Source organism: Vigna unguiculata, chromosome 6 (genome assembly GCF_037176805.1).
Source record: "Vigna unguiculata cultivar grain cowpea cultivar isolate G323 ecotype 2 chromosome 6, ASM3717680v1, whole genome shotgun sequence".
In the NCBI taxonomy this organism is placed as follows: domain Eukaryota; kingdom Viridiplantae; phylum Streptophyta; class Magnoliopsida; order Fabales; family Fabaceae; genus Vigna; species Vigna unguiculata.
The window spans coordinates 30,898,312-30,953,044 of NC_140797.1; the positions used below are offsets into that span (position 1 = coordinate 30,898,312).

The following is a 54,733-nucleotide window of genomic DNA, read 5'->3' on the forward strand; positions in this document are numbered from 1 at the left end:
ATCAAAATTCCTGAGGTAACTTGGATTACCACTGGTTCGAATCGGAATAGGTTAAGAAGTTAAATTTTTTCTCGATTATGAATGAAAATGGGTTGGACTCATTTAACTTACGGATTAAGCGATTTTGAGCTGAGTTAAACTCACTTAACTCCCAACCCACCTATTTTTTTTTTTTTTAAATTACTTTTTATATTTGTATTAGAAAAAAAACACTGATTTCATTATATTTATCTGTATTTCTTGATATCTTTGAGATCCCACAAATTTGAATATTTAAAAATAATTAAAAATATTTTTTACTTTTATATAGGTTAGTGAGTCAACCCATTTAACTGTGGTGAGTTGAACTGGATTGTAAAATTTTTGGCTCACTAAGAAATAAGCCGAATTTGATTCACTTGTTTGAACTTGTACCTGTATTATTGACGAAAAATCCTCGCATTGACTGGTATGGAAAATTTTCGACTTTTTCAATTGGGTATGGGGATGGGGATGAGGATGTACATATCCTCGTTCCCATCATATCTTCGTCTCTATTAAAATTATTAAAATATTCACAATACACACACATGTATATATATATATATATATATATATATATATACTTTCTATTTTTCGCTTCTCCAATATATTTTTCATCTTACAATAACCTTTATGTAAAAAATGATGTATGTTAATTAAAAAATTTTATGTCTCAGATTTGAATATTTCTATTATTTTTTAATATTTTTATTTATTATATATTTTCCTTTCACATGAGAATGTTTAATACTCTCAATTTAAGCGTTTAATAGCATAAATCTTTTATTTACTAAGTAATATAAAAAAAATTATTTACTTATTATAATTCATTTTTGTTTCATTTGAAGAACTCTTTTGTTTCACTAAAATAATTTTCGTTATTTCTCAACCATTGAGTATATGTGTTGATATTTGAATTTTTTTTTTAGATTTCTAAGTTATTTTTCATCTTATCATACCCTTAATTGTACATTTATTTTTTCTTTGTGCGATTTTTTTTAATAGTCTCTCAAATTGTTTCTAAGACACACATTTGTTAATTTTTTAATATTTATATTTGTTGTTTATTTTCATCATAGAATACTATTTTGATATATTTTATCTAATTATTTTTTATTTTGTAACTCATTATCAATCATACTCTAATTTTTTCAGTATAATTGTATAAATAAATTTTATTTACTACAATATAAAAATTTAATGTAATTGTCATGAATATCTTTTTATCACCATCCAACATATATTAGAGTTCAAAAGATACAATATGTATCTCAAAATTTTATTATTATGTTTATTAGTTGTTCTTTGCATCATTTTGATTAAGTGATGTATTGTAACTTTTATTAGTGTATAAAAAGAGATTCATTAGAATTTAAAAAATTTAAGTAAACAAACTTTTAAAAATATATTTTAATTTGAATATTTATTTTTATTTTATATATTTTTTTAAATATTTTTAACTTTTATGAACTAGATTTCAATAATGTTTCAAAATTTAATAAATATTTTGATTTTCATAAAATTTTATTTGGTATTCTAATCTAAAATGTAAACAACTATAATGTATTTCAAAGTATTTTGTATCGAAAAAAAACAACTTTCGTTCTAATATTGAATATTTGATAATATTATATTTCTTTACTATAATTTTTTTATCATTTTATAAAAGTTAATTAAAATTAATATTAAGTAATAAGAAAATAGATAAATATATGAATACAGAGTTATATCTGTTATCCGATAAGAATAAGAATAAGATAAAAATTTGTTATATGTTAAATTTAAATATAGAAATGGGTTAAAAATTTTCTGCAAAATTAGATATAGGATAAGGAAACCGAGTCACCCCTCCTCCTGTTGTCATCCCTGTTACTAATACCATTGCAGTGAATCAGTCAAAAAACCACCAAGAAAGAAAATAAAGTCTCCGTTCACCGTCACTGCTTTTCTTTAGATGGGGTCAAGACCATTGCTCCTGCCATTTTAGTGGTAGTAATGATTAATAATTATAATAAATAATTTAGATATTAATTTATAAAATTAAAAATTAAAATTATTAAAATCATTATTATTATTATAAATAAAAAATTATAATTAATTAATAATTGATCGTTAAAATTAGTTATCATGATTATGATTATGAAAAGAAATTGATTACTAAAAATATATTGTTTTTGTTATTATAAATATAATTATCGGTTGCTTTTGAATTTAGGTATCTATACCACTTTAAAAATGATTGTAAAACTTATCAATTGCTAACCACTTTTAAAAATCCATTTTTTTTTGTCTAAAACAATATTTCGAAAATATATTTCATGGAAATAAAATTCAAACACAAATAATTGTTTAATGACTTTAGTAATACTATTGCAGTCTGCAGTCAACTAGTCAACAAGCGTCCTTTCGAAAAAGATCAGTGTCTCGGACAGCATTGTCGGGGGTTAGGCATGACGACGTACACGTTACGAATTCATTCAGAGAAAAGCCACACTTTTCATTGCCCTTATATTCGCTTCGTCATATTCTCCATTTTTTCGTTTTTCATTCTCAACATGGTTCTTCTCACTTTTGGTATCATTAACCCTTCATTCATCAGGTTCGATCTAATTTTTTCCAAGGATTAGCTTCAATTCAATTTTAACATTACCTAATTTACATTACCTAATTTACAGGGATCAATTCCGCCCAAATGACCTTGATCAACCAATGCAACTACACGGTGTGGCCAGCTTTGAGCAGTAACGTCAGTCTTTCAACGACGGGGTTCGTTTTGCCAAGCGGCGAAAATTCGAGCGTCAATGTACCCGTGAATTGGGTGGGTCGAATCTGGGGCCGTACACTCTGCACCACCGACTCGGTTACCAGAAAATTCTCTTGTGCTACCGGCGACTGCAGTTCTGGCAAGATAGCATGTAATGGAAGACAAGGGTCTCCACCGAACACGCTGGTGGAGTTCAGTTTAGACATCAACGATACTGACTATTATGACGTGAGCTTGGTGGACGGGTTCAACGTGCCGGTGATTGTTGTTCCCATAAGTAGTTATGGGGCAACTGTGAGTAGGGCTGGGCAAAAATAATTGTACTGAACTGAACTACCAAAAACTGTATTGAACTAAAAAACAGTTCGTATGAACTGCACTGAACTGAAAAACAGTTTAGACGAACTGAACTGTTTTTCTGAAAAATAAACTGGATTGAACTGCACTGTACTGAACTGCACTGCACTATAATATGAACTGTACTGAACTGTTATAAATTGAACTGTTATAAACTGAACTGTTTTATGAACTGCACTATTTTTTAACTGAACTGCACTATTTTTTAACTGAACTGCACTATTTTTTACTGAACTGCACTAATTTTTAACTTAACTACACTATTTTTGAACCGTTTTTGAATCGAATTGCACTGATTTTGAATAAACTTCACTATTTTTGAACCGAATTGTACTATTTTTGAATCGAATTGCATTAATTTTGAACTGAATTGCATTGTTTTTTAACTGAATTGCACTGTTTTTGAACTGAATTGCATTATTTTGAACCGAATTGCACTAATTACATATGATTGTAATACGCAATAATAATATAAAGTTTATAATTTGAAAGTGCTTAGAAAATAATACTTGAAATAAGCCTCATACTTCAATACACCAAAATCAAAATATTTATACATCTTAATACATAGGTTCTCCAGTAGGTTCTCCCATAAACAACATCAAAATGTTAATACATCTTAATACATCTTCAATCATCTAAATTAATTGCACTTGAAGGTCCCACTTCGTCTTGAGAAGTTATATCTACAAAAAAAATATATATTTTAGGCTTTCATATAAAGTATCAACCAAAAAATATATAAAGTTTTCATATAAACTCACCTTGCTCAAATTCATCAAGCTCTTTAGGATCCTCATTAAAAAGTATAGAGAAAGGTGTTCCTCTTAACCAATCTTGTGTGCAAACAAGTACTTCCACTATTTTAGGCGTTAGGCAACTACGATAAGGATTAACCACCCTTCCTCCTGTACTGAATGCACACTCTGATGCTACGGTAGAGATGGGAATAGCTAACACCTCTCGAGCCATGTTTGCAAGGATAGGAAATCTAGTTGAGTTGACCTTCCACCAATGTAAAACATCAAGCTCAACTGACTTTGTATAAGGTTCAGGATCCTCTCTCAAATATTTATCAAGCTCTGATATATAATCAAATCTACGTCCTGTAGCTCTTAGGTAGAAGCTCATGCCATGAGGATCATCATCTTCATCATCTAGTTGGGATTCTTGTTGGCTACTTTGAGAACCCTCCTCAACCCCTTGATATTGATCATAAAGTGTTTTTAAAGATGACAATAATTTTGATTTCAATCCACTGGCCATGCTAGGTTCAAATATATAGTCAATAAAGTAATTAACAAAATCCAACTTACTCCTTGGGTCAAGCACAACAACAATCACTAATAAGATATTAATTCCATTGGGATTTCCCCAATATTTGTCATACTTACCCTTCATCCTCATTGCCATCAATCTTATGCTCACATCAGTACTCTCAGAATATTGTCGAATCTTTTTACCAATTCCAAACACTTCCTTCATATACATATGACTAGTGACATAAGAAGAACTAGAAATCCGCATGGTAGAGTCATAAAACATCTTTAAGAATGGTATTCTCCCTTTAAGACAAGACAATTCCATGATAACATCCTTCTTTTGAGGTATTGGACCCTAACATCATTTGCTGTAGCATTATCCACAGTGACACTAAGGACTCGCTTCAACTCCCAGTTATTCAAACAAGCCTCAACATGTTTAGCAATGAGCTCCCCTGAATGACCTGTTGTTTGAGAAAAATTCAAAATTTTCTTATGAAGCTTCCAATCTTCATCAATAAAGTGAGCTGTTAAACTCATGTAGTTTAGGTTTTGGATTGAAGTCCATGTGTCTGTAGTTAAGCAAACCCTCCCACACTGCTTTGATAGAAAAATTTTTAACTTTGCTTTTTCCTCTTCATAGAGTTCCCACATTTCACGCCTCAATGTAGTGCGATATGGGACCTCAAACCGTGGCTGCAAGGATCGTACAAAGTCACGGAAGTCTTCATCTTCCACAAATCGAAAAGGAAGCTCGGACTTCACAAACATCTTCACCAACTTCATTCGAGATGCATTTTGGTCAAACTTAGAAATTGTTGGTGAAGGGCCACCACTAGCCCCTTCTGTAGTTGATGATGACATTTTTTTCCTTTTGAATGCTTCTCTATTTGGATTTTCCTTGCATCTTATCAAATGATTCCTCGTCCCACTTGTTCCAGCCAAATATTTAATCAAATCACCACAGTAATTGCACTTAGCCTTCTTCTCAGAATAAGGATCTTGTTTGGTAAAATGCTCCCACACATCTAACCGACCTTTACTATGCTCAGTTGATGATGTAGCCATGTAAAGAGGTAAAGGATCAATCCCAGAAGTAGCTGGTGTGACAGTTTCGACAGTTTTGTTCTCCAACCTGAATTCATCTTCTCCAACCTGATTACATATTTATATCAGTAAAAAAAAAATTTTCCAAGAGACCATTGGCTACTTTTCATGTTAAATTAAGGACTTTACGCATTATCTTTTCAATGGTGCATATCAAACTGCTTTATTGATATGTACTACAATGGAAGAGACAGAGGTAAGTAATATGACACATGTCTTGATTATATAATTGAATAAATTATCATTTGAAAACTAAAATACATATATTCTTAAAGTGAGAATTAAGTAATCAAAATTATACATCGACAATAATCAATGTAAATTATTGCTCACCAATGTAAGATGAATAAATCCACTGCATATGACAGATACTCCTTTGAATTGGCTATGGCAAGCTGATTTGTTATTTCATAACAACTCCTATTGTTTACTTCAAAGAAATTTTGAAAAATGGAAATTTTTTTCCTAAGATGATATTTCTAGGCCCATATTCCAACAAAGCCTAAGTCTGTAGTTGTTAGATTATTGTTTAGGCTTGTATGTGGCTTTACTATTGTAGAACATGCATGTTTTCATTGTATTAGGCTATTAGGAGTTATCAATAATGGACAGTTTTCAACAGAGCATTTATGTGCTCTTAAACTTCTGCATTTCAATCATGTCACATTGGTTATAGGGGGAAGAACTGAGGAAACAAATAGGTGTTGCAACTTACATTGAGTGCAGTTCAAAGACTCAACAGGTAGTGGCTTTAAATTTAACTATTTTTGTTTTTATGCACTACTTATTGTTGTTATGACTTTTAAAATTTGTACCTAAATTTGTACATTGCTGGCAAAGCAGAACAAGTAATTTGAGATTACAAATGCATTGAACACTTACTATTATCAAGGGTAGGAAAAATTTCCTTTATTCCCTTAATACACTGGATGCGCCTCAATTTTGAAGACCTAACTTTCAAATCATATTTATGTGTGTATTACCTAATTCGTATTCCAAACATATACATAGATAGAAGAATTGATTGAAATAGTACGGTACCAATTCAATGCTTAACATGTCAATTCTTTAGATAGTTGAGCAATAAAAGTCATGTAAGGTATGTCAATTTATTAATCAAAAACTGGAAAAGGGAACACACAAATTTGGCCTATTCCATATAAATGTTATATTTAATATCCTAACAATTTAAGATTTATGGAGATGCTCTAATGTTGATTCTAGTGTATTTAACCAAGTCAAAAGAGGTTAGCATTGGCTACTTGCTATTTAATATTCTGTCTTTTCCTATATAATAGTCATTTAAGGCTTTTTGTTTACCAATTTTTTTTTTTACTTTTAATATAATTTTAAATAAGTTATCATTATAAAATAAAGCTGATAAAAAAAAGAAATGGCTAGGATGTGAAAGCAGTGTTTGATACCGCAATTAAAGTTGTGCTTCAAGCTCTAAGGAGGAAAGAAATGGCTAGGAAGAGAAGGCATAGAAGGTCTGGTTGCTCGTTTGTGTAAGTCCCTTAGTCCTATACTTTTGAAGCATGCTTAAAACCATTGATCTCTCAAAGCATTTGGTGGTGGAATTCATGATATGATAAGTGTGTAATTTGAGAGACTTTCCTGATGTAGAAACGAAATTGCTAGGCTAGGTGATGTTGCTACTCATGCAGTGAAATACTGTGATGATTGGACAAAGATATAAATAGGCTTTGATACCCCCAAAAAAGGAAAGAAAAGAAAATCACTGCAAAAGAAGACAATGGCACTGAAGGAGCATTGAATAGGGATTAAGATCATTCCTTCTGAAAAAGCATTGTTGAATGCCCTTGACCTTAGATCACTACTCAAGCTTGCTACATCTTAGGATGGAATAGGAGAACCACATAACTTATTATTTTACTTGCAAATTCCTATCATTCTTGCTGAAATTTTATGTGATTTATCCTCCAAAAACATTTGACTACATGTTAACATGTCTTTTTTACTGTCTGACATAAGTATTGTGTGTGGAGGTTGTGCTGCTTAACACACATCTATTGCAGCGTCACTTTTGACATGGATGTTATCTTGCAAAAGCTTCAAGGTCCAAGTATGGAAACCTTGACACCTAATCACAATTTATGAATGTGTACCCTTATGCTTGTATTGATTGTAATTGGTGTAAGATGGTAATATCTAGTTATTTCCTCTTCACAAGACCCTGTTAGGACACTGAAGGGAATTTATATTAAGACAAAAAACTGGAAGGAGCTCCTCACTGATGAGCCATTCAAAAGGGATGACCTTATAACCATTCAGGTAAGTTGGGTTTGAACAAGAACATTTTCTTTTCTCTTGCTTCATCTTTCGGTTTCTTAATATCAAGTTGTGGTGTTTGTGTATTATGTGCAGAATCCTAATGCACTTGACGATAGGGTTCTTCTGGATTTTGATCATGTTAAAAATGACTTGAAAGTTGATGATGAGGGTATGCTAGCTCATTCATCTTATGTGAGCTATAAATCTCATTCATCTTAAAGCAAGCTAGAATAGGTTGGAGTATAAATTATATTCACTCAACAGAAAAAGAGAACAGATTTTTGTAGGGTTTCATTATAGGTGGTCACAGTATCAAGCAAATATAGATTATCATAAGCCAAAAGTGAACCAGTTCCAACAATATTTGAATTAAAAGACAAACTAAATTCATTGTTTCCAAATGAACAAGAATAACCGGATTTGTCCAAATAAGAAACTGAAATTAAGTTTTGTCTAAATGACGGCACAACAAAAGTGTCTTTCAAATCCAAATAAAAACCAGTACATAATAATAATCTAAAATGCCCAATAGCATCCACCTCCACCGATTTGCCATTTCCAACATATATCCATCTTTCAGAATCAGTTGACTTCCGGTAGTTCAGGCAACCCTTCATAGAAACACTGATGTTAGTAGTAGCACCTGAGTCTAACCACCAAGTGTTACTAGGTACTAACGCTAAATTGACCTCATAACAGACCATAGCAAGACTATGCTTTAGACTTATGCAGTTGAGAACAATTTCCATGTTCCTTTTCCAGTCCTTAAAAATGTTCCGTTGAGGATCAGAACAGAATTCATATTAGCAGATGCAGAAGCAATTGTAGTTGTATATAAAACAAGAGGAATTAAATAATTATGCTCACATAATAAAATAAATCATTATAAATATATATTCAAATAATGGTTTAACCTATCCCAAAACACCCAATGCACCATTAATATCAAGTCTTTGGACAGTAATACTAACTGCTAGGGGTATCTTGTTGTAATGATCAAACATTGATAATAAAGCACGTCCAACAACAAATCAATCTTTGGATTAATTTATCATCGACAAAGCAAATCCTTATAATTATCACACGTTTATCATCGCATGTGTGTATGCAATTCGGCCAAATATTAATCTTCCTTTGGGCCGATCATTACCCGCATGAATGTACATAAACACCAACATTTAACATTTTTCACGAACTATCTACTCAAGAGATGTCACTTTGGTGACTTCTTGATTCAATTAATTCATTTAAAATATTAAACAAAACCAAAATTTGATTATATATTTATTCCAAAACCAAATATATTTATTTTATATATTAAACAACCAAAAAAATATATAAAATAAATAAAATTATTTATATTCTAAAATATAAATCCTTATGTTCAAATGTCTTGAACCCAAAATTCAAAATTGATTAAAATAATTTACTTCAATTAGGGTTTTAAGAAACCCTAGGATCCTTAATTTGGGGTTTTTATTTATTCCAAAACCAAATATATTTATTTTGTATATTAAACAACCAAAAAATATATAAAATAAATAAATAAAATTATTTATATTCTAAAATATAAATCCTTATGTTCAAATATCTTGAACCCAAAATTCAAAATTAATTAAAATAATTTACTTCAATTAGGGTTTTAAGAAACCCTAGGATTCTCAATTTGGGGTTTTTCTCCCAAAAACAAAATTGGGATTAAGGGTTTTAGAATTAGGGATTTAGGGTTCTGAATAGAAATTAATTAAATTAACCAAAGACAAACATGAATCAAGTATGGGTGGCTTTGATACCACATGTAACCTTTAAACGCAGAATATGATCCTAATATTGATTCTAATAATCAATCATAAACTCAACAGGAAAAGTACGTTATGACTCTATGTGCTCTCACAAAGGGACCACGACCATTTATAAACTGAATTACTTAAGTTTTAGTATTTCTAATTTGGCCCCTCATCAAATTAAAAATTACTAACTGGTCTCTATACAATATTTATTTTCATGACATATGCCTTTAGCCAAATCTTTAATTTAGTCAGATCACTTTATTATTTGGCTTTATAAATAATGACCCTAACACATTTAATTATGTATCATATATATATATATATATATATATATATATATATATATGACCCAGAATTACTAACATTAACATCTCCATTTTCATAGTATAGTATTGGATAACCAGTATAGGAATTAAATTTGAAGAAGTTTGAATAACAAATGAATTGAAAAAGAAAACTGAAGACATTTTAGAATGTAATGTAAGAAAAAGATATTTATTTTACCTTAGGACTTGCTAATTCTATTTGAAATCTTTTCTAAAAAAAATGGTCTTTTTTTTTTTTTTTTGCATCTCTTGAATCATTTCCATCAATTTCTTGTGAGTATTGAACAAAATTTACTTGAGCTCAAAAGTGTATGATATAACTTCTTTCTTTTCAATGACCAAATGTTGTTTTAAGAAAATTAGATATCTTTATTGGAGTATTTGATTGTGGTGGTGTGATATCTTTGTTTACACATTGAAAAGAGGTTGGATAACAAAAACTAGTTTTTATTCATAATTAATAATAAAGAAATAAACATAGACATAATTATATGTCTATGTTTGAGACCATTTGGAGTATTCCATTCATATTATTCCTAAGTTGGCACCAATCATTTATATGGAAATAAAAAAACTTAAACACATAATTGGATATCTTTAACAGTGTATCTTTTGCAAATAAAATTGGTCTGAAATGTACAAAATGGTAATTTACAGACACTGCTATGTTGCATTTCAGAATGTGCATCTCTAATATAGTGTCTTTTTGTCCAACCGATTCGTACTATGCTTGAAAAATAGTCAACACTCAAAGTAGAGAATTTTTTCTACATTTAGTCTACCCTCATAGTATAGATATTGATGAATACTATTTAAAGAATATTGTAATGTACACATACAGAGACAAATAATAAACTTATGATGGAAGAAAGATTTAATTTTGATAATACAAACAAAAATATTAAGATCTATAGAAAAAATGATGCACTAATGATGGAAGAAAGTTTCTATCTTAATAATACACAGACAAATAATACGATGTGGAACAAATTTTAGATTTTTAGAATAAACAGAGAAAAGTAAGATTTCCAGAAGAAAAAAAAATGCACTACTCATCGAAGCTTTCAAGAAAGAAGCATGCATCCATGATGGCAGAAAGAATTAACTTTTATAATAAACAAAGACAGATGAAGCCACAAAGAACATATTTCTTTAAAATTTTCAAACTAATATGACTGAAAAAAGATTTTGAAAGATAGCACAACAAAATATAAAAAGTGGAGAACAGAGATGACCGAAAAAAAAAGATTTTGAAAAAAGATCATCGTAAATAAAAAGGTTTTATTAAATTTGAATTAAAAAGACATCTTTTTTTAAGACACATGAAAGTTTTTTAAGTACATCAATTCCAAAAAATTATCAACTTTCCCAAAAGGTCAATGTGTGTTTTATTTGTTATCTTTAAAAAATCATACAAAATAATTTTACAGATAAATAAGGAAAAAATAATGAATTTAAAAAATGATAACAATAATGATAAATGTTATTTCAAACGTTAACAATTAAGTGGAAAAAAATTAATTTCAGTTCTCACATAACTGAAAGCCATGAATTTAAAAAATATAACTACAAAATAAAATACAATTAAATATGAAATGATTAAAATAAAATCAAAGTGCAAGAGATTAAATTATTATGACTGGCACAACGAATGAAAATGAATGTGCGCGTATGGCTTGGTTGCTTAAAATGTCAACCTAGTCGAGTATCTCATTCTATTTTCATTTACAAATAATTAATCTGTTTTTGAAAACAAAAATCAATTTTCTTTAGCTTTTGTATCTAAAAATCCAACCAAAAGAAAAAAAAACATAAAAAAATAGTGTGTATTTATTATAAAAAAGAAAATAAAAGTTCACAACATTAAATTAAATAATTAAAAAAATTAAAAATATATATATAAGTGGAATGATGGTTATTCTTGACAAAATGAAATATTGTGAATAGAAATTATTAGTCCAGCAAAATATTTTTAACAACACTTAAAAAGTTAAAAAAAAAAATCAGAGTTATGAATTATTAACGCATCAAAGTGATTAATCTCGTATGTATTTATTGTAAAAATATATATAGAAGTTGAGAAAATAATAAAAAAGAAAAAAACACATGTAGTTGTTATGATAGTTTTTCTTCACAATATGATATAATGTAAAAAAACATTATTAACCCAGCAAATAATAATTAAAATAACAAAAAAATATGATTCTTTAAAAGAGTTTTAATATAATGATTTAAAAATTATAAGTAAAAACTAAAATACAATTAAATAAGGTATTAATTAAAATGAAACTAAAATGCAAAAGATTAAATTATTATGCCAGGCCCAACGAATACAAATGAATGTGCGTGTATGGCTGTGCTGCTTAAAACGTCAACCCATACCATTGTATTTTCATTTACAAATAATTAATATGTTTCCAAAAAATTACAAACTTCTTTAACTTTTGTATTTCAAAATCCAACCAACACAACAAAAAAAACATAAAAAACAAAATATATAATATGTATTTATCAACAAAAAAAAGAGTAAAAGTTGACAACATTAAATGAAATAATAATAAAGAAAACATGTATTGTGAATATACTGTAAATAGAAATTATTAACCTAGCAAATATTATTAACAATACAATTAAAAATTTTAAAAATATTTCACACTTATGATTTATTCTAAAAATATTTAACACTTATTTCAAAATTATGAATTATTAACCCAACAAAGTAATTGATCGCATATATATTTATTATAAAATAAAAAATAAAAGTAAATAAAATAACAAAAAAGAAAAACAAACATGTAGCTGGTATGAAGTATTCTCTTCACAATATAATATAGTATGAACAAACAATATTAACCTAGCCAATAACAAATAAAAGAACAAAGAATATGATTCCGTCAAATAGTTTTATAATAATCATTTAACAATTTGAGACCAATAAAGATATAGAAATATTAAATTTTTTAAAACACAATACACATACAGGCACCAGAAGTTTATGATTCACGATAAAATTTGTTTATTTGATGTAGCTAGCATGATTATAGTGTTGACAACATATAATAATATCAACACTTTTTTATTCAGCTAGCAATTTATGATCAGAAAAACATTAAGTTAAGAATAACAAATAGAAGTAGAAATAAAAGTTTAGCAACAAATACTAAAGTTCAAAAACAAATACGAATAAACTTCAACTCAAAGTTTTGAAAACAACAAACAACAACAACATAAGAACAACAAAAGTTCTTGGTCACTAGTACACATACCTAAAAGAAAGCAAATGTTTTCCAAAAAATAAACATAAGCAACATAAAACCAATAAAAAGTCTAGTACAATTGGGAGTGTCACATTAGAGAAGTCACTTCTCAATCTTGATATTTTTCTTCAACATCTTCAATGGGATCTTCTTTTTTGGAACCACAAATCGAGAATCTCATTTAAGGGCAGGGACAACTAGTTTGTTGGCCAACTCAAAGGTAAGATTGTCTAGATGAGTTGATTCTTTAGGGGTTCACTCATCACTTTCAACATCAATTATTGTTTTAGTGGTCAAAGTATCACTCTTAACATGGCTTGATCCTATAGTGGTCAAATCAACACTTAGAGTCTCAACATGATTTGATTTTTTAGTGAACTTGATCAGCAAATCCTGAAAAGTAATTTCCTAAAGTCAGCATATACAAAGCAGTACACAAGATCATTTTGTAATCTTGACATACCTTTGCAATGGTATCACATGACATATCATTTGTTAACTACTTTAATTTCCTTTCTTCTTCATTTGTAGAGTATAGATCCTCCACCAGATATTAACGTAGAATAAGATTACAATGAACAAATAAACCATAAAAAAAATCAACTCATATATGATAACACGAAAAAAGAAAATCACATCTTACCACAAATTTAAGTTAAACATCAGTAAAGCTTTCAATATTTTTTTCATCCATGCACACTTTTTTAAATCTAAATGATTTATCAAATATGCTAGTATAATCATTCTTGCACTCAACTTTGAAGAGATAAGTCTTATCAATCAAGACTTCAAACTCTTTAGGTAGATTTCTAGAAATAGTGTTCTATTAATAAAAGTATAGCTTGAAATTAGTTAACTTAATCAAAACGCATTGATCTCAATAACAAAGATCATTTAAATAATTCTAAAAGTAGTCCAAAATCTTGAATATGAAAATATTGCTTAATCATTTGATTGAAAATGATACAAAATATGAATGTTCAAAGGCCAAAAATAACAGTAGATTTTAAAGTTAACCTTCTCTTATAAGTCAAGAATATCATAGCATGATTTCTTCAACATTGCAGGTGCATCACAATCAAATACAACAAAATTTATAGAATTCATAGCACCAATTACACAAAGTCTGATCATTTTTTTGCATATACATGTCGTGTACCACCAATCATCATGATCTAGAAAGTGTTTAATGATAGCCTTCACTACAAAACTACTTTCCAAGAACATAAATAATGCAACACTATCAATAAATAGAATCCAGTCTATTCAACTCAAACAATTTAACTGCAAGAAAAAGAAAAAGAATTAGACCTCTTTAAAATCTTTGAGACCTTCAATGGAGCTTCTAGGATTGAGTTTAATGAATGCGTCTTCTAAGCTTATGAAGGAGATTCGGTATTATCCCACATCCCACAACATGTAAAAAGCGTTACTAAATATATTAAGCATAATATGAATAGAAGAAAATTGCATGTAAAATCTATTGACATTTTTTTCAACTTCACAACATCTTCACCATCAAAGTTAAATATTATCTTTGTACAGTTCATACAATTTTGAAGAGAAACTTTTTCTACAAAATATATCAATAACTTTCTATAAATTTCTATAAATGTAATAATTAATGAGAGTGGCATACCTTGGAATGTCTTCACTTTGCGATAGTGTAAAGCAATAACAACATAGATCCTCTCCAGAGGCAAGAAATTCATTTAACATATAAACATATTGACTAAATAAAGTACACTCCATTCGAAAATTGTTGCATGAGGTATATATTTGTTAGAAATTTATAGCAACAAAGATATAATAACAGATTCTAACAAAGCAAAACAATCCTCTTACCCATTAGCTTCAATACATATCATATTCATCTTGGTCTTCTTACGAGCTTTCTCAAACTCTCTATTTTCCAACATCAGTCAATATTCCAATCAAATCTACATAAAAAAACAATTACAAAACTAAACATTAATAAAAGTTAATGTTAACCAAATATAAAAAGAAAATACATATACTTACGAACTAAATAATTGGTGTCAAAACCAGGAGCATTGATGGTACAAAAAGGGGTGTATGTAGCTTCTGGTAAGGGAACTAAGGTATAGTCAATAAAAATCACCTTGGTTCCAAATTGGAAGTTGATCTTATAATTGTGATTGGTAATTCTATAAGAACTCCCATTACATTAAACACTAAAAGATTGAATGGAGTAAATCTTGTCCTCTCCCATTTCTGCTTGAAATTTGAATATAAGTGACCGTCTAACAGAGGCATGGATTAAGACACCCTACACCAACATTTTCATATATCAGATCATAATATCATATTTTAACTTATAACAGTTTTGAAAAGTACTAAAATTATGGGATATTTTATTTATGGTACTTATATGTCTTGGAGAACAATCTCCATTTAAAATGGAGATTTGCCTTTCGTGTAATCTTCAACAAACCATAACCTTACAACTTGCACAATGATATTCCAACTTTCCTTCTCTGCGTTCAGTTCTGCTATTGAGTGGGAGTGTTTTTTCAAAACATACATCATGAAACCCAAGCGTCAAAATAGACAATAGTGAAAATATGCAGCTCTGAACAAATGTATTGTAGAGAAACTCATCCTATAATAATAGAATTTGGTTTTAATTTAAATTTGAATTTGAATTAGAATTTGATTTTGGTTTTGGTTTTGGTGTAACAAACCTAAAGCCATACGCATGGTCTGCTTTGGTCAACAATTTCAAGAAAAAAATTGAAAGGCAATTGTGAAGGATACCTTAGACAATCTCAAAATCCAAAATTCATCATAGGTTCAACCACACAATACACAATTCCAGCACAGAGTTATTAATTAAAATGGTAAAGAAAACAAACTTTAAAAAATTAAAAAAGAATATGAACTCAAAATTGGAAAACCCTTTTGCACATGTACCCATGTTGTGAAAAAAAAGAGAAGGAAAATTGGCAAATAGCATAAATAAAACAAAAGAAATGAATGCTTCGATCTGTTGGTCTAAACTAACAAAAAAATAAATACAACAAAAAAGTTAAAATAAAAAGAATAGAAATAGTGAAAACACAAATCTAAAATAAATCGGTGAGAGGAAGATCTTTAATAAATACTTCAATCCATTGTTTGAGCAAAAGGAAAGTGTGGGATTAGGGATTACAGGGTAATAGTTGAAAATGAAAGCTTTTCAAAAGCAAAGGAATGATAGAGAAATGTGAAGTTAGGGTTTAGAGTGTAATAGTTAAAAGAGAAAAACGTGAATTACTATTACATTCGGCTGGTTTGATAGCAAAAGCACATTTTTTTTATGGAAAATGATAAAATGACTACTAATTTTTACTACTTCTCTTACCACCCTACGTGTCCTGACATATTCTATTTTATTTTCTTTTTTGAATTTAATTAAAAGCTGAAAAATTTGACAGATGAAAGTGGAAGCTCACTTTCGCGCGTGGGATGAAAAATTTTCACTCTCTCACCTAACCCCATTCCTTAAAACACTTTTAAACAGAATCTCTTTTCTTTTCACTTTGAAAAATTCCCACTCTCTCACCCTTACCCCATTCTCTTTCTAACAAAACCCCTTTCCTCTTCACTCTTAAAATTTCTCAAACCTCTCACGCTTCCATTTAGGAACCCCACCCTCCATCCCATTTGTTATAAACCAAGTATTGGTTTCCATTGTGGAAACTACAACTGGAAAAAGAATTCTCTCTTAAACTTGGTGGACCTAGGCTGTGCACACCAATAACACATCCCATCCCATTTGTTGTAAACCAAGTATTGGTTCTGTTGTGGGAAAACTTTCCTGACCCATATGGGTAATTAGCTTGCGACCCAAGACCAATTAAGTTGTAACCCACCAACGACTTTTTGGACAAAAGTAAAATAACAGATTTGGATAGTGCAAGTGGATACAGAATTCCCTCCCAAACTTGGTGGACCCCAAGTTGTGCACACCAATAACAAACCCCATCCCATTTGTTGTAAACCAAGTATTGGTTTTCATTGTGGGAAAACTTTCCTGACCCATGTGGATAATTAGCTTGCAATCCAAGATCAATTAAGTTGTAATCCACAACCGACTTTTTGAACAAAAAGGTCATAACAGATATGGATAGTGCAAGTGGATACAAAATTCCCTTCGAAACTTGGTGGACCCCGGTTGTGCACACCAACAACACACCCCATCCCATTTGTTCTAAACCATGTATTGGCTTGAATTATGGGAAAACTTTCCTGACCCGTATGGAATATTAGATTGCAAGCCAAAACTAATTTAGTTGTAACCCGTCAAAGACTTTTTGGACAAAAGTAAGATAGTAGATTTGGAATTGCCTCCCAAACTTGGTGGACCCCAAGTTGTGCACACCAACAACACACCTCATTCCATCTGTTCTAAACCAACTATTTGTGCATTTGTGGATGAACATCCCTCGCCAATTTTTAAATTTAACTTGCAACCCAAAACCTATTAAGTTGTAACCCACCAAGGATTTTATGAACAAAGATAAAATAACATATTTGGATAGTGTAATTAGATACACAATTACCTCCCAAACTTTGTTGACTCTAGCCTGTGCACACGAATAACACACCCCATCGCATTTGGTCTAAACCAACTATTTGTGCATTTATGGATGAACTTCCCTCGCCCATTTTTAAATTTAACTTGCAACCTAATACCAATTAACTAGTAACCCAAAAGTCACTTTTTGAACAAAACATAAAACAGATTTGGAAAGTGTAGTTGGATACAAAATTCCCTCACAAACTTGGTTGACCTTAAGCTGTGCACACCCCGTTTGTTCTAAACCAACTATTTATGCATTTGCGGAAAAACTTTCCTGACACATATTTTAAAAATTAACTTGGAACCCAAGATTAAATAAGGTGTAATCCACCTAGGGATGATAAAAATATCCACGCCCGCGGATAAATTCCGCGGCGGATAGTTACTACCCGCGATATTTATTACTCGCGGGTAACGGGTAGCGGGTATTTTAATACCCACTTATAAACGGGTCGGATACGGGTATCATACTATTCGTACCCGCGGGTACCCGTTACCCACAAAAAATGAAAATGAAAATTTAATTTATATTTTATTAAGTTAAATTTAATTAAAATTAAAATTAACGGTATATTTTATCATGTCAAATTTAATTATAATTAAAATTTATATTTTATTTTTATAATTTTATATTAAAAAAATTATAAAATATATTTTTTTTAAATATTTGCGGGTATCGGGTATCCACGGGTACCCACGGGTTTTAAAAATATTCGCGGGTATTTTTTAAGCGGATACCCGACGAGTAAACGAACGGGTAGCGGACGGATTTTTTTTTGGCGGGTCGAGTTGCGGGTAGGCACTATCCGTGCATGACCCGACCCGTTGCCATCCCTAAATCCACCAACGATTTTTTGGACAATTTTAAAAACAGATTTGGAAATTGCAACTGTATCCACAATTGCCTCCCAAACTTACTCGACCAAAGCCTGTGCACATCAATAATTCACCCATCAATGTGGTTGTAAACGAGGTTTAAGTTCATTTTGGAAAAAAATTGCCTTTTAAGTTCATTTTTCAAACAGATTTGGAAAGTCCACCAAATTTGGAAGAGAATTATTTTTCCAGCTACAGTTTCTACAGTGGAAACCAATACTTGTTTTACAACAAATGGGATGGGGGTGGGATTTCTAAATAGAAGCGTGAGAGGTTTGGGAATTTTTTAGAGTAAAGAGAAAAGGGGTTATGTTTAAAAATGTTTCAAAAAATGGGGTAAGGTGAGAGAGTGAGAATTTTTCAGCCCACGCCCGAAAGTGAACTTCCACTTTCATCTGCCACATTGTTCAGCTTTTAATTAAATTCAAAAAATAAAATAAAATAGAATGTATCAGGACACGTAAGGTGGTAAGAAAAATAATAAAATTTAATAGTCACTTTATCATTTTCCTTTTTTTATATCATAAACTAGTGAGAAAGAAATATACGTCTACCGTTTAAAGAATATGAATTTTGCATTATATTACTTGGAACGACTTCAACTAATTAGTTTTTAAAGAAGCTTAATGTTCCATTGCCCTCTTATACACGGATAAAAAAAATAGTGGAAATTCAAAAAGACCCCAAATCACAGTTACCAATTTGCCCTCTTATATTCTGTGAACATTGAAAAGATTAATATAAATGTCACGTGTATCGGGGTCAAATGGACGTATTCCCATTAACGGCCGTCAACGTATCTTCTTCCTTTTTCTTTTCCTTAATATTCAGAAGCGAATTTGACTGTATTGGTGTCCAAACGCTACGCAGCTACTAGGTCCTTTTTCTTCCTTCCGTGTTCTTTGCGTCCTCACCACACCACACTCCAAAATCTCCTTTTTCTTGTCTTTTTATTCTCTTTTCTGCTTGATTTCTACGCTTTTACCTTTCTTTTTGTTGAAGAGAGAGAGAATAATGGCGTTGGTGAAGTCCCCAAAGAAGCAGGTGAACCTCTTCTACTCCCTTGACTGTGAAGAACTTGCCCACAAGGTTGCTCTCTTATCTCCCCACATCATTCTCCAGAACATCAAATGGAGGTATCTTTCTCACACACGTTTGCTCTCTCTTTGTACTCATGACCATTTTCGGTTGGTGAATTCAATTGCTTGCGTTGTGTTCTGTTGTGTTTAGCTTGTTCTTTGCTAATTCTGGGTTTCTTTCGAGATTATGTTGTGTTTTATTGTTGTATGTTGTTCAAAGCTTAGACTTTTTTATCAGAAGTTTGATGGAAACGAATGAAAGATTGTTTCTTTGGAAAGGTCTTTTGCTTTTGTCAACTTGGGTACATTGGTTAACATGTTAACTCCGCGATTAGACTGGCTTTCAGCCAAAATTCTGCTATTGGATAGATAAAAGATAATAATGTAGACTTTCGGAACTTAAGCTAAATTAAGCCTGGATATTTAAGTTCAGTGAAAAAAGTGTCATTTTGTTAGCTTCATTTGTTCTTCAGGGCTGGCATTGGATAACAAGTTTGTTTTGATTGAAGGAGGACAGGGTTTAGGAGAAATCTGTGTCTGGATTTTGGGGAGGAAATGAGAAGCCTAAGAAACAGAGAGAAAATACTAATGCAACTAATCTAATGATGAAATTCTCATATATTCCTGGAAATATATATTAAGGAATGTCAGCTTTGATGCATTCTCCCTGTTCTAATAATGGGTCATAATTGTGACCTCTTTACTAACTAGGATGGCTTTGAAGAAATGTATTTTCTTGATTTGAGATTAATGGACCTGTGCCTGATTAAGATGGAACTGAGATAGTCTTGGCATGGAGAACTTTGAAAGTTTACATTGGCTGGAACTGAAGCATGGTGTGGTTGGGGAAAGACCTCAATGCGTTACTTGACAATTATGAATAATTGATAGGAATTGTGAAGGATCTGAAGTGTGTTGTATTCTCTATCTTCTGTTTGCTACGTACTTAGCTGGTGATGAGAATTGGACTGTGTTTTAGCATGTAAATTTATAATTCAACTATCTAGCTTACTTTGACATGGTAAAAGAGAAATGCTTGTTTGTTTTATTTATTCTTTACTTCATCTTACAGCTTCACCCCAAAAGGTGCAAGCAACTTAGGCATAAAAAGTTACATGATCAAGCTTTAATCGAATCAAGAGCTTAAAACTACTTGTAACATATGATAAATACATTGTGATGTATCTAATCTCCTTTGGTAATATCTCAAAATAGTGAATGATGCAATGGAGAGGTGGTTTTCTAATTGATGCTAAGATGTTGTCTTTAGACATTTTGACACGGTGGGTTTTGTTAGAGTACCTAGAACTTGAGAGATGAGTACATATAGCATGCAACAAGCAAAAAATTTAAAAAAGGCCAATTTCAAAAGATTCATGCTTCAAAGAAATTGATATTGAAGAGGACGAAACTGATTCATAGTAAACAGAGGAATGAGAGCTATAGATTCAGTGATGGTGCTGATGATAACACGATGATTATATAATGTATGTCAATGAAGAGTACTAAATTAGGTAAACTCAGGATTTTGTCAGGGGAAATTTATTGTCTTCCCAGGTTCCTCTAGTTGTGTACTTACGTTTTGATTCTTTTTCATGACTAATTTGCTTAGATATTTTCTCGTGGGGTGATATTTAGTTATAACAATTACTCTATTTCCGTTCTACATTTACAGTGTAATATCACTGTACCAGTTACCTCAGTTTTGTCATGATGTATTTTCTTCTGATTCATATCCTGGACGTGTGGGATCTGAATTCCTCAAACCACATTTGACCTGTATAACATTATTACAAACAAACTGCAAGATGAATTTGGTTTTCTCGTTTTTATGACAAAAACTGAAAATGCTTAACAATTTCATGCTTATTCAGGTCATTTGCCGATGGGTTTCCAAATTTATATATAAATAATGCCGAAGAACTCCGAGGCCAACATGTTGCTTTTTTGGCATCTTTCAGCTCCCCAGCACATGTCTTTGAACAACTTTCTGTCATATATGCACTCCCTCGTCTATTTGTTGCTTCCTTCACATTGGTATTGCCTTTCTTTCCAACTGGATCTTTTGAGCGAATGGAGGAAGAAGGAGATGTAGCAACTGCCTTCACCCTTGCAAGGATGTTGTCAAATATTCCAATTTCAAGAGGAGGCCCGACTAGCTTAGTCATATATGACATCCATGCCTTGCAGGTTTGTGTGTTTGCTGCATTGGAAGGAAGTACTATGTTTTGCTTTTGTACTGTATAATTTGAAGTCCTTATGAATTGCTACTCAATATACTCTTGTTGTTAATGGAAATTTCGTTGCATAATCTCTTTTAAATTATGCTTGATGGGATAATGCACTCTTTATTGTTGTCTTTCAAAGAACTTTTCTTCACTGAAGTAGGAATTCTTGAAAGAATGAGTGAAGGCTCCATTCAACAGAATATGTGGTTTGACAGTCAGTTGTTAAGGCATATGAATGATACATGTTTCCTTTTTACTTGTTTTAAAAACTTATTCAGTTGTTGCTCATATACTTTGACTTGCTTAAGCTATGCAACAGCGTAGTAAAACTTGTGTTTTTCTCTTTTAATGTTCTTAGATTTTAGGAGATCTTTGATTCTTGGTAGAAACCTCTTAGGAATGAATAATAGAAGTGGCGAAGAAAATAAAGATTTTATTGAATTGAAAAGAAAGAATAGAAAATAGAAGAATATCTCTCCTCCAAGAGATTGACCTTGACAAAAGAGTCTTTTCTTCTCAATGATTAAAGCTCACTGCTCAAATGATACACAAGACAAAATGAGTCATTTTCCCTTAACTAATTAACACCCAAACTGTTGTAATTAATACCCTTGAGTTTTTGCAACAATGGTCTGCTTCTTTGTGTAGTTGATGTTGTAGCAGCATACTATAAAGTTTTTGTAATTTTACTTATGATTTTGCATTATGCAGGAGAGGTTTTATTTTGGAGATGAAGTCCTGCCTTTGTTTGAGACGGGTATTCCTCTCTTAAGGCAACGTCTGAGCCAGCTTCCCGATGCTGATAATGTGAGTATTCTGTGTTATTTCATTCACATTTTGTCTGTTGATCAACTTGTTATGTTAAAAGAGTGGATATTTTATATTTTGTGTTTTCGATCACAATTTTTAAAACGAATTTCCGTGTTACTTTCAGGTAGTTATTGCATTTCCAGATGATGGTGCATGGAAGCGATTCCACAAGCTGTTTGATAATTTTTCAGTGGTGAGTCTCCTATCTCTTGGATTAATTTATACTTGTATTTTTATTTTTTTTCTTATAGATTTGTCTGTTTTTGAATGTGACAGGTTGTATGTACTAAGGTTCGTGAAGGTGACAAGAGGATAGTTCGGCTCAAGGAAGGCCATGTCTCTGGTCATCATGTAGTCATTGTTGATGATTTGGTCCAATCTGGAGGCACCTTGATTGAGTGTCAGGTCAATATTTTATTTGCAAATACAAAAAGAAAAAAGATGGTGATACTGTCAAAAGAAAATTGTTTGCTTGAAGCCATTGTCACATGAGACTATTTTTTGTCGTTAATTATTGATCTTAGCTATGCCAACTTAAACTAAGCAAAAGTTAATCTGTATGTGCATATACATTCATCAATCATCAATTATCAATGCTTCTTTGTACATATGTCAAATAATCAATGCATGTTTCTTCTGCATGTAAGTGCTAATGAACATTTCTCTCTTTTTACTGTTTTGTTCCTCTAGAAAGTTTTGGCAGCCAATGGTGCAGCAAAGGTGAGTGCCTATGTCACCCACGGAGTGTTCCCTAACAAATCATGGGAGCGATTCATTCATAAAAATGGTTAGTCCTGGCTTAAATATCACTTGCTTTCTAGTTTCTGCATTCTTCTATTTGTCATATATGTGAATGTTAATACCATTTTATTCAACTTGCAGGGTCCTTGGAGAAGGCATTTTCCTACTTCTGGATCACAGATTCTTGCCCTCTTACTGTCAAAGCTATTGCAAATAAAGCTCCTTTTGAAGTATTGAGTCTAGCCGGGTCTATTGCCGATGCTTTACAAATATGAGGGCAAAATTTATTCAAGAGGAAAAAACATTGAACTGTTAAAAGGAAGTCCAATTTTTATCCCTGTTTAACATTACAATAACATCCTTTCACTTGTACTATGCATTGCTTTGAGCTTTAGCACAAAGAAATTTGTGAGTTTAATTTCTTATGTTCTAGACTGTACTGTAACCTGAGTTGGGTTGAGTATAATCTTCTAATCTTACCTTAATATTTTACTCATGAACATGCATCAGAATTAATCATTGATGGAATTCATGCCTAACGAGGTCCGACTAAAAAATCTTTGTAGTGACTAAAAAGGGTTAATTATTCAAAAATACGGTGATGCTTATGTACTACTTAGATGGGAAAAATAATTAGTCGGCTTCTCATATTGTCATCAACTTTTCAATTTAACAGATGAAATGCTTTTTCTCTTACAAATACACTAAGAATGGTATGGGCTTGTATTGTCAAAGAAGTGATATTCTCTTGTCACTAATTACCTTGAGAAATTGATAATAATAATTTGGAAAGATAAAATGTGTTTCTAAAATCTATTCTTGAATTAAATGAATAAGGTACGACTAAAATAATTTGAAGTGCAGAAAGTCGAACCCTCCACGGTGTAAACTTCAAAGGTTCTTCCCCAAAATTCTTCTTTTTATTTCTATTTATGTCTCTTCTCCTTTGTATTAAAAGTCCAGTTTTTTGAGAATTTGGAGAAACACACTCACAACTTTTTATTATAAGATGCCTCAGATAAAGAAGAATAAATTGACTGACCTACACTACTCAATCACTAACAAACTGTAAGAATTATGCTCAAAAGCAACCATCCATATATATAAAAAGGAACAATAATTTGGAGCCATCAATAGATAAAATCAGACAACCTTGCTTTGCTCGATTCTTTTTATTTTTCAATTGCCCTACAGGAGAATGCATCTGATAATTCCAAAGAACCTTTCCCAACTTAAAATGTTTACATGCATGTATCCATGTACAAATTATGAGACATTAATATATGAGAAAGTCGCAGTTTTATAACAGAGTTTGGTAAAGCAGTGCTTTACAGAGCCTCCAATATTTCAAAAGCACAAATGTAACGGCATGAAACAAGTTCACAACATCACATCTTTACAGACATTCACATTTTTTTGGATTCATAAATAAGATAGTTCCCTGTTCCCATTCTATACAAACTATTCCCCCATAAATTGTTTTTTTTTTTTTTCATATACACGTTAGCCATATAAGGAAATGGCCACAAGAGCCTTAACAGAGGAATAAAAAATAACAAATCCCAGACAGAGTCAATCCTGCACAATCTGGTATGCATGCTGCTTTAGAAACTAACCACCCAGCAATACACTCCAAGTTATTCTTTTCCACTGGTTGTAAAACAATGGTTTCTCTACACATCAACAAGCTGCTCTCTGCATCCTTTATGATTATTGACATATTCGAAGTCTCCACCCCCTGATAACTGGGTTGCTTCCTTCATCTTTATACAACTTCTTTTGTTTTTTTTTTTTATGAATCAGCTTTGTACACCTTAGGATCACCAATGCAATAGTTAGAACTCCCAGACCCATTTATTGTGGCTAGGAACAATGTGTCTAACAAATGGTTAATCTTTCTCTAATTCCAAATTGCCCTTCGGGCTCTCCAACAAGTCACCTGAATAGGATCCATCTGGTTGACGAATGCATATATTCAAATTGCTGGATAGAAAATGTTCCTAGATGATAAGCAGTGAAAGAATTTGTCAGATAAACCATTGAAATCATACGTTATTAAAGGAATAACTGATCAATTAATGTGTCAAATGAGAAAAATATAGTCAAGCAATTCAGCAGTTTATGTTTCAACTGGAAAAGTGAACCGATCGCTCAAATGTGACATCACAATCAAACAACTCCCGAAAGGTGAAATAGATACAATGTAATTTACATTTGGTCTTTGTTTGTATTAGTGAATGGACAGTAAGGGAATGGAAAAGAAAATAAAGAGAAATAGAAAAGAAAATTAGGTTGTTTCAATTAGGTGGAAGAGATTGAAAAGATATGGTAGGTTGTATTTTGTGTAATGAACGTATTACCCTTGTGTGAGTGCATAATCAGTTATGATTAATCATGATGGATTATGCTACACTTAGTATGTTCATATTATACAATTTTAACCTACATAGTCAATTATGGTGGAAGCATAATGATTATGTGGGCTCAAGACCAGCATTTTCACGTACTGTAATTAATGTGTTGTGACTTAGCAAAGGGCATTTTCGTTAAACCAACAAAGTGAGCCTGGCTTTTCCTTCAAACCTAATCACTACAGAGGAGAACCCGACCCTTATTTATTTTCATTTCAGTGCTCCTCCCTTGAAGCAAAGGGCATGAGCTCACGCTAATCCGTACCTTTCATTTCATGTCAACATTAAGTTGCAGGATATAAACAGTTTTAAGTTAACGGTTGTATACATCTGGGAGTTAAGTTTTCACCTCTAACTTGATACCTTCATAATTGACATGAAAATGGTAGACCAACTCTAACTTGGTGCTTCAAAATTGATGAGAAAACAATAAATGAAGATAATTTTCACTTGGAACTTGGTAGGACGCACAACTTCAAATTTCCAATAATATGGAGTCATCAACTTATCCAACATAAAATTCCCTTCTCCAAGATAAATTCTAGAACTTCTTAAATGAAAATTAACCACTTCACTTCATGTTCCATGTAAACCTATGGTGCTGAACAGTTGTTGAGTCCATGAAGCTTGAGGTCAAGCCCACTCTTGTAGTATTTTATTGTCTTACAATTAAATTTGAGAAACAGTGATATCAGGCTTACAAGCACATTATGATATTTTAGTCTTCGGGGAAACACAACTTTATGTTAGCTAAGCTCAACTTCATCAAACAAATTATATCCTTGATGTTTGAACTAGTCTAATGCTTCATCCTAATGGCTGTAAACCGAAAATTGAAGGTGAAAATGTATAAATCATGAATTCCAATCCACTTATAATTTTTAAGATTTGCATGACATCTAAGTTCAGAACCAATGTGTTCACGCAGCAATCTGGCAATTGCAGTGGATAGTAATCACATTACATTACCTGGTCACTAGTATCCTGGCCCTCTGAATGAAAGAGAATTGGCCGGCATCGTTTGTCCTCATTCATTAAGCTTGAATTCTGGAAATGCATCACAAGTGCAGCTTTTCCTTGTATCCGTGCATATGCCAGTGAAGCAACCTTTTCACTGTTGAACTTCTCCCACTTTTTCCCGTTGAAGGCCTACATAAATTTTCATGATAGACTTCTTAGCAGTATACTTCTCCAGATCAGGACATGTTTCAACACTTGCAAATTACCAGAAACTATCAATAAAACACTTTTAATCTTATATTCAAGTTTACCTTTGAAATTAAGGAAATTGGATAATTCCATACAATCTCATATTCAGGAAGTCCGTACATCACAAACCACATGAGAATTTAAGAATAGTAACGAATACCTCAGACGTTAAAATGTATAGAATTCAAACCTTATAGAAGGGGATGATGTGTGAAGGAGACACCATGTTGATAAAAGCATAACCCACATTACACTTATTCTGCAGGCAAAAATAGGCATTAAGAAGAAATAAGTCATTCTGGGATGAGAAATCCCCCAACCTTAATAAAAAAAGAATTGCACGATGTGCATACCTTAAAGTCAATTGGCAAGTACAGAAAGTCATAAGTACCCCGGTGACTCTCATCAATTGCAGCAAGCAACATCTTTGAGGTATACCTTAAAACCAACCAGAACAGCACAAAGTCATCAAGAAATTCACCAATTACCATCCTTGTTAAATTGTTGGTATATTAATCACATCACTAGGATACTTGTTTAGTTGTTCTTACTTGTTAGGAATGTTTTTAATCATTAAAGTAGTTCTTGCATCTTCACCACTGACAATTTTGTCTAGATCAAGCTGGTACAATTTCTTACTGTCCATTTGGTTCCCAGCATTGTCAGGTCGTCTACTTTGGCCACGTCCGGCTAATCCATCAATGTTAGTTGCTCCTTGTCCAGTATACGAACTATTTCCATGAAACAAGGAACCAGGCCTAGGCAACGACATCATTCTGAAATTGGGAGAACTAATTTCAGCAGTATTTCCTGACAGACCAGCTCCTATGGAGGCATGACCACCCATGTTCATCATAAAATTTCCTTCACTCTGATTTAAATTCCCAAACGCAACAGGGCTCATGAGAGAAGCTTCAGGTGATTCAGGGAAATAGCTAAAATGCCTATCAAGTGGAAGGCCAGATGGAGCAGATCCAACGTGATGATGGGAATGGGAACCAAGAAAAGGACTTCGATGACTAGTATATGGAAAACCCTGCCTTTGGACTCCAGACGTAAATGGAAGTCCCACAGAAGATGAAGACCATGAAGTGTTTGAATGCTCAGAGTAAGGAGTTGGACTTCCCCAAAGAAATTGAGGACCAGACAGCGTTCCAATACTTGATGCACCTGAATTTGATTCACCAAAATTAGATATAGGCCTAGGACTTGCATTTGCATTTTGCTCAGGAAAGGACATAGAATGCTGAAAAGCTGCTCCTTGAGTTGACCCGGAGTTTGCAAACAGCTGATTTGCAGTCCTTCCAGGATCCTTGCCAATTGGCGCAATCTTGGGAGAGGTTGTTGCATGTGGGGAAAGAATTGCAGCCAATCCAGACAAATGGTTGGTGGTATTAATGGGACTGGCATGACCAAAACCAGGGGACTTGCTAAAAGAACCTAATGGATTATTTTCAACTGGACTTCCAAATTGTGCCCAGCTACCTGCGAGAAAATTGATAACTAATTTATCAAGTTACTGAAAATACCTTTATAAAATGATAAACTAGAATTGGAATCAGAAAAATGATTGAATTTAAGAGATCTTTACCTGGAGGAGAATTGGCCACGGGTGAACCTACTTGATGTCTAAAAGTTCGAGCTTCATCTTGTTCCAGTTCTTGACTTAGTTGTTGCATCAAGCTAACACGAGAAAATGCATCACTAGTTTACTTATAGGTTTAATTACATAAATAATAACTTTATCAGCGGAACAAGGACATATAGCATAATATTACCTAAACTAAAACCATATCAAACTAAGGCCAAGAGAAAACAAAAACAAAAAAGGCACAACAGATGAAAGCTAGAAAAGGCCAAAGCCTCAAGTGTCAACGGGAATGATGCACACTGTACAGTCACAAAAAGGGGGGCAAAGACATGTACTCAGAGTCCCACATAAAGATGAGAATAAAGATCAACAGAATCAATTATATTGCACAGACCTCATACATCCACCAAAAAGTGTATTATATTTCAAAACAGATCGGCACAAAACTTAGAATACAGAAGTGGTAACTTTATTTCTTAACATCTATTTCTTTCCAGATTCAAATTATAAATTTACGAGGACTTAGAAGCCTAAAGATTCCCTACAGAGTAACTAGTACATAGGCCGCAAGACAATACTGCATTCAGTGTGCAGATGAAATGAAAATTGGCATGACAACATGCAAGGCGTGGCAGTCAGAGTAAATAGAATAGCTAAATTAAATCCATGTATTGAAACTGAAATTCACTTATACAAATGGAATATTTATACGATCACTTAAGGATAACAAATGTTAAAGGAAATACATAATAGATATTCTTGGGTATACGTCTATTGTCAAAACTTTCTTCTAGTATGTCACTAAATGAGGTCAAGGGAGAAAAATTATTTATGCAGCAAATATGTGATGCCAAACAAGGATAAAATCCAACTTACTTTCTACGTGCTCCACCAGGGCGACTGGGTTCAAGTTTTATGCGTTTCCCAGCGATGTCACTTCGATTTAATGCTTTAAGAGCTGCCTCTGCTGCTCTAACATCATAAAATTCAATAAATTTATGGTGCCTCTTATGCGGTGTTTCCCTGATCTGAAATTTGAACACAAAATTACAACTACTCCAAGCACTGGATAAAAATTAAGCTGTGGCAAATGAAAATGAGATGAACAAATAAACAGATTTTACCTCCTTGACCTCACCATAAGCCCCAAATATTTGCCGAAGGTCATCATTTGAGACTGATGGGTCTAAATTGAACACTACAAGGGTTCCTTGATTTATATCTTTTTCTGAAGGGTTATCCTGAAACAAGCAGAAGAAAGATGAAATAACACAGAAGCAACATAAAAAAAACAAGTTATCAAGTAATGCCACAAAAGCCAAACCTTCGGAATTGAAAAATGAATATCAAGTTTTCTACGTCTCAAGGGTTTGTTTTGTAAAGCACGCATGGCAGTTCGAGCAGCTCGAATGTCATAGTATGATATCATCACAAAGCCTCTATGTTTGCATGCTGTGTACAAAGTTCTGATATCCCCATATTGCTATCAAATAAAAAGGAAAAAAAAATCAACAATAATAGATAAGAAAAGGCTGAAAATGATTTTTCAAGTTGTATATAAATGGAGAATGGATAACTAAAACATACTCCATTTAAGCTCCCACTAGAATTTTGTCACACCAATTCTACTAGGTAAACAATCAGAAAGTCAATAAAGTACAAAAAGGTAAATCAAGGCTCTTCAACAAACACACCTGTACCTCTCTTCATCTTTTAAGTAGAAATCCATAACCTCTATCCATTGACGTTTATCACCAACTGACCAAAGCCAAATGACAACTTACGGTTCTTTTAAGTTTTTACATTCTTAGTAAAATAATCAAGCGATCATTAGTTCCCTCTTTATTGGTAAAAGTAAATGTGACAACAGATTATATTAAAATATACTATTCTTTTAGAATTCAGGCTCAACATGAAAGAATAGTGCCCCCAGCGCCTAAGAGTAAAGTGCTACTTAGACAATAATTTATATTGACAGAGACATTCACACTAATAATCAGTCAGGAAAAACAATTACAAACCAATTTTGTAGCAAAATTTGCACTAATAATCCATGACTCATCCAAAATGCAAACATTACTACTAATAGATATCAGAGAAACCAAAAAGGAGAGAAAAGGAAAATGAATGCAAAAAACTGAATAGTAAATATTTCATTAACTGATGTTAGAGTATAGTATAATGTTAAAGTATAGCATAATAAGCTTCTGTGTAGCTTGTTACTTTTCGGTTAGTCTGCTACTTCGTTTTCTCTGTTCTATTAAGAGACACTATCTGTAATCATCAGTTCAGTGAATAAAATATTTCTCCTCCATGAACATGTCTGAAGAATTACATATTTTTTTCCCAGCCCGTGTTAGATGCACATATAACATCATTGGTTCTATTAATGAAAGAAGTCTAGTCACTATAAAATAGCTACCTTCATATTTACTAAATTTCAAGCTTAACAAGATAATTGGAAAACATTACTCTTGCCAAATTTAGAGAAGCTAACAGATTAAAAGGTTGAATAATAGGGAACTCTTTAACTTCATAACGAAAAAATTCATCACTAAAACAACCACAGAAGTAGTTTACTTGGAAATTTATTTTTAAAAGGTTAAGCAAGAAATCTCCCTATGAGCAAATAAACCAACTAAGAATAATTCAACATGCAAAAGCAAGATTGCCAAACACAGTTGTCTTTATATATAGACAACTCTATTGAAGGATTGACTCGATGTAAATGCTTCAACTATTTATCTTAATTCATATTCTTAGGTTTGCATTTTGCAATTAAAGAAGTAAAATCATGATTACCAGACACATTAAGCATTGAGTTTAAAAGCAAATATAATGCTATTGAAGCACGAGGCAAATGTCCAATACCTCAAATAGTGTTCGTAATTCAGAGTCCTCAACATTACTGTTGATGTTTCGAACAAATAGTGTCCTTGATGGATGCTCTCCATAGGGATGCTCCCCAGCCACAGTTCCAACACCATTTGGGATAGCATAGTGACCAATACCATTTGAAGCAACTCCATCTGATATGCTTATCTTGGAAATGCCAATGTTAAGGCTCTCTTGGGGTTCAAAATCCATCTCAAATTCTCCTCCATTGACAAACAGATCATTTTCATCTAAATCCTCCAGTTGGCTGGGCAATTTACTGAGGTCAAAATCATCCATAATCCCAGCTAAAAGCTCCTCTTCATCGTCAGGAAGCATGTTCCCTACTGCACTGGCTTCAAAATCATCAAAAGGATCGTGTCCCTCATCTTCTTTATGAATTTTCTCTGACGTTAGCAAGTTATCATCAACTGGTTGGGTATAATTTTCAGAATCAGTCAAATCTACTGCATACCAACATTAAAAAAGAGAAAAATAAGGGAAGATTCTAAATAAATATTTCAAATAATTGCAATCTGTACACCAGAAAATCATCTCATGCTTACACTTTTCATGTGGAAGAACAGGCAGTGAACTGGAAAACAAGCTAATATCACTTGAATCATGGAACACATCAGTTGCTCGTGGTATTCCCCATGCACTGCTTGCCACTTTTTTCCGAGCATTAAGCAAGGAAGTCTCAGATGAACCTACAGAAACAACACAAACTAATTTGAAAAGGCAAATAATTACTGTAGAAGAGTTGTATGTATTACTGACAAAGAGGAGAACCTGTGGCAGCATGAGCTGATGAAGAATCCCCATAATTTTTGTCCATTTTCAGTCACTTTCTAAGAATATTGTAAAATGTGACAGAAAAAAAGAGAATTCAGAAAATCAGATATCCTAAATCAATTACTTGAAGACATCATAAATATTGTGTGAAGAGTGTTCCATAAATGGGAAAACTGCCATAATCAAGTAAGAATGCATCACAATTTAGTCTCATCAATGACAGACAAAGATTTCCTGGTAGTTTTATACCTTTCTTGACTTTGTCTCAGTGAGTACAAAGACGGAAGTAAGATGCAATCATTTGTATAATATTTGGAGCAAAGATTACAACCACTATCAATATCTAGTAAGTTGAATTAAGCAACAACTATACACATGACATTGTACAAATCAGTATAACTTTTATATTTAATTTGGATGGATGAAGTTCACAGAATGAAACCAATACTATAGAAATGAGCAACCCAGTAAGAGTGTGACGCTAGGAGAATGGAACAAGGGTGAAACCTATGATATATCTCACATCATTACAGAAGTCATGAATGGTGTCATGTGAACTACCGAATTATCCCAAACCCAGTGCTACATGCTGAATTCAACTGACAAAAGCACAGTACCAGTGGAGCTGCCCTATGAACCCCAATCACCAATTTAGAGAAGACAGAAAGTAAAGAACATGATCTTAACACTTAACAGATATAAGATATACATTCTGAATCATTTCATTAGGTAACAGAATTCAACTTAGTAGGAAAAATCCACAGGGAAGCTGCTCAAATTGTTCAATCACCCATTTAGATTAACGAGCATGATTTTAACAAAGATATACCAATTAGTAAGGTTAAGCAATGACAGTAAAACTCGAAGGAATCATATTGAAATTGAGCACAAACACTTTGAAACTAATGGTAGTGTTCTCACTTACACTGAATATCGAGCACAGACACTTTGAAACTAATCTCAGTAACAAACTAATTGACTTGGTAAATAACACATATCTAGAAACATATTTATTAACAGGCTCTTTGCAATGCAAAGCAAAACAACATGATTCTAATTAAAAATCAAATGTTGCTTGTGGGCCAAACAAAAAAAAATCATCTGGCGTAAATGTCTGACAATAACTTATCCTGGTAATCTGCATCGAGCTTAAAAAGCAGAAATAGTAAACACGGAAAGTGAGAGTGGCAGATTATGCACAACAATAAAATTTGGTCACTGAATAAAATGCTAATATGCAATACCTCTGCGATGCTAGTTAAATTTTGAACCAAGACATCGTTTATGAGCTGGAGGGAGGCATTCAGAAATTTTACAATGTAACTCAAGATAATATTGATATGGCGAGGTGATTATCATTGGTTTTGGTTGAACAGGGCTACATTTGGATAAATTTTCCAGAAACAATCTTAGGAGAAAAACAAGGAAAAAAAAAAACTCCGTAAACTAAAATCAACTTATATATAAGCTATTTATCAGCAATTTTCTTTTATTAACTTCTTTAATGTACAAGAAAATCCTTTTTTATTTTTTATTTTTTATTTTTTCGGTAAGTTATCCTAGATAAGTTTACCTACAAAGAGTTAAGTGATTGTATGACTCGACAAGCTGGCCACTTGCCCAGTTTACAACCATTACACTGCTCTTTCTAATTTGATTAATCATTATCACAATTACATAGAAGGAATCTTGATTAGAAAAATTCAAGCTTCGACCTAACCAGTATCAAAAGAGGTTGCCTTAGTTCTGTATGCATAAAAGCACAATCCTATTCTATCATAGGAAGGAAAGTTTCCGTAGATTAAATAAAACAAAAACATAGAATACCCAACAACCAAAGTACTTCCCAACGGCACAACACACAAACAAGCAACCACAGTAAAATCGATCATAGACGGAAACCATAGCAGCACAAACTTAAACAGGAGAGACTAAAAAAAACCAAACAAAAGAGCATTCAAATAGCTGACGCATTTCACAACAGGTTAAGAAGACCACATGGTCAACTTAACCAAAAATAACACCAAACTAAACATAACCAAGAAAATTAATCAACTTCACCAAAACCCACAAACCAAAATTTTAAGCACAGACAGTTACACTCAGATTACACACCATCACCACCGGGACCCCACACCAAAGAACACTGCTCTTCATCACTCATCAACAGCTCAATCTTATGCACAAAGACAAGGAAGACCAAGTTGCCAGTAAACCCGATCAAGTGAGAAAAAGCAAAAATTTCAAAGAAAAAACTAATTTTGACACACCCCTAATACTTGAAAAAGCATGAATTAAGAAAACAACAACAACAGCAACAAAAAAGAATTAGACTAGGAACTGAACAGGAAAAGAAAAAAAGAAGAGTACCTTATGAAAGAGAAGGAAAGAGAGGAGGGGCTAGAGGTGATTCATGGAGGATTGAAATTGAGCAGTGGAGATAGTTGTGATGATCACGGAAATTGAAAAGAGGAAGGGAAGGAAGTGAAGGGAAGAGTTTCCGTAGAAGCAGAGAAATGTCTTCCTTCTACTCTTCTGCTTCCTTCTCTGTCGCCGGGAAACCAGAGAGCAAGAGTGAGAGAAATTTTCCCGGAAAATCAAAGGGAGAGAGAGAGAAAAATAAAGAAAGAAAAACAAGACACAGGGGAAAATGATTGGAGGGAAGAAAGACAAGCACATCAAAATTAATAACGTGTTCTTCTTCTTTTTATCATAAAAAAAAAAAAAACATATGCAAAATTTGCTGTAAAATATTATTTATTTAGAAAATGGAAGCATAAATAATAAAAACAATTTAAATTTTAAGGACTATATAAAAAAAATTCAGTGTTTAATTTATATCCACAATCAACCAATCAAACATGATTATATATCTAATTTTAAGATAATTATTAAAAATTAACTAATTTAGTATATATAATAGTTGTCATAAAATTCTGTACACTGCCATATGGGATATTTGTTCAGGATTTTATATATTCTTAACTAAAACAATTATATTGAGTATAACTTTTATAAAAAGCAGATAACATTAATTATGTATCATAATATCTTAGTATATGTTTTTTATAAAGTTCGTCCATTTTCATATTTAAATTAAATTTTAATAATAATAATAATATCTTTGGCGTGTGTATTTATATTTTATTCCTAACATTTTGCCACATTGAAATTGTATTTGGCGTCCGTTGACACGAATGCTCAAGATTCAACACTAGCCCAGTTCTCCTGCTTTATTTTTCTATTATCCGATTATTTTTATTTTTATTATTATTATTAAAATTAAAAGTAAGCAAAATATATCGATATAAATTAAATATCGTCTTATTTTGACTTTTTTAAAGGAAAAATATTAAAAATAATTATTTTCTAACATTTTTAAGTGGGTATCTATTAAAAATTACAAAAGAATACAGAATCAGATGAAAAAGAAACGACATTTACTAAAATATGACATGAAACTCATAATTTTGTAAGTTTCAAAAAATTAATTAAATATATTTAAAAAGGTATATTAAAAATAGGTTTGACACATTTCACTCTTGAAGGGTGGATGCAACGCTTTGGTTTGCATGATAATTATCATTTTCTTCGGAGATATTTCTTCAGATTTTTTTATTATTATTTTTTTTCGTTTGTATAGATTTTACATGATGAATGGAAATCATGATTGCTGATATCTCAAATATTCTAAAAATAATAATGAACTAGTTATGGGTGTGCCAAAAATGATAATTAACATTTTTATAGCAAATAAAGTAAGATTGTTTATTATATACATTGTTAAGAACAGAATGGGCACCTTGACCACAATAACTCCCTGTTTGTGAAAAGTTTGGTAGGTTAAATTATCCAAATAGTTTAACTATATAAAAAATAATTTAAATTTAGATTGATGTATTTATGAACTTGAATAAATAAAATATAATAATTTGATGATTAATTTAATATACCTTCAGTCTATCTCAACTCATAAGTTAGAATAATTTAAGCATGTGAATACGTATGTTATAAATAAATAATATATTACTGGCAGAAAGTGCGCGTCAATTTGATAAATATATACAAAATAAGAGAGGAAGTGGGAGGTGTAAGTATCGGTCTTTCATGTTAACAGTATATATGAAATAATTTAAAAGTGATAATTAAATTTATTATGGGATTAAGATTTATATTATATTATATATATATTTATGGTTAGTGTAACGATTTAATTGATAATAGTATTTTGTGGGCGTTACACTCACGATACTATTACCGATCACTATTATCAATTAAACCATAACACTCACGATAAATATATATATATATATATATATATATATATATATATATCATAATAATATAATAGATATAATAGATGATTGGATTTTTTAACTATCAATATACTTATTAAATTTTTGTGAATATGACACTTATTGATACTATTACGTATCAATACACTTACTAGAAAATGGTGGTTAATAAATCGTCATCAAAGCACAATTTGTCTTCATTTTCAAAATATAAAACAACGAACTATAGTGAAGCATTAGATTTTAAGAATTCGATGAAGGCTATACAAGAAGAACCGAACAAAGTTTGAAATAATGATATATGGAAGTTTGTTAGTTCACTATAAAACAAGTCAATAGTAGAAGCTAATTGGATCTTTGAATATAAATTTAATGAAAAAGGTAAGGTTATATAAACAAGACAAGACTTCTAGTCAAAGTTTATTCACGATAAAAAGGTATAAACTACATTGAAACTTATGCTTATGTTGCAAGACTATAGGCAATTGTAGTATAAATTTTACTTTCATTTGTTACCTTTAATAAAATGAAGTTGTATCAAATGGATGTAAAATATGCATTAATCAACATTCTAATTAAAGAAGTAGTCTACGTCAGATAATCCTTTGAATTTGAGAGTGTTACTTTTCCAAAACATGCTTTAAAACTCTAAAAAGTTATGTATGATCATGAACTTAGTATGAACATGTACGTTTTTTCTCATAGAAAATAGTTTCATAGAGAAAAATTAGGCACTACTCTATTTTGTAAAGATTACTCCTTTGATTTCCTCATCGATTAAATATATGTTGATGATATTATATTTGGTACTACTAATGAACCTCTATTGAATAATTATTTAAGCTATTGTGTAATGAGTTTGAAATGAGCAAGATGTAGTAATTGAGATTATTATTAGGCCTACAAATTAAACAATCAAATGATGTCATTTACAAACATCAAACCTTGTATATTAATGAGCTACAAAAGGAGTTGAAATTGTTTGATGCTAAAGAAATGAAAAATCCAATACACCCTACAATTAGAGTAGAAAATGAGTCAACGAAGGTAGTCAACAATGTCTACAAGAAAATTATATGGTCCCCTCTATAACTCAATACATCTAGATCAAACATTACATTTTGTTAGAAAGTAATGAATGGCTTTGTTAAAACAAGAAGGGGATGAATTAGTTTTAAAACTGCCTCACAAAAGATTTCATTTCATTCTAAAACAAATTCAGCTTAGAAAACTAGATGCAGTTAAGTTGAGAATCTAGATTGATACATTATTAGAAAGCAATAAAATCCAAAAAAGATCAAGTAGTAGAAAGAACACAAGAAAATTTATCCAGATCCATAGATCCTACACCTAGTCTTAGTTATTCAACCTTAAAATAATCAATTCCATTATCAAAAAATAAGTTCATACAAGACAACATGTAACTAAAAACTTAAAATAACAACATTCAACTCTCAAACATACTTGTTATAGCCGAAAATAGTGGAGTCTGATCAGACAGAACCTTCAAAGTGTTCTTCCTTTTTCCCTGTCATGTGCCCCTCTTTATCCCACCTTTTCTTAGTCTCCTTAGCTTCTTTGTCCCCTTAACGTTCCCTTAATGCCTCTTTAATGCACCATTTTACTCTCTATAATATGTTATCTGACTTGTCTCTTTAATCCCCTTATGTATCATCATGTGGCCTCCTAGGTAGTGTCTAACCTTCATCCTCGTAAAGTATCATATCGCTATTGGGCCGACTAATTGGGCCTATCACTACACAATGCCCTAGTATTTAGCTATTTGGAGCATAAAGGCTAGAAGGAAACCTATTCAAAATGACTTACTCAAAAAAGGTTGACTGGTTGGACCTATCACTACACAACCCCCCAGCCTTTAACTCTTTGGAGAGTAAAGGCTAGAAGGAAAAAATGTTGAAGACAAACACCTTTTGGAAGACCATAATGCTTCTTTTGAGAGAGCACCTTGAAAGCTTGCTCTAGATGCCTAAATAGGTCACTCATTCGTCTTTTGGAGACTAATGCTCAACTAATTGCCTTTTGCGAGATTAATTTCTTGATCAAATTTTTATATTGACAGTTTGATGCTTAACCTTTTGAGAGAATAAATTTCTCGACCAAATTAGAAGTCTGATGCTCAACCAATTGATCGGTATTTAGGAGACTATTTGCTCGACTAATGAGTTGGGAGATTTATTACTCAACCAACATATTGTCATTTGGGAGACTAAAGCTCAACCAATTATGTGTTGGGAGATTGGTTGCTCAACCAACATATTGTCATTTAGGAGACTAGTGTTAGACCAATTATGTGTTGTGAGACTGGTTGCTCAACCAACATATCACCATTTGGGAGACTAATGTAAGACCCGGAAAAATAAAATAGAATAAAGAGAAACACTTAGAAAAAATAATGTCTTGATTAAAATTGTTGATCTATTTAAATTAATTATTTTATTGAATTATGAAATATGAATGATTATTTGAGTGATTTAAGTTATTGTTTTATTTATTTTAATTCGTAATATTATATTTAATATGATATACATGATTTATAAATTTTTGGAGCGCATGAAATCATAAGAAATCATGTACTTCAATGGTTGAAATATATGTTTGAGATGTGCATGGACTTGGGTTTGAGTTTGGTTGGACAACTGTTGGGTGTATTTTATTTATTTGTTACTTTATTTTCTCTCTTTTCCTTTACTATGGAGCCCACATAAGTTTTATATTTTCTCTCTCTTGCGTTAGTTGTTGCAGCAAGTTTAACTTTTCCTTATTTTTTTTCATTGTTGTCAATTTAAAGAAAAGAAAATATGGTTTTATTTTCTCTCCAAAATCATAATTGAAATAGTTAGGTTTAATGCTAGGGTTTTTCAGAAGATAGAGTGATGACTGTTAGGGTATATTAGATAGGTTAAATAAGGTTTGTTTAGGGGTGAGAAAGGGCATAAGGAAAGGAGGGAAGGAAAAGAGGATTGCGAGAAACGGAAAGAAGAAAGAACTAGAGATGAATCGTGAAAGTGAGTAAAGATTGAGAACTGCAAAGTGGGCAACAAACGTGGGCTTGGAAAAACGATTCAGGTAGAGGAAGTTAGATTTTTTTTTCTTTATCTATTGATGATAGATCAATGAAGCTAAACCTAGTTTTCTTTCTTCATATTTTGTTGGTTGTTGAGTTAGAAGAGTTTTATTCCCTTACAGTGTTTCACTTTGGTGTCTTGTGATGCATGGTTTGTTTGTGCAATTGTTATTCTTTTCATTCATGTTCATGTATAGGTCTTAAGGTTTTTTTGGTTGGTGTGGGGTTGTAGTTTTAGTTTTGATGTTGGGTTGCGGCTTTTGGCTCTTTTTCTTTTCCATGGAGTGCAGCGTGGGAGTAGGTTGTTGGTGTAGTTCATGCCATTTCACACGCATGGTTATTGGGGTTCCTTGAAACCTTGTCTTGCTTATATGTATGTTGTATCTGTTGCATGAGATTTTGGTTTTACTTCTTCATGTCTTTGATGCAACCCACGTTTAGGATTAATGGCCAAGTTCCTCCTTTTCTTTTTGGTGCAATTCTCTTCAATATTATAGTATTACATTGTTGTTCACGTTGTGATGTTTGAAAGGGGATCCATAGGTTTAGTTTCTTTTCTTCCAAATGGTAATGTGTTGTGATGGTGGTCGGATAGAGAGAAACCCTTAGGGTTTTTGGAGGCTAATCAAGAGAGAGAATTCCAATGGGTGGGGTCACACATGTTTTGTACCAATATAGCGCCAACCTTTACATAAAAGCAATGTGCATAAATTAGTGTTTTAGGTTTTGCAACTTTAATGTGACAACCATGGCACATATTGACTTAATAGTGTGGAGGTATGGAGGTGAGGACGTGGTGTTACCACGGTTCTTGTGGTTGTGTATGTTTTTTATTACGTTTTGTGGTGGGTTAGTTAGGAGAGTATGGACAGTGTTGAATACAGAAGCATGGTGTAGTGTGTTTGGGGTTCACGGTTTGAAGAGATCATACGTGATTTCAATTTATTTATCCATGCATAAGGTCAAAACCTTCTTAGGTGATGGGACGTTGCTTTGTGGTGGGTCCTCTTGTTCTTTTGTGGGTTAGTTTTCCTTCTAGTTTAGTAAACCAATAACACCTCTTTTGGTGGGCCTGAGATCGAGAATTTGTCCTCTTTTTAACGTTGTTGCAGCTTGGTGTGTAAGGGCTAGATTTTGCCACTTTATGGGTTATTTTCACATGTTTAGTGGAGTGGTAAAATGATCTTGAACCCACATGTGTAATTCCTTTTCTCTTTCCTTCATTGTGTGCATACCATGTAAAGTTATGTTCTTCTCTCTTTGTTTTTGCATCCATGCATCAGGATCTTCTTTTTGGAAGAGAAGTCATAAAACCATCTTTGTGATAGGGCCCATGTGAGGGAAATCAAGTTGTAACCCAATCAAATATTTAGTGCGGTGCATGTGCCGGACAATTAGCCTTATATATAGATATATTAACGTGTTATGGCATTTGTAGTATTGGTGGTTGGTATTATTGTTCACGCATGAGGGTGTGCATGTTGTTTGTGGTTTCGTTCCTATTCGGTCACTTCATGAAGTGAGGTTTTTTTGTAGTTCTCAAATACTTTTTATCCCCATTACATTAGGTGCATAACAATAATAATAATAACAATAATAATAATAATAATAATAAGAGTTTTTTTGCCTTAGGGTGCGTTCGAAAGCTAACCACGAAAGGGAGAAAGTGCATTTTGGAGTGGTGGGTCCTCTTGGTTACGTTGGTGGTATAGCTAGGAGAGTAAATCAAAAGGTTCTTGGTTGTATGATTTCATTTATTGGGCTTCTATTTATATATTTTATTGTGTTGGTGGTTTGATATGATGATTGTATCATGTAAGGTAGAGGTGAAGACCCTTAGTTGCATTGAACTTGTTGTGTTCTTTTGGGTTAACGATTGTGGTGTTGTTATCTCTTCAACCTTACATATTTTGATAATATCATGTTGGGAGTGTGATTGTGATTATAATGCTTAAGTATATTACTTATATGTGATGTTGAGTATTATTCGAAATGTCTTATTATGCTGAATATCGATTATATATCATTGTTTATGATTAGCTTACCCATATTCGTTTGTGTTGTGTGTGCGATGATTGTATGATGTGTGTGTTATACGGGAGCATATGATATTGCAAATGATTCTGGCATGGAGTAGACTGACGAGAGAAAGGGGTGAACTTGGAATTTATGTTCATTTTTATTAAGTATTTAAATTATGTATTAATGACGGTGTAATTTATTTTCAGTGTCATTGTTATTTAAAATTTTTAGACAATGGATGTTTGAACTACGATTTTTAATAGATTAAATTATGAATTTTTACTTAAGTTCATTTGATCGATAATCGTTTCCGCTAAAAGTGCTCATTTTATAATTTTTCGTGACATCCAAAAATTGGGGTGTTACAACTAATGCTTGACTAATTATGTGTTGGGAGACTAGTTGTTCAACCAACATATTGCCATTTGGAAGACTAATGCTTGACCAATTATGTGTTGGGAGACTGGTTGCTGAATCAACATATTGCCTTTTAGGAGACTAATCGCTCGACCAAATTAGTGTTTGGAGACTGGTTGCTCAACCAACATATTACCTTTTAGGAGACTAATTGTCGACCATATTAGTTGGGATTTGTTTTATGTTTCTCTCGTGAAATTTCTCATTTTTATTCATGCCTCATGAAAAACCTCATCTATACTGAGGAAAGAAGAGTACATTTACAATGAAAATTCTTACTAAAAAAGTAAATTATTATTTATCATATTGAAGAACTTTTCTATAGCTTTTATATGATCATTTGTCTTGTCTGACTTGACCACCATACCATCCATGTATTACACTAGGTCGTTTGACTCCTTGTTGATGGTAACGCTTCACCATCTTCAAAAATTCCTCCTTTAGGAGCCTTTCAATTTGAGTCTTTGACGTGTAACAATTATTCGTATCATATCCATGTGTTTTATGGAAATGACATCGGGCTTACTTATTTGGTCCTATATGCACCTTAGTTTGTGCTGAAAAAGTAGGAGTTTTGCCACATAAATGTTTTTCACCAACTCTCCCTAGAAATGTTTAACTCTGATAATTCTATCTCTCGCCCCCTTTTTTATGTTCCCTTGCTAGTATTTCATGTCTTTCTTTTTTTTTCCAACATTGCCTTTTCAAGTTCGTTTTTATTGTCTATTATATCCCTTCTCCAAAATCGTTCATTTTCTCTCTTTTTCATCATTACCTCCGGCTTAATGTGAGACCTAGCCCTCATCCTCACCTCTGTCATATTCTCCGATTTTCTTTCTACTAAAGACTTTCCAAAATGTCGTACCCTCAACCCCTTGATAAATGCAACTACAAAATTTCCTACATTTGGGGGTGATACCTGCATGGACATTTCACAGAAGCAACCTAAAAAACTTTTTAAAGTCTCTCCTCTTTCTTGCTTTAAATCAAACATGTATCCCACATTAACCAATTTGGGCTTATTAGCCGCAAAATGGTCAATGAACATCTTGAAAATTTCGTCAAAGGATGTTACATTATGCTCTAAAAGGTTGTTGAACCAATCCAGAGTTGTTTCATTCAAGGTGCTCGCAAATATCTTGCACCTGATAGCATCAATTCCGCCACATATTAGTATATGGGCTCGAAACATTTCACATATGTCAATGGGTCCTGATGTCCTATGAACATTTTCACGTTCAGGAACACGTAGTGTTGCGGTATTGGTTCTTGTAGTATATTTTCCACAAATGGTTGAAAGTTTGTCAACTAATCAAGTTTTGGGGAACCTCCACCTCTCCCTTTGTTGTCCTGCAATGTACAAATAGACTCCTCCAGTAGTTGTCAGGATGCCTTATTCTCTTGTCGCAAATATTCCTACTGTCTTTGGTATTCGTCAGCCTTCAATCTGACCACCTCATTATGTCGCCTTAGGGTGGCAATCATTTCCATCAACTACTCCACTATGGGAGGAGTGAACTCTTAACATCCATGTCTCATTTTTACTTATTTATTTTGTTTTCAAATTTGTGACGCATGGCTAGTTTTTACCTGCCCAACGGTGGGCGCCAAAATGTTTAGAAAAAAATGACTAGAGTCTGATCAACCAAAGCATTCAAAGTGTTCTCCCTTTTTTCCCTCATCATGTGCCCCTTTTTATCCTACCTTCCCTTAGTCTCCTCAACTCATTTGTCCCATTAACGCTCCCTTGATGCCTCTCTTAATGCACTTGTTTATTCCCTATTATCCACTATTCGACTTGCCTCTTTAATCCCCTCATCTATCATCATGTGGCATCCTAGACATTGTCTAACCTTCCTCCTTGTAAAATATCCAATCGGTATTGGACTGACTGGTTGGGCTTATCACCACACAACTCCCAACCTTTAGCTTTTTGGAGTGTAAAGACTAGAAGGAAATATGTTCAAAATGACTTACTCAAAAACGAGTCGACTGGTTGGGCATATCACTATAATACTCAAGAGAATATAAAACTCTATTATCCTACAAAAGGATATATGACTTATTAGCTCTTGTTTCAACAATCAACAAACACGGGAAACACTTTATCTAACAGAAAAAATTCGAAAAAATTTACCAATTATTTTACACAATAAAAACAAACACAAATATCTTATTTATCACAACTTTGAAATTCTTTGAAAATATTTAAAAACACTCTTAAATGTATGAAAACACATTTGAAAATCTCAATTCAATTTATTCATAATAATTCCAAATTGTCTTAAAGATTGAGATTTTGCTCTATTTATTGAATTCATAAAATGTTGATAAAAAACAAAAGCTAACACATATATATGATTTATTTGCTCTAATGATTATTATAGCTGTTATATGATTGTTGACCAAGTTGTGATATCTTATGTCTTACTAAATGTGTAATATCATAAAAAAAATTAGGGATCGTTAAAACCTAAACAGACTAATCCTTCAATAATGTACGAGTAATTTACATCCTTGCATTAAGAATTTTGATAATAACAAATATAACAAATAATTGAAATGGTTGTTTCTTAATATAATATTGTGTTAAATGTATACACATAGGGATCTCAACGGGGCGGGTAGGGTACGAGTAGTAGCTCCCCCGTACCCTATCGCAGGATAAATATTCGTCCCGTACCCGTACCCATATCCGTCGGGTATCCGTTATGCGGATACCCGCCTATTTTTTTCATATCCACGAGTACCTGCGGGTATTTACAAAAGTATTTTAATAAACAAATATTTAATCATAATTAGTGCTTGGATCAACAAACCCATTTTCTCCAATTGATTCTTGAAAAAAAACAAATAAAAAATCACTAACAATTTATATTGTAGTTTATTTTTGAATGAAATATTAAAGAAATTATTAACTTCATGAATGTCCACTGTAACATCCCTATTTTTAATATACTGTATTATTTATTTTAAATAAAACGCTTAGAAAAATTATATATTTTTTTTTACTAATGTTTCGTATTTTATTATGATGTAGTTTAAACATTAAAAATATATTTTATCATGATGTAAATTTTACTTATTGAAAATAACAATAAGAATAAAACAAAACAAATATAATATATATATATATATATATATATATATTAGGTAAAAATATTTTAATTAAATAGGTGTGTGTAAAAAAAAATATATGAAGAATTTTCTAAAAGTGATAAAAAATAATAATAATAATAATATAGAAAAAAGAAAAGAAAAAAAGAAGAAGAAGAAGAAGAGATAAGAAGAAAAGGTAAGAAGAAAAGATAAGAAGAAAAGAAAAAAAAAGAAGAAGAAGAAGATAAGATTATGAGAAAAGATAAGAAGGAAAAGAAAAAAAAAAGATAAGCATTATCTTTTACATTAATGAAAGTCATGATGACACATGACTTGACTTGCTTATATATATATATATATAGATGAAGGGGAAGTTACGGTGGTGAGAAAGTGAGAAAGAAAGAAAGAAAGAAAGAAAGAAAGAAAGAAAGAAGAGAGAGAAAGAAAGAAGAAAGGAGAGAGAGAAAGAGAAAGAGAAATAAGAGAGATAAAGAGAAAACATGGAAAGAAAGTTTAGAGCAAAGATTCAAAGAGATCCTAGTCTTCTACAACTATTATTAGTGTGCTCTTCAATCAATCAATAAGGTAAGGGGGAGTGAGGTTAAGCTTTTATATATTAATCTTGATAAGCTCATGGATTTTATATTAATCCTTTATTTATTTTGACTCATATATTATTCTATTTACTTTCATTTAACTTATTTTCATTTATTATCCTATTATATTTATTTTATTTAATCTCCAATTATATATTGATCCTGTTTATTTATTTATTTTATTTAATCTCCAAATATGTATTGATCCTATTTATTTATTTTATTTTTTATTTATCTCCAGTTACGCACTGGTCCTATTTATTTATTTTATTTTTTATTTATCTCCAGTTACGCACTGATCCTATTTATTTATTTATTTTATTTATCTCCAGTTACACACTGGTCCTATCTATTTATTTGATTTGATTTATCTCCAATGGTCCTATTTATTCATTTTATTTTATTTATCTCCAGTTACGCACTGGTCCTATTTATTTATTTTATTTTATTTACCTCCAGTTACGCACTGGTCCTATTTATTTATTTTATTTTATTTAAATCCAGTTACGCACTGGTCCTATTTATTTATTTTATTTTATTTATCTCCAATTATGCACTGGTCCTGTTTATTTATTTTATTTTATTTTATTTATCTCCAGTTACGCACTAGTCCTGTTTATTTAGTTTATTTTATTTATCTCCAGTTACGCACTGGTCCTATTTATTTATTTTATTTAATTTAATTTATCTCCAGTTATGCACTGGTCCTGTTTATTTATTTTATTTAATCTCCAATTACGTACTGCTCTTGTTTAATTTATATTTTTGTTTATTTATAACGTTCTTACCCTTATCTAATTATTTATTTAAAGTTCTTGCTTTGATTCTTATTTTATCATTATTTTTACAATTAAAAATAAATAAATGTAAAGTGAAAGTATATATTATTTTATTTAGTGAGTTTGGATATAAGAAAATTGTATGTACATTTTATCGTTGTTTTATATTCTTTGTATAGTTTATACGATGACATGAATTGATAGTCATCACATTTAATGACCTTTGAAAATATCCAAGAGTATGTCGGTTAAGTAAGAGTTAAGTCTGGTTTCAATAAGTTGAGATTAAACCAGTGTCAAAGTGTTTGTATTTGGGAAGTCACAGTTTGGTACACTGCGGGATGAAAGGCAGGGACCATGGTGGGGTCTAAGGAAGTTTTACCAAGTAGGTGAATATCTGGATAGTTCAGAATAGCGCCCTGGACTAGGATATTCATAGGCCAAACTTGGAACTATCCGATACCTGCTCGGCATCGCCAAGGTTAGGTAGTGAGTATATATCTCTTTTGTGAGCCGATGAATGGCTAATATTCTCGAGAAAGAAATAATTATGATTGTACCAATATTTTATGAGAAATACTCAACTACCTAATCACTTCCCAAAGTAACTTTTGATGTTCAGATTGGATCATCAAAAGTGAAATATGGATCCATATGTCTGGTAAAACAAGATCAAGTTTTGTGGTTGTAGGTCCAAATCTAGGCCCCCGGTGTCTGCATTGTTTGTTGAGTTTATTAAGATTGATATTTAAGGCTTATAAAGACCTCACTCCTTTCATATTTTTCTTTCATATGTACCTGTTGCATGAGCAGAAGAGGAACCTGCTCAGTGAGAGTTGTTCGGGATATTATTGGTGGATCTTCTGAAGATTGACTCATGGATAATTTCTATTAATATCTTTAGGAGATGTTAAAAATATAGAAAATCTTCTATTCTGATGTAGGACTCTTAATATTTAACAAATATATATTTTTGTAATATTTTATGAACAATTACATAGATGCAAACTACATATATGAATATGAAGTTATGTTATTATTAATGTTCTCTCAAGGATAATCTCTAAAAAAAAAAATTTGATTCCATATCTTTTTATCAAATAATAATTATTTAGTATAATAGTCAAGGCGTCACATCCACATCTTGCAATATTGTATAAAGTTTCATGTTGTCCAATTTTAATCTAGAAGAACCTGTAAACATAAGGAGTTCATTAAAAATTTCTAACAATCACTTAAAATATCTAGTAAAAGTGTTAATTTCATTACCTTCCATGTTGGTCCATAATCAGTCTTGTTGGAGACACATCAATGCCTCCACAGTATCTGGAAGTAATCTACTTCGATGTGGGGTAAGAATCTAACCACCATTATTGAATAAAGACTCATAATGTTTTTTACTAATATATATATATATATATATATATATATATATATATATATGAGGGTATTTTTCTGAATTAAAGTTTAGCGGGTACGGGTACGGATACTATGATACCCGTACCCGCCCCGTTAACATGCGAGTATCAAAAATACTCGTACCCACGGGTAGCGAATATCCATTTTTAATATTTGTTTCCTATTCGTTGCGAATTTTATCCGCGAATATTCGCGGGTACAGATTTTTTTGGCATCCCTATATACACGTATTCATACTCCTCTTTTAGTAAAATGAATAGATAACATTTTTTTATATAGAACCTTTGATAATCGTATTACCTGATTTAATTAGTCATTTAAACAATACCAAACAATGTAACAATTTTAAGTAGTTAATAAAAGAATCATTATTAGATAATAATTTTATTATTACTTATAAAATTAATCTCTAATGATAATCGTATTACCTGATTTAAGTAGTCATTTAAACACAACGTCAAAAATGCAACCTTCTATAATTAAATTGGTTATATTTAAATATATTTGCAACAATTCTATTTATGCAATATATAAAAAATAATATATTTGAAACAATAAAAATTCGTATCATTAAAATCTAAAGATTTATAGTGCATTCAACTCTTTCCTAAAGTTTGTCTTTACTTTTAAATTTGAGAGAGTAAAATTTCGAGTTATGTACTCATAATAATGACAAGTATACTCCTTATACTTGATTTTTTTTTATTAATAAATCTCTTTTAGCAATTTCTTTGAAAAACAAAAGTGTATCCGACCCAAAATATTTAGAGTAAATTCTATATTATATTCAACCCGTATGTGTTTTTTAAACTTGAGTGAGTAAACTTTTGAGTTAGTTAATATTAAAACTAAAAAAAATTACAAAATTTGAATTTATTAAAATTGATAAGACTTCAAAACTTATGTAATTGTTCACTCATTTATTTATTTTTCTAGCATGCCAGTTTCTTAAAATTTGTGTAGAAAAATGAATTTGAAATCGTTTCTATAATATCTTATTTACGCGAAACTAAAGCATCATTAATCTTGAAAATAAAAACGTAGAAACACACAAAACAAATATTCAGAAAGCATAAGAAAACATTTTAAAAGAAACAAGATTTACGTGTAATACGATGACTAATGAACAATGAGAGTTGCTAGTTTAACTCTATCATTCATGGATCAGTTTCAATCCACCATTGATCAAATCCTTTTTATAGGGTCATTAAATGAGGGGATAAAAAAGTAGTCCCAACCTTCAAAACCTCTCATAAAGTTGATTAGAGTTAGGACTAAAGTACGTTTGACTTAATTATAAGACTTTAATTAACTTTTTAAAAGAATACATTTAGTATAGGTTAAAGGTTAAGTTGAGTCATTCTAATTTGAAGTTCGATTTAAGTCCACCTAGATAGAAATTCTAGCAAGTTTACTCAAATTGAAAGTTGAATTTAGTCAGGTTGGGAAAAAGTTATAGCCAACCTGGACCTGGTGAAGGTTAAGCTGAAGGCTAAGACAAAGGTGTCAAGTCGAAGGTTGAGATGAGATCGCCTAGTCGAAGGTCAAGACGGCCTACCTTGTGTCAAAGGTTAAGATGGGTTCAATGGTCGAGAAGGGTCAGTCTTAAGTTGAAGGTTGAAACGAGTTAACATGGGTCGAAAGTAAATACGAGTCGGATTGGGGGGGAAGTTGAGATGGCTTGCCCCGAGTCAAAGGTTGATATGAGCCAACTCGTGTGTCGAAGGTTAAGGCTGACTGACCTGGGTGAAAGGTCGAGGCAAGCCGACCCTAGATGAATGTTGACCTAGACTGAAGGCCTAGGTGGCCTGCCTTGGAGGATCGAAGGTCGAGATGGGTTGGTTCGTGTTGAAGTTGAGACAAGTCGATGGCGAGATGAACCGACCCAAGGCGAAGGTCAAGACAGATCGACCTAGGTCGAAGGTCGAGACGGGGCCACCTAAGGCTGAAAGTTGAGATAGGTTTGTTTGAATCGAAAATCGAGATCAATTGATTTGGATCAAAGGTTAAAATGGACCAAGTCGAGTTAAAGGTTGAGATTGGTCGGTACAAATCAAAGATCAAGACAAATTAGTTTGGATCCATGGTCAAGATACGTGGGTCTGGATTGAATATCATGACATGTCAACCTGACTAAAAGTTAGTATAGACTAGCCTCAACTGAAGGTCCAATAATATATTTATTTTTTTCATGTTTAAAATAAAAGTCTATGGTACTGTCCAACCCATGGAACTTTTGTTTATACTTTTGCCTTGCAAACTTTTTTAATCGAGAGACTTTTTGTCTTGTGTACTTTTTTTTACCTTAATCCATGTGGAATTGGACCGATGTATTTGTTTGTCATATAGTAACTTCAATTTTTGAATGAAATCATTCACTACCATGATTATTGTGGTCACGAGTACATGGGAGTGATAACAAGTAATAAAATGAACCAAAAATCACAAGGTATGAATTATTCATGATTCTGACCAATGGCGTTCTCAAAGAAGAGAAGTAAAAGTAGATCTGTTAGCAGAGGAATATAGCTTCCCTTCAAACAAGTTGCACTCGCGGTAGTGTCGTGGCGTTGCGTGAGCAGAGAGCTAAATTCAGCTGTTTTACGTGCGAAACTTTCGCATGGAGTATTTACGTTGCTTTCAAAGTGCACCTTCTCCCTTACTTTTTAAAGCTACCTATGATTTGTAATTGTTTTAAAGTCCCTTTACACGTTAAATTAAAAAAAAAAATTAAAATCCCTGCACAATTGTCTTAAATTTCTTTCCAAAATTTATAATATCTACTTATATTACATAAGTCAAATATAATTGTATAACACCCCGTAATCTTTACATAAATATTCTACTCCTGCATATAAATATGCATGTATATTTACGAGATTCTTCCTATCATTATCTAAGAAATATTGTATTTTACAAAAATATATTAATATATAAAGTATTTTTAAAAAAATAATAAATATCTTAGCATAGGTTAGTTCTAGATGATTTTTCAAATGTGTGACAACTTCGTGTAGGTATATTCATATGAATCACCCACCTTGTCCATATATACATTCATATGCATGTGTACTCACAAAATAAATAAATAAATATAGATAGTATATGTATATGTATATTATATATGCACACACTCATATAGGCACATAAGACACATATACGTATAGTTGAAATCAGAAAAAAGTTAGGTTATTATCCTTTTGATTGCTTTAGACATTTCATGGATGCTTGAACTATGAACATATAATACTACAATTATACGGGCAAATTTTTGAACAAAAGTATATTTTTTTTCCATTTTTTTTCTTCAATTTATTCAAACCGAACCAACTAGTTATTAATTAAATTGATTTTTAGATTATGATTTTTTTTTATAAACATTGAATCAATCAAAATTAAAAAATTATTAATTCAAATTTCATTTTCTTTCTGGTGTAATCTAAACCGATCATCAGACCCCTAATTCACTATGCCATTTATATGGAATAAAGGAACCAACTCATACAATTAAAAGAAAAAGAAACAAAATCACACATAATTCTTTGAAGGATCTTGTTCTTAATTTTTGGAAAATTTTATTACCCAAACAGTTAATTACAAAATTATGAAGGTACAAATAATTTTTCAATGTGTTTGATCGACAAAAAAGAAATAAAGAAAGCTGAACCCTATTAATTATTATTTTTATTTGTTTTCCTTCATTTTTTAATGTCTATTAAATTAAAATATATATATATATATATATATATATATATATATATATATATATATATATATATATATATCTTGCTGTACTTGTTTCTATTTATCTTTCCTATTTCCATCAAATATCTTCCATATTTTGGACCAATTTTTTTTTCTTGAAAAAATGTTTGTAGAGTTATTAGGGAGTTGTTGGTGACAGTGATTTTTAGGCCAAAAAATTTCATCTTACGAAAAACTAAGGTCACCAACAAAATTGACCAACCACAACTCTTACATATGCTAAACAATAACTGTGCCCTCATGCAAACAAAATATTACGATACTCTTATTAATCAATTTATTGTGATAAAAACAAACATAAAATACTACGTAAATTTTCTATTAAAAAACTTATATTTCAAACAAATTTATAGCCTACTTAATACACGTTTACCATTTTTCAAAAGTTATAATTTTCAACATTCATAATTTCAGAACATAAACCTTTCTCGTACCAAATGTAGTTAGAGTTACAATTATATAGCTTTTTAAATATAAAATTTTTAATAAACACATGTTCCAAAAGTTATGGAAATAAAGCATTTTTTTCCCTTTCCCTCTTACCATGTCATGTCTAGTAATGGGACATGGCAGTGCGATTTGATTATCTTATATATCAGGAATTATTATATGTAGACTCGTATCCAACCTTTTATTGTTTTTAAATATTAATTAAATAATTATTTTATTAAAAAATCATAATACAACTATATAATATATAAAATATTTAATATAATTTTTTTCAATTTAAAAATCAAGACAAAAATTACACTTATACAATTACTCAAATAAAAGCATTAAATAATAATTAGATAAATGTCATATATTATATAATAAATTAATTTTTTTATTAATTTAAAAATAAAGATACGAAAAAAAGACGACAAGAAAATAAATATATAAATATCTATCTTATTTTTCATATTCGGTTAATAAGAAAATTTTCTATTAAAATCAAAACAGGTTCAGACATAGGATAAATATATTTGTCATCTTTGGATTTGTTGTAACTTCCAAATTTTAATAAATAATTTAAAATTAATTTTTGAAAAATAAAATGTTCTTAAAGAGTCAATGCAAACATTTTATTTCTAACATTTTAAATTAACACTTCAAGAATGTTCAGTAGCTTCTTTAAGGGTACATCATTTTCTACTCAAGAGTTATGACCGCAGGAGTCACATGCTCAAATCAGTCAAATACATCAAAAAGTAATAAATGCAATAATTAATAAACGTTACTAATATTCCTATTTCTATTATATTTGTGGGTTTGTTACTAGGATGGATTTGACCCAAATGTCTAATTACCTTTATTATTTTTTGGTTACTTCATCTATTTAATCATACTTTAATCACGATTTTAAGCTAGTCAACTTAGTCAAAACTTTGCTATTGTCACTTGGTTGACATGTATCCGGTCAAGTTTTCTTATGTTGTATTTATTCTATAAGCACCGAATACATCTAGACACGAATGATCAAAATATATACTTTATGGATGCTCCATAAAACATTAATTATAAATATTAAAAATTTCCTAATATGATTGAAGACAGGATCATATTTAATATTTTTTTAATAATTTAATACAACGCTTATAATTATTTATATTTCCAACTTTAAACACTAAGGTTTTGCCGGTGTATTCCTAATTTTTTATACCGGTAAACAAAAAATACACTAAAATTTGGAGTTTTAAATATCTATCAAAGAGTATTTTAATATTTTGATTGCGTCATAGGTTAAATACCCAACAGGGAATAACTGGAGGATTAACATGTTTTTCTAAACTTAAAGGTCAATTAACCTTTTTATGCTACTAATTTGGGTTTAAGAAAAAATGTACAACAAGAGATAACTTTAGTATTGGGGAAAAGGGATTTAATGGTTGAGATTTAAAAATAAAATATTCTTTTGTAATGCTTAGATTTGATTACAAATTAGATTTAGTGAAATTTAGATAATAATATTATAATTATAAAAATTCCTCAATTTTATCGATGATTCATTTTTAACAAAAAAATAAACTGATTTTTATCATTTGCAAAATTCGTACCTAAGATCTTATTTATGGTATTCGATTTCAGTTTTATTCACATAAATGAAACATAGCAATATTACTAACATAATTAAAATAAAATATGTTAGTAATATTATTAGGACAATTTGGTCATATTAATTTTCTGGGGGGTATGGAGAGAGATCGACCTTGCAGGTGAAGGAAGAAAAAAAAGTTCAATACATATGTCATCAGGCTAGGCTTCATATTCTTCTAACTTTCAATGGGCTCAATTTGAATGGTTGGGTTTGCATTCTCTTGGTAATGCTTTCTTCACCCCTATAGCTTCTTCTTACACTTCCACCTAGTGTTGAAAAAGTCTAAAATGTTTTATTTTAGACTCACAAATTGTGAAATTCATAAATTATAAATATACTTCTTATTGTATATCTAAAATATACTTTCAAATCTACGAATGCATTATACATTTTGTAATTTAGAAATATATCAGATTGCATAATTTCAAATATATTTATAGATTTGAAAATATAGTATAGATTATAGAGTTTAGAAATGTATTTTGAATTGTGTAATTGAGAAATGTATTTTAAATTACATAATCTCAAATTTATTTTTAGATTTTTGGAAATATATTTTGGACTGTACAAATTAAAATATATTTTTAGATTACATAATTAAAAATGTAGTACAATTTGAAGTGCATATCTATAAATTTATTTTTAATTTTTATAATTTAAAATAAATTTTTAGATTGTGAAATCCATAATACATTTTAAGATTCATAAATTTATTCTAAATTATATAATTTATAATATTTTTTATATATAATTCTAAATTATATATTTTAACTATGTAATTTGAAATACATTTCTAATTTG

At 31.3% G+C, this 54,733-nt stretch overlaps 2 protein-coding genes and 1 long non-coding RNA gene across 5 annotated transcripts; 2 read left to right on the plus strand and 1 right to left on the minus strand.

The window, feature by feature from the left end:
- Positions 1-2,501: 2,501 nt before the first annotated feature.
- LOC114187522 (uncharacterized) lies at positions 2,502-3,314 on the plus strand. The gene is made up of 2 exons (XR_014995546.1): positions 2,502-2,620; positions 2,697-3,314. It is a non-coding gene; the product is annotated as an uncharacterized LOC114187522 (long non-coding RNA).
- A 16,123-nt stretch (positions 3,315-19,437) lies between these two features.
- Positions 19,438-23,994, plus strand: LOC114186770 (Phosphoribosyltransferase family protein). 2 transcript variants are annotated; one of them, XM_028074780.2, is made up of 8 exons: positions 19,445-19,517; positions 19,643-19,776; positions 21,594-21,909; positions 22,659-22,754; positions 22,882-22,950; positions 23,034-23,162; positions 23,448-23,544; positions 23,640-23,994. In XM_028074780.2, exons 2-8 carry the CDS (start codon positions 19,655-19,657, stop codon positions 23,771-23,773), a joined length of 963 nt encoding a protein of 320 aa, XP_027930581.1. In that variant the 5' UTR covers positions 19,445-19,517; positions 19,643-19,654; the 3' UTR covers positions 23,774-23,994. The 2 variants fall into 2 exon arrangements, with proteins under 2 accessions (XP_027930580.1, XP_027930581.1); XM_028074779.2 differs by having other exon boundaries at positions 19,438-19,776.
- Positions 23,995-24,780: 786 nt separating this feature from the next.
- Positions 24,781-35,039, minus strand: LOC114188786 (protein MEI2-like 2). 2 transcript variants are annotated; one of them, XM_028077430.2, is made up of 13 exons: positions 34,749-35,039; positions 32,376-32,434; positions 32,150-32,293; positions 31,581-32,014; positions 30,034-30,192; positions 29,834-29,950; positions 29,586-29,737; positions 28,710-28,801; positions 27,670-28,603; positions 27,472-27,556; positions 27,309-27,377; positions 26,879-27,058; positions 24,781-25,498 (listed from the first exon to the last, which is right to left on the minus strand). In XM_028077430.2, the coding sequence occupies exons 2-13, from the start codon at positions 32,419-32,421 to the stop codon at positions 25,388-25,390; spliced, it is 2,523 nt and encodes an 840-aa protein (XP_027933231.1). In that variant the 5' UTR covers positions 32,422-32,434; positions 34,749-35,039; the 3' UTR covers positions 24,781-25,387. The 2 variants fall into 2 exon arrangements, with proteins under 2 accessions (XP_027933231.1, XP_027933228.1); XM_028077427.2 differs by having other exon boundaries at positions 31,581-32,050.
- Between the last annotated feature and the right edge of the window lie 19,694 nt (positions 35,040-54,733).

Excerpts from the sequence above, each read along its gene's own strand:
- LOC114186770 (XM_028074779.2), top strand. The coding sequence starts at position 19,655 with ATGGCGTTGGTGAAGTCCCCAAAGAAGCAGGTGAACCTCTTCTACTCC. Across the intron at positions 19,777-21,593 it reads CTCCAGAACATCAAATGGAG|GTCATTTGCCGATGGGTTTC; the intron begins GTATCTTTCTCA and ends ATGCTTATTCAG. Across the intron at positions 22,951-23,033 it reads TGTTTGATAATTTTTCAGTG|GTTGTATGTACTAAGGTTCG; the intron begins GTGAGTCTCCTA and ends TGAATGTGACAG.
- LOC114188786 (XM_028077427.2), bottom strand. The coding sequence starts at position 32,421 with ATGGACAAAAATTATGGGGATTCTTCATCAGCTCATGCTGCCACAG. Across the intron at positions 29,738-29,833 it reads CTTATGGTGAGGTCAAGGAG|ATCAGGGAAACACCGCATAA; the intron begins GTAAAATCTGTT and ends TTCAAATTTCAG. Across the intron at positions 28,802-29,585 it reads CCTGGTGGAGCACGTAGAAA|CTTGATGCAACAACTAAGTC; the intron begins GTAAGTTGGATT and ends TTCTCGTGTTAG.